The sequence below is a fragment of the Somniosus microcephalus genome, chromosome 3 (genome assembly GCF_052327205.1).
Source record: "Somniosus microcephalus isolate GS21.2 chromosome 3, FLI_Smic_1.0, whole genome shotgun sequence".
In the NCBI taxonomy this organism is placed as follows: domain Eukaryota; kingdom Metazoa; phylum Chordata; class Chondrichthyes; order Squaliformes; family Somniosidae; genus Somniosus; species Somniosus microcephalus.
In genome coordinates, this window is record NC_140989.1 from 245,223,792 (window position 1) to 245,295,880 (window position 72,089).

The 72,089-nt window shown below is 46.7% G+C and overlaps 1 protein-coding gene across 1 annotated transcript; it reads left to right on the top strand.

Annotated features, from left to right (window-relative positions):
- The first annotated feature begins 11,573 nt into the window (after window positions 1–11,573).
- On the top strand, window positions 11,574–36,274 carry plpp6 (phospholipid phosphatase 6). The gene is made up of 2 exons (XM_085982303.1): window positions 11,574–12,310; window positions 30,161–36,274. The coding sequence occupies exons 1-2, from the start codon at window positions 11,827–11,829 to the stop codon at window positions 30,532–30,534; spliced, it is 858 nt and encodes a 285-aa protein (XP_085838429.1). The 5' UTR covers window positions 11,574–11,826; the 3' UTR covers window positions 30,535–36,274.
- Window positions 36,275–72,089: the final 35,815 nt, after the last annotated feature.

Consider the following 72,089-nt stretch of genomic DNA (forward strand, 5'->3'; position numbering starts at 1 on the left):
GATGAGTATTCACGCTTTCCCTTTCCTAATATGCTTACCTCTACGGTAATTAAATGACTCGATCAGGTCTTTTCCCTTTGCGGGACGGCCAGTTTTATCCACACGGATCGGGGTCCCTCCTTTATGTCGAGTGAACTTAAAAGTTATTTCTCCCAACGGGGAATCGCCTCGAGTAAGACGACACCATATCACCCAATCGGCAATGGACAGGTTGAACGATACAATGCCATCATCTGGAATGCTGTCCGTCTGGCACTGAGGTCACGCAACCTACCAGAGCAGCAGTGGGAAACTGTGCTCCCCAACGTGTTACATTCTATCAGGTCTCTTCTCTCCACATCCACTAATGTCACACCACATGAGCAATTCTTCAAGTTCCGGCGTCGCTCTACACATGGGGCATCTCTACCATCATGGTTGGTGGCCCCAGGCCCTGTGCTACTCCGGAGGTTTGTCCAGTCGGCCAAGAATGACCCTCTCGTTGACGAGGTGGAGTTAACGGAGGTAAACCCCACGTATGCGTACGTGCGGTACCCCGATGGGCGAGAGTCCACTGTCTCGCTCAGAGATCTGGCTCCCTGCCCAATCGGTCACACGGGCCCGAATGATGTAGGATCCCACGACGATGATGTCAACACTCCGCACCCCTATGAAGATGACGCCCTACCTGGGACATCAAGGGATCTGCCGGCAGTGCTACCGGATCAACTCAGGGAGCCGAACTCTCCCTGTAGGATGGCCAACCGAAATCAGGACGCCGGACAATCTCTGGCTACGACCCAGGATGAGGCCAGCTCTGCGCCTGTGGGGACCCGCACCCGGAGTCATGATATTCCCAGGCCTCCACAGGACAATCAAGACGACGCGGACTCTACCGACTTACCGGTACGGGCCAAGCGACCCAGGGACCAGGACACGGTCCGGGGAGACGTGCCTTCCGGTCACAAGCAGAAAGCTAAATGACTACAGCTATTTTTGGTCCGCCTAGTCTGTTAAAGGAAGACTGGACTTCCAAACCTTTTAGGGAGGAAGAATGTCATAAATCGCAACTTCTACAAGCAGTAACTCAGGAAGTACTACTGAACAGATAGCTGAGGGCGCCGCCCAAGAAGTATAAATACCCGGGCGTGGGCCCAACTTGGCCAGAGACAATCTGGAAACAGGAAGCTAGTGACTACTAACTGGACCTCCATGTTTTGTTACAAGTTGATTAAAGCCTTGCTTTATGTACAACCAAGTGCGTAGTGAGTCTTTATTCCGTCACTGCCTTCCTGTTTTTGCCACCAAAGTGGATAATCTCGCATTTATCCACATTATACTGCATCTGCCATGCTTCTGCCCAATCACCCAACCTGTCCAAATCATACTGGAGTTTCTCAGCATCCTCCTCACAGCACACACGCCCACCCAGCTTTGTGTCGTCTGCAAACTTGGAGATATTACATCTAGTTCCCTCGTCCAGATCATTAATATATATTGTGAATGGCTGGGGTCCTAGGACCAATCCCTGCGGTACCCCACTAGTCACTGCCTGCCACTCGGAAAAAGACCCATTTATTCCAACTCTTTGCTTCCTGTCTGCCAACCAGTTCTCTATCCAAGTCAGCACCTTGCCCCCAATCCCATGTGCCTTAACTTTACACGCTAATCTCTTATGCGGGACCTTATTGAAAGCCTTCTGAAAGTCCAAATACACCACATCTGCTGGTTCTCCCTTATCTATTCTACTAGTTACATCCTCAAAAAATTCCAGTAGATTAGTCAAGCACGATTTAACTTTTGTAAATCCATGTTGACTTTGTCCGATCCTGTCACTGTTTTCCAAGTGCTCTGCTATTACATCTTTTATAATGGACTCTAGCATTTTCCCCACTACCGATGTCAGGCTTACCGGTCTATAATTCCCCGTTTTCTCTCTACCACCTTTTTTGAATAGTGGGGTAACATTAGCTACCCTCCAATCCATGGGAACTGTTCCAGAGTCTATCGAATTTTGGAAGATGACCAGCAATGCATCTACTATTTCTAGGGCCACTTCCTTAAGTACCCTAGGATGTAGATTATCAGGCCCATGGGATTTATCGGCCTTCAATCCCGTCAATTTCCCTAACACCATTTCCCTACAAATACTGATTTCTTTCAGTTCCTCCCTCTCATTAGACCCTATGTGCCCCGACATCTCTGGGGGGTTATTGGTGTCCTCATTTGTGAAGACAGAACCAAAGTATGTATTTAATTGGTCGGCCATTTCTTTGTTCCCCATTATAAATTCCCCTGATTCTGACTGCAAGGGACCTACGCTTGACTTCACCAATCTTTTTCTCTTCACATATCTATAAAAGCTTTTACAGTCAGTTTTTATGTTCCCTGCAAGCTTACTCTCATACTCTATTTCCCCCCTTTTAATTAATCCCTTTGTCCTCCTTTGCTGAATCCTAAACTGCTCCCAATCCTCAGGTTTACTGCTTTTTCTGGCCAATTTATATGTCCTCTCCTTGGATCTTATGCTATCCCTAATTTCCCTTTTTAGCCACAGTTGAGTCACCTTTTTTGCTTTATTTTTATGCCAAGCAGGGATGAACAAATTCTGTAGTTCATCCATGCGATCTTTGAATGTTTGCTGTTGACTATCCACCATCAACCCTTTTGAGTAACATTCCCCAATCAATCCTACCCAACTCGCGCCTCATACCATTGTAGTTTCCTTTATTTAAATTTAGGGCCCTAGTCTCTGAGTCAACTACTTCACTCTCCATCTTAATGGAGAATTCTATCATATTATGATCGCTCCGACTCAAGGGACCTCGCACAAGATTGCTAATTAATCGTTTCTTATTACATAATACCCAGTCTAAGATGGCCTGATCTCTAGTTGGTTCCTCGACATATTGGTCCAGGAAACCATTCCGTATACACTCCAGGAATTCCTCCTCCACAGTATTGTTACTAATTTGGTTAGCCCAATCTATATGTAGATTAAAGTCACCCATAACTGCTGTGCCCTTATTGCACACATCTCTAATTTCCTGTTTAATGCCATCCCCAACCTCCGCATTACTGTTTGGGTGTCTGTATACCACTCCCACTAACGTTTTCTGCCCCTTGGTATTTCTCAGTTCTACCCATACAGATTCCACATCATCAGAGCTAATATCCTTCCTTTCAATTGTGTTAATCCCCTCCTTAACCAGCAATGTTACCCCACCTCCTTTTCCTTTTTGCCTATCTTTCCTGAATATTAAATACGCCTGGATGTTGAGTTCCCAGCCTTGGTCACCCTGGAGCCATGTTTCCGTAATCCCAATCATATCATATCCGTTTACCTCTATTTGTGCAGCTAATTCATTCACCTTATTACGAATGCTCCTCGCATTAAGACACAAGGCCTTCAGGCTTGTTTTTTTTAAACACACTTACACCTTTTAGAATTATTATTTACTGTGGCCATGTTTGATTTAAACCCTTGATTTCTCTGACTGCCACCTTTGTTTTTCTCCTTCCTGTCTTTTGCTTCCATCCTTGTTTCCCTTTCCTCTGTCTCCCTGCTCAGGTTCCCAACCCCCTGCCATTTTAGTTTAAACCCTCCCCCAGAGCACTAGCAAACACTCCCCCTAGGACATCGGTCCCAGTCCTGCCCAGGTGCAAACCGTCCAGTTTGTACTGGTCCCACCTCCCCCAGAACCGGTTCCAATGTCCCAGGAATTTGAATCCCTCCCCCTTGCACCATTCCTCTAGCTATGTATTCATCTGAAATATCCTTCTATTTCTACTCTGACTAGCACATGGCACTGGTAACAATCCTGAGATTACTACCTTTGAGGTCCTATTTTTTAATTTACCTCCTAACCCTAACTTCCTATATTCAGCTTTTGGGACCTCATCCCATTTTTTACCTATATCGTTGGTACCTATATGCAGCACGACAACTAGCTGGTCACCCTCCCCTTCCAAAATGTTCTGCAGCCGCTTTGAGACATCCTTGACCCTTGCACCAGGGAGGCAACATACCATCCTGGAGTCACGTTTGTGGCCGCAGAAACGCCTATCTATTCCCCTTACAATAGAATCCCCTATTACTATAGCTCTACCCCTCTTTTTCCTCCAGTCCTGTGCAGCAGAACCACCCATGGTGCCAGGAAGTTGGCTGCTGCTGCTTTCCACCGGTAAGCCATCCTCACCAACAATATCCAAAGCGGTATATCTGTCTGAGAGGGGGATAGTACAGAGGACCCCTGCACTACCTGCCTGCGCCTACTACTCTGCCTGGTGGTCACCCATTCCCTTCCTGCCTGTGCAGCCTTTACCTGCAGTGTGACCAACTCATTAAACGTGCTATCCACGACGTCCTCAGCATCGCGAATGCTCCAGTATGTATCCATTCGCAGCTCCAGCGCCGCAATGCGGTCTGCTAGTAGCTGCAGCTGGATACACTTCCCGCACACGGTCGTCAGGGACACAGGAAGTGTCCCTGATTTCCCACATAGTGCAGGAGGAGCATACTACAGCGCCGAGCTGTCCTGTCATGACTTACACTTTAATTAATTCAAATTAAATTAAATCAAATCAATCCCACCAATTACACTACAATTAAATGATATACTGAAGGGCCCTTGTTTACCAGCAGTCCCCGCTACACCACAGATACCCTATAAACTATAAACCACAAAATTTAAGTTTGGAAAAAAGGAGAGAAATACTCACCAACCAATCACTTACCTGCTTTCTGGTGACGTCACACTTCGATTACTTTTTACTTCTCTCTCCCTCTCTCGGAGCTCTGAGATTGGTAAGCCTACCTGCTCCGCCGCCTTGCTTTAAATCACCGCCTCGCCGCTCCTCACAGGTCCGCCGCCGCTGTGGGGCCTACCTGCTCTGCCGCCTCGCTTTAAATCACCGCCGCCGCCTCACCGCTCCTCAAAAGGCCGCCACCGCTGTTGCTGCAGTTCATTCAATGCTAATACATGCAGGTATTGCTGCAGTTCATTCAATGCTAATAAATGCAGGTGTTGCTGCAGTTCATTCAATGCTAATACATGCAGGTATGTTGCTGCAGTTCATGCAATGCTAATACATACAGGTATTGCTGCAGTCCATTCAATGCTAATAAATGCAGGTCTGTTGCTGCAGTTCATTCAATGTTAATAGATGCAGGCATTGCTGCAGTTCATTCAATGCTAATACATGCAGATGATGCTGCAGTTTGTTCAATGCTAATAAATGCAGGTGTTGCTGCAGTTGATTCAATGCTAATACATGCAGGTGTTGATGCAGTTGATTCAATGCTAATAAATGCAGGTATGTTGCTGCAGTTCATGCAATGCTAATACATACAGGTATTGCTGCAGTTCATTCAATGCTAATAAATGCAGGTCTGTTGCTGCAGTTCATTCAATGCTAATACATACAGGTATTGCTGCAGTTCATTCAATGCTAATAAATGCAGGTATGTTGCTGCAGTTGATTCAATGCTAATACATACAGGTATTGCTGCAGTTCATTCAATGCTAATAAATGCAGGTCTGTTGCTGCAGTTCATTCAATGCTAATAAATGCATGTCTGTTGCTGTGGCGGTACCACTGGTTGTCCCTTACATTGAGACACATAATTCCCTTTAACTTACTTATGTATGTATATTTACCTGTTCGGCCGCTGCCCCTTTAAGAGGCGACCTAACGTGCTGACGTCACGCATCACGTGATGCACGCGTGCCGGCCGCCGGCCCGACTCCGTCTTCCAAGACGGCCGCCGGCACAGCCCGGCCGGCCGACCGCATCGGCCAGCCGACGGGAGCGACGCGATCTTCCGCCCCCGTGGCAAGCACCGGCACAGCCCGGCCTCGCAACCTCAGCCTCAACAGCCAGCCTCCGTACCGGGAGACGCGCTGACGCAACGACGCGGTCACGTGACGCCCCAAGCGCGGGCAAACGCGACGACGCGATCACGTGACACCCAAGGCGTGGGAACACACAGCAGAGCGTGATGACGTCATCACGCTCTCCACAGGACTGCGAACTCAGTCCTCGTGAGTTCCCGCTGGGACAAGACCTACACCACGGTGCTCCTACAGTCAGCCATCTTACCTGCCATCTTACCTGCTGTAATTAGTCTGTTCCTGTAAATAAACTTATTTATAGTTCGTCGAAGTCAAACTCTCTTATTTAGTGGCGATCTACACGAACCGCTACATTGCTAATAAATGCAGGATTTGCAGCATTCATTCCATGCTAATACATGCAGGTGTTGCTGCTGTTCGTTCAATGCTAATACATGCAGATCTGTTGCTGCAGTTCATTCAATCAATGCTAATACATGCAGGCATTGCTGCAGTTGGTCGAATGCTGTTGGGGGCGGGTGCGATGTCGAGTCGCTTTGAGTGACAGTTGGCGCGCCGTTCCGGAGTGGAGGAGGAGGCGGTTCTCCCGCTCACCCGGCCCCCAGTGGAGGTGGAGGCGGCGCTCACCCGGCCCCCAGTGGAGGTGGAGCTCACCCGGCCCCCAGTGGAGGTGGAGGCGGAGGTGGAGCTCACCCGGCCCCCAGTGGAGGTGGAGGCGGAGGCGGAGCTCACCCGGCCCCCAGTGGAGGTGGAGGCGGAGCTCACCCGGCCCCCAGTGGAGGTGGAGGCGGAGGCGGCGCTCACCCGGCCCCCAGTGGAGGTGGAGGCGGCGCTCACCCGGCCCCCAGTGGAGGTGGAGGCGGCGCTCACCCGGCCCCCAGTGGAGGTGGAGGCGGCGCTCACCCGGCCCCCAGTGGAGGTGGAGGCGGCGCTCACCCGGCCCCCAGTGGAGGAGGAGGCGGCGCTCACCCGGCCCCCAGTGGAGGAGGAGGTGGCGCTCCCGCTCACCCGGCCCCCAGTGGAGGTGGAGGCGGCGCTCACCCGGCCCCCAGTGGAGGAGGAGGCAGCGCTCCCGCTCACCCGGCCCCCAGTGGAGGAGGAGGCGGCGCTCACCCGGCCCCCAGTGGAGGTGGAGGCGGCGCTCACCCGGCCCCCAGTGGAGGAGGAGGTGGCGCTCCCGCTCACCCGGCCCCCAGTGGAGGTGGAGGCGGCGCTCACCCGGCCCCCAGTGGAGGAGGAGGCGGCGCTCACCCGGCCCCCAGTGGAGGAGGAGGCGGCGCTCACCCGGCCCCCAGTGGAGGAGGAGGCGGCGCTCCCGCTCACCCGGCCCCCAGTGGAGGTGGAGGCGGAGGCGGCGCTCCCGCTCACCCGGCCCCCAGTGGAGGTGGAGGCGGAGGCGGCGCTCACCCGGCCCCCAGTGGAGGCGGAGGCGGCGCTCACCCGGCCCCCAGTGGAGGCGGAGGCGGCGCTCACCCGGCCCCCAGTGGAGGCGGAGGCGGCGCTCACCCGGCCCCCAGTGGAGGCAGAGGCGGCGCTCACCCGGCCCCCAGTGGAGGCGGAGGCGGCGCTCACCCGGCCCCCAGTGGAGGCGGAGGCGGCGCTCACCCGGCCCCCAGTGGAGGCGGAGGCGGCGCTCACCCGGCCCCCAGTGGAGGCGGAGGCGGCGCTCACCCGGCCCCCAGTGGAGGCGGAGGCGGCGCTCACCCGGCCCCCAGTGGAGGCGGCGCTCCCGCTTACCCGGCCCCCAGTGGAGGCGGAGCTCACCCGGCCCCCAGTGGAGGAGGAGGCGGCGCTCCCGCTCACCCGGCCCCCAGTGGAGGAGGCGGCGGCGCTCCCGCTCACCCGGCCCCCAGTGGAGGAGGCGGCGGCGCTCACCCGGCCCCCAGTGGAGGTGGAGGCAGCGCTCACCCGGCCCCCAGTGGAGGTGGAGGCGGCGCTCACCCGGCCCCCAGTGGAGGAGGAGGCGGCGCTCCCGCTCACCCGGCCCCCAGTGGAGGTGGAGGCGGCGCTCACCCGGCCCCCAGTGGAGGAGGAGGCGGCGCTCCCGCTCACCCGGCCCCCAGTGGAGGAGGAGGCGGCGCTCACCCGGCCCCCAGTGGAGGTGGAGGCGGAGGCGGCGCTCACCCGGCCCCCAGTGGAGGCGGAGCTCACCCGGCCCCCAGTGGAGGTGGAGGCGGAGGCGGCGCTCACCCGGCCCCCAGTGGAGGAGGAGGCGGCGCTCCCGCTCACCCGGCCCCCAGTGGAGGAGGAGGCGGCGCTCCCGCTCACCCGGCCCCCAGTGGAGGAGGAGGCGGCGCTCCCGCTCACCCGGCCCCCAGTGGAGGTGGAGGCGGCGCTCACCCGGCCCCCAGTGGAGGAGGAGGCGGCGCTCCCGCTCACCCGGCCCCCAGTGGAGGAGGAGGCGGCGCTCCCGCTCACCCGGCCCCCAGTGGAGGAGGAGGCGGCGCTCCCGCTCACCCGGCCCCCAGTGGAGGAGGAGGCGGCGCTCCCGCTCACCCGGCCCCCAGTGGAGGAGGAGGCGGCGCTCCCGCTCACCCGGCCCCCAGTGGAGGAGGAGGCGGCGCTCCCGCTCACCCGGCCCCCAGTGGAGGAGGAGGCGGCGCTCCCGCTCACCCGGCCCCCAGTGGAGGTGGAGGCGGCGCTCACCCGGCCCCCAGTGGAGGAGGAGGCGGCGCTCCCGCTCACCCGGCCCCCAGTGGAGGAGGAGGCGGCGCTCCCGCTCACCCGGCCCCCAGTGGAGGAGGAGGCGGCGCTCCCGCTCACCCGGCCCCCAGTGGAGGAGGAGGCGGCGCTCCCGCTCACCCGGCCCCCAGTGGAGGAGGAGGCGGCGCTCCCGCTCACCCGGCCCCCAGTGGAGGAGGAGGCGGCGCTCCCGCTCACCCGGCCCCCAGTGGAGGAGGAGGCGGCGCTCCCGCTCACCCGGCCCCCAGTGGAGGAGGAGGCGGCGCTCCCGCTCACCCGGCCCCCAGTGGAGGAGGAGGCGGCGCTCCCGCTCACCCGGCCCCCAGTGGAGGAGGAGGCGGCGCTCCCGCTCACCCGGCCCCCAGTGGAGGAGGAGGCGGCGCTCCCGCTCACCCGGCCCCCAGTGGAGGAGGAGGCGGCGCTCCCGCTCACCCGGCCCCCAGTGGAGGAGGAGGCGGCGCTCCCGCTCACCCGGCCCCCAGTGGAGGAGGAGGCGGCGCTCCCGCTCACCCGGCCCCCAGTGGAGGAGGAGGCGGCGCTCCCGCTCACCCGGCCCCCAGTGGAGGAGGAGGCGGCGCTCCCGCTCACCCGGCCCCCAGTGGAGGAGGAGGCGGCGCTCCCGCTCACCCGGCCCCCAGTGGAGGAGGAGGCGGCGCTCCCGCTCACCCGGCCCCCAGTGGAGGAGGAGGCGGCGCTCCCGCTCACCCGGCCCCCAGTGGAGGAGGAGGCGGCGCTCCCGCTCACCCGGCCCCCAGTGGAGGAGGAGGCGGCGCTCCCGCTCACCCGGCCCCCAGTGGAGGAGGAGGCGGCGCTCCCGCTCACCCGGCCCCCAGTGGAGGAGGAGGCGGCGCTCCCGCTCACCCGGCCCCCAGTGGAGGAGGAGGCGGCGCTCCCGCTCACCCGGCCCCCAGTGGAGGAGGAGGCGGCGCTCCCGCTCACCCGGCCCCCAGTGGAGGAGGAGGCGGCGCTCCCGCTCACCCGGCCCCCAGTGGAGGAGGAGGCGGCGCTCCCGCTCACCCGGCCCCCAGTGGAGGTGGAGGCGGCGCTCACCCGGCCCCCAGTGGAGGAGGAGGCGGCGCTCCCGCTCACCCGGCCCCCAGTGGAGGAGGAGGCGGCGCTCCCGCTCACCCGGCCCCCAGTGGAGGAGGAGGCGGCGCTCCCGCTCACCCGGCCCCCAGTGGAGGAGGAGGCGGCGCTCCCGCTCACCCGGCCCCCAGTGGAGGAGGAGGCGGCGCTCCCGCTCACCCGGCCCCCAGTGGAGGAGGAGGCGGCGCTCCCGCTCACCCGGCCCCCAGTGGAGGAGGAGGCGGCGCTCCCGCTCACCCGGCCCCCAGTGGAGGAGGAGGCGGCGCTCCCGCTCACCCGGCCCCCAGTGGAGGAGGAGGCGGCGCTCCCGCTCACCCGGCCCCCAGTGGAGGTGGAGGCGGCGCTCACCCGGCCCCCAGTGGAGGAGGAGGCGGCGCTCCCGCTCACCCGGCCCCCAGTGGAGGAGGAGGCGGCGCTCCCGCTCACCCGGCCCCCAGTGGAGGAGGAGGCGGCGCTCCCGCTCACCCGGCCCCCAGTGGAGGAGGAGGCGGCGCTCCCGCTCACCCGGCCCCCAGTGGAGGAGGAGGCGGCGCTCCCGCTCACCCGGCCCCCAGTGGAGGAGGAGGCGGCGCTCCCGCTCACCCGGCCCCCAGTGGAGGAGGAGGCGGCGCTCCCGCTCACCCGGCCCCCAGTGGAGGAGGAGGCGGCGCTCCCGCTCACCCGGCCCCCAGTGGAGGAGGAGGCGGCGCTCCCGCTCACCCGGCCCCCAGTGGAGGAGGAGGCGGCGCTCCCGCTCACCCGGCCCCCAGTGGAGGAGGAGGCGGCGCTCCCGCTCACCCGGCCCCCAGTGGAGGAGGAGGCGGCGCTCCCGCTCACCCGGCCCCCAGTGGAGGAGGAGGCGGCGCTCCCGCTCACCCGGCCCCCAGTGGAGGAGGAGGCGGCGCTCCCGCTCACCCGGCCCCCAGTGGAGGAGGAGGCGGCGCTCCCGCTCACCCGGCCCCCAGTGGAGGAGGAGGCGGCGCTCCCGCTCACCCGGCCCCCAGTGGAGGAGGAGGCGGCGCTCCCGCTCACCCGGCCCCCAGTGGAGGAGGCGGCGCTCCCGCTCACCCGGCCCCCAGTGGAGGAGGAGGCGGCGCTCCCGCTCACCCGGCCCCCAGTGGAGGAGGAGGCGGCGCTCCCGCTCACCCGGCCCCCAGTGGAGGAGGAGGCGGCGCTCCCGCTCACCCGGCCCCCAGTGGAGGAGGAGGCGGCGCTCCCGCTCACCCGGCCCCCAGTGGAGGAGGAGGCGGCGCTCCCGCTCACCCGGCCCCCAGTGGAGGAGGAGGCGGCGCTCCCGCTCACCCGGCCCCCAGTGGAGGAGGAGGCGGCGCTCCCGCTCACCCGGCCCCCAGTGGAGGAGGAGGCGGCGCTCCCGCTCACCCGGCCCCCAGTGGAGGAGGAGGCGGCGCTCCCGCTCACCCGGCCCCCAGTGGAGGAGGAGGCGGCGCTCCCGCTCACCCGGCCCCCAGTGGAGGAGGAGGCGGCGCTCCCGCTCACCCGGCCCCCAGTGGAGGAGGAGGCGGCGCTCCCGCTCACCCGGCCCCCAGTGGAGGAGGAGGCGGCGCTCCCGCTCACCCGGCCCCCAGTGGAGGAGGAGGCGGCGCCCCCGCTCACCCGGCCCCCAGTGGAGGAGGAGGCGGCGCTCCCGCTCACCCGGCCCCCAGTGGAGGAGGAGGCGGCGCTCCCGCTCACCCGGCCCCCAGTGGAGGAGGAGGCGGCGCTCCCGCTCACCCGGCCCCCAGTGGAGGAGGAGGCGGCGCTCCCGCTCACCCGGCCCCCAGTGGAGGAGGAGGCGGCGCTCCCGCTCACCCGGCCCCCAGTGGAGGAGGAGGCGGCGCTCCCGCTCACCCGGCCCCCAGTGGAGGAGGAGGCGGCGCTCCCGCTCACCCGGCCCCCAGTGGAGGTGGAGGCGGCGCTCACCCGGCCCCCAGTGGAGGAGGAGGCGGCGCTCCCGCTCACCCGGCCCCCACTGGAGGTGGAGGCGGCGCTCACCCGGCCCCCAGTGGAGGAGGAGGCGGCGCTCCCGCTCACCCGGCCCCCACTGGAGGTGGAGGCGGCGCTCACGCGGCCCCCAGTGGAGGAGGAGGCGGCGCTCCCGCTCACCCGGCCCCCAGTGGAGGAGGAGGCGGCGCTCCCGCTCACCCGGCCCCCAGTGGAGGAGGAGGCGGCGCTCCCGCTCACCCGGCCCCCAGTGGAGGAGGAGGCGGCGCTCCCGCTCACCCGGCCCCCTGCTACTGGGCGAACAATGCCGGCTCACTCCCCCAAAGCCCGGAACCGGGAGCGAGAGCCGAAAGGCGGCGGCGGGAGGCTGGAGTTCCTGGTGCTGAGCCGGCCGCCCGCCCTGCTGCAGCGAGCGGGCTCCGAGCCGCCTTCCCCCCGGCACCGGGCGGCGCAGCTCGAAGGCCACGGCCTGCGCCGGGACTCGGGCTCCTCCTCGTCCTCGGCCGCCGCCGGTTGCCCGCAGAGCCTGCTGCCCGAGGAGGACTGCATGAAGCTGAACCCGTCGCTGCTCGGCATCGCGCTGCGCTCGCTGCTGGCCATCGACCTGTGGCTGTCCAAGCGGCTGGGGGTGTGCGCCACCGAGGACTCGTCCTGGGGCAGCGCCCGACCCATTATGAAGCTGATCGAGGTGTCGGGCCACGGCATCCCCTGGATCGGAGGCACCGTCTACTGTCTCTGCAAGAGCGGCAGCACCGCCGGCCAGGAAGTGCTGCTCAACCTGCTGCTGGGTGAGTCCAGGAAAGAAGTGGAAGGTTTCATCTCCATCACAGCCCCGCCCCTGCCACCTTGCATCGGGCAGCAGGGTCGGTAACTAGAGGACACACATTTAAGACCATTGCCAAATGAACCAGAGGGGAGATGAGCAGATTTTTTTTCTGTTTACACAGCGAGTTATTATGATACATAGATACATAGAAGATAGGAGCAGGAGTAGGCCATTCGGCCCTTCGTGCCTGCTCCGCCATTCGATGAGATCATGGCTGATCCTTTAATTCAGTATCCCGTCCCCGCCTTCTCTCCGTAACCCTTAACCCCTTTTGCCCGTAGAAATATATCTAATTCCCTCTTAAATATATTTAATGAGCTGGCGTACACTGCCCTCTGTGGCAATGAGTTCCACAGGTTCACCACTCTCTGAGTGAAGAAATTCCCCCTCATCTCTGTCCTAAATGGTTTAGCCCTTATCCTTAAATTATGTCCTCTAGTTCTGTTCTCACCCGCCAAGGGAAACATTCCTTCTGCATCCAGTCTGTCTAGACCTGTCAGAATTTTATACACTTCTATGAGGTCCCCTCTCAATCTTCTAAACTCCAGTGTGTACATCCCTAAACTACATAGTCTCTCCTCATAGGTCATTCCCGCCATTCCTGGTATCAGCCTGGTGAATCGCCGCTGCACCCCCTCCATGGCAAGAACATCCTTCCTCAGATGAGGCGACCAAAACTGTACACAGTACTCGAGGTGTGGTCTCACCAGTGCCCTGTACAGCTGCAGCAAGGTATCCCTGTTCCTGTATTCTAACCCTTTTGCTATGAAGGCCAGCATACCGTTTGCCTTCTTGACCGCCTGTTGCACCTGCATGCTCGCCTTCAGTGACTGGTGTACAAGAACACCCAGGTCTCTCTGTACTTCCCCCTCTCCCAATCTATTGCCATTTAAATAATAATTTAAAGATTGGTGAAGTCAAGCGTAGGTCCCTTGCAATCAGAATCAGGGGAATTTATAATGGGGAACAAAGAAATGGCCGACCAATTAAATACATACTTTGGTTCTGTCTTCACAAAGGAGGACACAAATAACCTCCCAGAGATGCCGGGGAACATAGGGTCTAATGAGGGGGAGGAACTGAAAGAAATCAGTATTTGTAGGGAAATGGTGTTAGGGAAATTGATGGGATTGAAGGCCGATAAATCCCCAGGGCCTGATAATCTACATCCTAGGGTGGTGGAAGCAGATTCCATAATAACTTTCAAAAGGAAATTGGATAAATACTTGAAAAAGATAAAATTGCAGGGCTATGGGGAAAGAACAAGGGGAGGGGGACTGAGACTAATTGGATAGCTCTTTCAAAGCGCGATGGGCCAAATGGGCCGCTTCTGTGCTGCATGATTCTATGACCTAAAATAAAAATATAGTCACCTCATGGCAGACTCAACACTTTGCTTTAACCACCTAACTTGTTGAACTTTAACCTCTTCACTATCAAACCTTACCCTGATTCAGTTCCTTCAAATGTCTTGTTTCATTGATGTCTACAGGAGGACAAAGGGATTAATTAAGAGGGGGAAATAGAGTATGAGAGTAAGCTTGCAGGGAACATAAAAACTGACTGTAAAAGATTTTATAGATATGTGATGAGAAAAAGATTGGTGAAGTCAAGCGTAGGTCCCTTGCAATCAGAATCAGGGGAATTTATAATGGGGAACAAAGAAATGGCCGACCAATTAAATACATACTTTGGTTCTGTCTTCACAAAGGAGGACACAAATAACCTCCCAGAGATGCCGGGGAACATAGGGTCTAATGAGGGGGAGGAACTGAAAGAAATCAGTATTTGTAGGGAAATGGTGTTAGGGAAATTGATGGGATTGAAGGCCGATAAATCCCCAGGGCCTGATAATCTACATCCTAGGGTACTTAAGGAAGTGGCCCTAGAAATAGTAGATGCATTGCTGGTCATCTTCCAAAATTCGATAGACTCTGAAACAGTTCCCATGGATTGGAGGGTAGCTAATGTTACCCCACTATTCAAAAAAGGTGGTAGAGAGAAAACGGGGAATTATAGACTGGTAAGCCTGACATTGGTAGTGGGGAAAATGCTAGAGTCCATTATAAAAGATGTAATAGCAGAGCACTTGGAAAACAGTGACAGGATTGGACAAAGTCAGCATGGATTTACAAAAGGTAAATTGTGCTTGACTAATCTACTGGATTTTTTTGAGGATGTAACTGGTAGAATAGATAAGGGAGAACCAGTGGATGTGGTGTATTTGGACTTTCAGAAGGCTTTCGATAAGGTCCCACATAAGAGATTAGCGTGTAAAGTTAAGGGACATGGGATTGGGGGCAAGGTACGGACTTGGATGGAGAACTGGTTGGCAGGTAGGAAGCAAAGAGTTGGAATAAACGGGTCTTTTCCCGAGTGGCAGGCAGTGATTAGTGGGGTACCGCGGGGATCGGTCCTAGGACCCCAGTTATTCACAATATATATAAATGATCTAGACAAGGGAACTAGATGTAATATCTCCAAGTTTGCAGACGACACAAAGCTGGGTGGGCGTGTGTGCTGTGAGGAGGATGCTGAGAAACTCCAGTATGATTTGGACAGGTTGGGTGATTGGGCAGAAGCATGGCAGATGCAGTATAATGTGGATAAATGCGAGGTTATCCATTTTGGTGGCAAAAACAGGAAGGCAGATTATTATCTGAACGGCAATAGATTGGGAGAAGGGGAAGTGCAACGAGACCTGGGTGTCCTTGTGCACCAGTCGCTGAAGGTAAGCATGCAGGTGCAGCAGGCGGTTAAGAAGGCAAATGGTATGTTGGCCTTCGTAGCGAGAGGGTTCGAGTACAGGAACAAGGATGTCTTGCTGCAGTTGTACAGGGCCTTGGTGAGACCACATCTTGAGTATTGTGTGCAGTTTTGGTCGTCTAATCTGAGGAAGGATGTTCTTGACATGGAGGGAGTGCAGCGAAGATTCACCAGACTGATACCTGGGATGGCAGGAATGACGTATGAGGAGAGATTGGGTCGATTGGGCTTATACTCGCTGGAGTTTAGAAGAATGAGAGGGGATCTCATTGAAACTTATAAAATTCGAACAGGACTAGACAGACTAGATGCAGGAAGGATGTTCCCGATGGTCGGGGAGTCCAGAACCAGGGGTCACAGTCTAAGGATAAGGGGTAAGCCATTTAGGACAGAGATGAGGAGGAATTTCTTCACCCAGAGCGTGGTGAACCTATGGAATTCTCTACCACAGAAGGCAGTTGAGGCCAATTCATTAAATATATTCAAGAAGGAGTTAGATATATTTCTTAAGGCTAAAAGGATCAACGGATATGGAGAGAAGGCAGGGACGGTACTGAATTTGGATGATCAGCCATGATCTCATTGAATGGCGGAGCAGGCTCGAGAGGCCGAATGGCCTACTCCTGCTCCTATCTTCTATGTTTCTACAGGTGATTTTAGTTCCAATATACAGAGCACAATTTCACTGTGTAGTGTCTCTTAATAGATTCCGGTTCCTTATAGTAAAATAATTTTTAATTTTACATCATCAGTGTGCATTTTAAAATCATTCTCTTCCAAGTTCTGTACTTGCTTAGCTCATGCATTTGGAACTTCATGATGCTAGTGATCCCTGCTTTGTAGCATTTCACTTGGTGCAGGTGATTTTGGGCCAGTGTAGATTCAGTTACCACAAACGTTTGCATTTTAAAAGTATACAAGTTCTAATTCCATTCTGGTTTTCAATAAAGTGAAATGAGACGGTGTGATAACCTTATGGCAACACTATTCTTCTCTTCAAAGTAGAACAAATTTAGTAAATCTAATGACATGTATGTTGATTTTTGTCCAACCCCATTGGATGTCATGGTACTCCTGGACTTAAAAACTAGATTCTGTGACTTATTTAAATCTCAGGGCTGGCTGCTACTAAACTCCCCTACTGCAGTTGGAAAGCCACTGTGTCTCTTTGAACAGATCATTCAAATACAGGGCAAAGCCTACAGCCTGGGTAAAGGAAATGCAGACATTATTCTCATTCTGTTAAAGTTGCGTGTCCTGGCAGCTGATCATGCAGTAAAGCCGATTACCATGACTGCCCCAACCCAAGGTGGAAGTTACTTCAAGATGACATTCCTAGTGAGAAAAAATGAAGCACAAAATGACATGTTGCTAGTGCAGTCATTGAAAAGTCCCAATTCAAGGAGTAAATTCATTTGTTTTTAGATTATAATGAACCCAAGGGGAAAAAGCATGGCTGAAAACAACTGTCCACTTTTTCTGGAAGCTAGACATTACTGTGAAGAAGAATCAGGATAGATTTTGGAGAATACTACAAAGGTCCGTTTAAAAGTTCAGTCACTTTTATAAAGGGTTTATTTTGAGTCATTTTATTAGGGTTGGTGCTGATGTTGAACCATTAAACTTGCAGGTAATTCTCAAATGCCTTAAAGGCTATTATTTCTAGTGGTCAAAATATTGGCAATTACATTTTTTGAACTTTTTCAATTTTGATTAAAGGCAAACAAGGGATGAACATTACGTTTTCCAGGTGATACTTCAGCCAGATGATAGTTCAGTACTAGGAATAGAACCATAGAAGGAAGCCATTTGACTCATCGTGCCTTCTTTGAAAGAGCTATCCAATTACAGGAAACTTTCTGGTATCCGGCACTGACGGGACCGAGCTGGTGCCGTTAGATCAAAACTGCCGTATAAACCAGCTGCAATGTTAAAACATACAGCTCCGTGTGAATCAACAAACCCTGTTGCTTAGCAACAGCTTCAAAACAGTTGGCTGCAGCTGCAAGTGTCTCTAGCTGAAGCTGTTGCTTAGCTACAGACCTTGCAGAGCCTGACTGGGAGAAAAAAAAGCAACGAGAAGTAAAAAAAACTTATAGAAAACGGCTCCTGAATTTTGCCGGTAGATAGAGCTTTCCGGACTTTTAACCTCTGGTTAAACGAAAGTTTCCTGTAGTCCCACTCCCCTGCCCTTTCCCTGTAGCCCTGCAAATTTTTCCCATTCAGGTATTTATTCAGTTCCTGTGCGTTACTATTGAATCTGCTTCCACCACCCTTTCAGGTAGTGCATTCCAGATCATAACAACTCACTGTGTTTATAAAAAAAAAAATTTAAAAAAAATTCTCCTCCTCTTGCCTCTGGTTCTTTTGCCAATTACTTTAAATCTGGGTCCTCTGCTTACTGATCTGTCTGCCAATGGAAACAGTTTCTCCTTGTTTACTCTAGCAAAACCCTTCATGATTTTGAACACCTCTATTAAATCTTCCTTTAACCTTCTCTGCTCTAAGGAGAGAAAGCCCAGCTTCTCTAGTCTCTCCACGTAATTGAAGTCCTGCATTCCTGGTACCATTCCAGTAAATCTCCTCTGAACCCTCTCTAAGGCTTTGACATCCTCCTTGAAGTGTGATGTCCAGAATTGGACACAATACTCCAGCTGGGACCTTTGCACTGCTTCAGACAGAAGGTTCAAATGTAATGAGCCCTATGTAGATAGGAAAATAAACTACATATAACACCAATATTTTCTAACGAGAAGTTTAAAGTAAATTATATTTAAAATACTGATGGATGCTAATTCCAATATGCAGGCTTCTTTGCTGTGCTTAATTGATGGCCACTTCTGTAGAAACACAAATGTTTTCTAGTTCCTTGGAAATGTGAAGGGTTGGGCACTGGAGATTTTGCTAAGATTCTCATTAAATTTAGATTTCCTAACTTTTAAGTTCCACACTACAAAGTGCTAGAAACCACTAGATGGTACTTGAACATTTTCATAAAGGACTTTCTAAATCAGTTGTTTAAAAACCTAAACACTTGCAAGATATCACTTTTAAAGAGTCCAATTAACTAATGAGTTGCAATACACCTCCGTGATTGTGAAGTGAAACTGCAGAAAGAACTGGCACGATAACCTTTTAATTAGCTGTTGGCACACTGACGGAGCTAACGGCTTGAAACGGCACTTTCATTTACAAAAGCATGCTAGATCTGTTCTACTTGATGATCTGAACTGATTAAAGTGCTCTTGCTTTGCAAAAGTATGTGCTTGATTGCTATTTATACACATACTCTGTTTTTAAATGGAATATGCACATCAGTGATTGGAGGCTTAATTCCACCTGCAACTCTCGGCCCACGAGGAGCCAATTGCAAGCCTTACTGCAATAGTGTGAATTCTATTTACTGTGTATCACAGTTTTTGTATAGTATATTAGCTCTATTAAACTGTTGCTAGAGAGTATATTTGAACTTGTTCCCTTGCAAAATGTATCTCCTGAAGGTGCTGACTGTTCCTGGGGTACAGTTCCAGGGGCACTAGCAGCTCTCCGGTATCCTCGGCATTTTTCATGTGTAAGTTTAAGCCATGAATATCGTCAGGCTAGTTTGATTGTGACTGGTTTCACAAAGCCTAATCATGTCTGCACATTCACACTTTCCAGCAGAGGTCACTAAATAAGAACATAAGAAATAGGAGCTGGAGTAGGCCATTTGGCCCTTTGAGCCTGCTCTGCCATTCAATACGATCATGGCTGATCTTTTACCTCAACTCCACTTTCCCACCCTATCCCTTGATTCCCTTAATATCTAAAACATCTATCGATCTTTGTCTTGAATATACTCAACGACTGAGCATCCATAGCTCCCTGGGGTAGAGAATTCTAAAGATTCACAACCCATTGAGTGAAGAAATTTCTCCTCATCAGTCCTAAATGGGTGACACCTAGTTCTAGCCTTCCCAACCAGGAGAAACATGTAGCATCTACCCTGTCAAGCTCCTTAAGAATTTTATAATATTCAATGAGATCACCTCTCGTTCTTCTAAACTCTCAGGAATATAGGCCTAGTCTACTCAATCTCTCCTCATAGGACAATCCCCCCATACCAGGAATCAGTCAGGTGAACTTTCATTGCACTCCCTTCCCTCTAAGGCAAGTATATCCTTCCTTCGGTAAGGGGACCAAAACTGTACACAATACTCCAGGTGTGGTCTCACCAAGGCCATATATAATTGCAGTAAAACTTCGTAATCCTTGTACTCCAGTCCCATTGTAATAAAAGCTAACATACCATTTACTTTCCTAATTGCTTGCTGTACCTGCATGTTAATTTTCTGTGATTTGTATACAAGGACACCCAGGTCCCTCAGAATACCAACATTTCCCAGTCTCCTTTTAAAAATACTCTGCTTTTCTATTTTTCCTACCAAAGTGGACAACTCACATTTATCCACATTATATTCCATCTGTCACCTTATTGCCCACTCACTTAACCTGTCTATAATCCCTTTGCAGCCTCTTTGCATCCTCCTTACAGCTCACTTTCCCACCTAGCTTTGTATCATTAGGAAACTTGGAAAAATTACACTTGGTCCCTTCATCTAAGTCATTGATATAAATTGTAAATAGCTGAGGCCCAAGCACTGATCCTTGCAGCACCCCACTAGTTACAACCTGCCAACCCAAAAATGACCCGTTTATTCCTACTCTCTGTTTTCTGTCTGTTAACCAATCCTCAATCCATGCTAATATATTGCCCGCAATCCCGTGAGCCCTAATTTTGTGTTATAACCTCTTGTGTGGCACCTTATCGAATACTTTTTGGTGTACAAGTGTGGGACTACTGGCTGGCTGATTTTTATCTCTCTCTCTCTCCACCCCCTCTCCCCTAACTCAAGATGCTGAGGCCAATTGTAGCACCCCAATTGCTGACCTGGATGATGTCAACTAACTCAGCACAGCTCAGGAATTGAACATGGGGTATTCTGCTGTGTATGGCTTAGGACTACATGGGGCCAGTCTTTACTCGCCAGGTTATCGAGAGAGCATTTGAACGTTTCTATATTAACTGAGTTACATTGGGCCATTTATAGTGCTTAATGCTGTGTTTATCCTTCACTTTGTGTTGGTTTCAGATGATGCCAAAAGGGCAATACGAATGGCATTCATCCACACAACCTTGAAATTGGCATTGATGCTGAGACTGCTGGACGACATGATCTTGGACTTGTTTTGCTGTTTGTTGGCTGCAATACAGATTCAGGCAGCATCACATTGAGTGTAAATCACCCAACACATGAGGCAGGGAAAATGGGTTGTAGGTCTGAAACTGGGAAGAAATAGTATTAGCCTTATTTGCCAAACTGGCATGCTTAATGATGCAGATAATTTGGCAGGAGAAGTTATACGCGCAATGTACTGACTGGCAGTCTCTTGGTATTCAAATGAGGGTCGAATAGCAGAAGAATAAGAAATGGTTCTATGGTTTTGAGCTCCAGTTTAAACAATTAATTGTGCAGAACTCGGATGTGGAATCTTCCTCCTCTCACACTTCCCTCCCCAAAAGTGTCTCAAAGTAGTATATTTTGGTAGGAAGAATAAGGAAGCCACATACTCCTTGGAAAATAAGTGTCTAAATGGGATAGAGGAGCAGAGGGATCTGTGGTACAGATACACAAATCACTAAAAGTAGCGACATAAGTTAAGAAGGCCATTTAAAAGCAAATGATGCACATGGGTTCATTTTCTAGAGGGGAAGAATTGAAAAGCAGAGAAGTTATGTTAAACTTGTATAGAAATGGTGGGGAACCAAGGGTCTAATGAGGGTGAGGAACTTAACGTAATTAATGTAAGTAGAGAAAAAGTACTAGAGAAATTAATTGGACTAAAAGCCAACACATCCCCATGACCTGACGGCCTACATCCTAGGGTTCTAAAAGAGGTGGCTGAAGAGATACTGGATGCATTGGTTTTGATCTTCCAAAATTTCCTAGATTCTAAAATGGTCCCAGCGGATTGGAAGGTCGCAAATGTAACACCGCTATTCAAGAAAGGAGGGAGCGAAAAAAATCACGGAACTACAGGCCAGTTAGCCTGACATCAGTCATCGGGAAAATGCTGGAATCCATTGTTAAGGAAGTGGTATCAAGTCACTTAGAAAATCATAATATGATTAGGCAGAGTCAACATGGTTTTATGAAAGGGATATCGTGTTTGACAAATTTATTAGAGTTTCTTGAGGATGTAACTAGCAGGGTAGATAAAGGGGAACCAGTGGATGTAGTGTATTTGGATTTCCAAAAGACATTCGATAAGGTGCCACATAAAAGGTTATTACACAAGATTAGGGCTCATTGGGTTGGTGATAATATAGTAGCATGGATAGAGGATTGGTTAATGGACAGAAAACAGAGAGTAGGGATAAACGGATCTTTTTCAGGTTGGCAGGGTGTAACTAATGGGGTGTCGCAAGAATCAGTGTTGGGGCCTCAGTTATTTACAATTTATATTAATGACCTAGATGAAGGGACCGAATGTAATATATCCAAGTTTGCTGATGATACAAAGCTAGGTGGGTCAGTAAGCTGTGAGGAGAACACAGTCTGCAAAGGGATATAGATAGACTAAATGAGTGGGCAGTAAGGTGGCAGATGGAGTATAATGTAGGGAAATGTGAGGTTATTCACTTTGGTAGGAAGAATAGAAAAACAGAATATTTTTTAAATGGTGAGAAACTTTCAAATGTTGGCGTACAGAGAGATTTGGGTATCCTCGTGCAAGAAACACAGTTAGCTAGCATGCAGGTATAGCAAGCAATAAGGAAGGCAAATGGCCTGTTGGCCTTTATTGCAAGGGGGTTGGAGTATAAGCGTAAGGAAGTCTTGCTACAATTGTACAGGGCCTTGGTGAGACCACACCTGGAGTACTGTGCACAGTTTTGGTCTTATCTAAGGAAGGATATACTTGCCTTGGAGGTGGTGCAATGAAGGTTCACTATATTGATTCATGGGATGAGAGGGCTGTCCTATGATGAGAGATTGTGTAAAATGGGCCTATACTCTCTGGAGTTTAGAAGAATGAGAGGTGATCTCATTGAAACATACAAGATTCTGAAGGGGATTGATAGGGTAGATGCTGAGAGGTTGTTTCCCCTGGCTGGTGTCTAGAACTAGGGGGCATAGTCTCAGGATAAGGGGTAGTTCATTTAAAACCGAGATGAGGAATTTCTTCACTCAGAGAGTTGTCAATCTTTGGAATTCTCTGCCCCAGAGGGCTGTGAATGCTGAGTCTGAGTATATTCAAGGCTGAGATAGATAGATTTTTGGACTCTAGGGGAATCAAAGGATATGGAGATCGGGCGGGAAAGTGGAGTTGAAGTCAGATCAGCCATGATCTTGTTGAATGACGGAGCAGGCTTGAGGGGCCATAAGGCCTACTCCTGCTCTTATTTCTTATGTTCTTAGAACCTTGGTTAGACCGCACTTGGAATACTATGAACAGTTCTGTTCTCCATATAATAAAAAGGATGTAGAAGCACTGCAGAATGTGCAAAAAAGATTTATTAGAATGATGACCAGAACCAGTGAGAGGTTATACCTATCGGGAAAGAATGAACATGCTGGGGCTTTTTCCTCTAGTAAAGAGAAGACTGAGGGGTGACCTGAGAAAGATCTTTAAGATTAGTAGCAGCATGGATTGCTAGCTGGCTTCGAGACAGAAAGCAGAGAGTGGGAGTAAAGGGTAGTTATTCACAGTGGCAGAAGGTGGGTAATGGTGTTCCACAGGGATCAGTGCGGGGACCACTGCTGTTCATAATTTACATTAACGATTTAGACTTTGGAATCAAAAACACAATTTCTAAATTTGCAGATGATACCAAATTGAAGGGGGGGGGAATAGTCAATACTGAGGAGGACTGTAACAAATTACAGGAGGACAATAATAAATTTGCAGAATGGGCTAATAATTGGCAAATGAAGTTCAACACAGACAAATATGAGGTATTACATTTTGGTAGGAAGAATAGGGAGGTCACTTATCACTTGGAGGGTGAGAGTCTAGGTGGAGTGGAGGAACAAAGGGATCTCGGAGTACAAATACACATCACTAAAAGTTGCGCCACAGGTTAGCAAGGCCATTAAAAATGCAAACCAAGCACTAGGGTTTAATTCTAGAGGGATAGAATTGAAAAGTAGGGAAGTTATGCTAAACCTGTATCGAACCTTGGTTAGACCACACTTGGAGTACTGCAAGCAGTTTTGGTTGCCATATTATAAACAGGATACAGAGGCACTGGAGAGGGTGCAGAGAAGATTTACAAGGATAATACCAGAAATGCGAGGGTATACATATCAGGAAAGGATAAACAGGCTGGGTCTCTTTTCTCTTGAAAAAAGGTTGAGGGGTGACCTAATAGAGGTCTATAAAATTATGAAAGGTTTTGATAGTGGATACAGAGAGAATGTTTCCACTTGTGGGGAAGAGCATAACTAGAGACCATCAATATAAGATGGTCACCAAGAAATCCAATAGGGAATTCAGAAGAAACTTCTTTACCCAAAGAGTGGTGAGAATGTGGAATTTGCTACCACAGGGAGTGGTTGAAGCAAATAGTATAGATGCATTTAAGGGGAGGCTAGACAAACATATGAGGGAGAAGGGAATAGAGGGTTATGCTGATAGATTTAGATGAGGAAAGACGGGAGGAGGCTCGAGTGGAGCATAAACACCGGTATGGACTGGTTGGGCCAAATGGCCTGTTTCTGTGCCGTATATCCTATGTAATTATGAAAGGGTGGGGGACACCAGAACTAGGGACCATAAATATAAGGTAGTCATTAATAAATCCAATAGGGAATTAAGGAGAATCCTTAGCCAAGGACTGGTTACTCGCTACCCCAAGGAGTAATTGATGCGAATAGCGTAGCTGCATTTTAAGGGGAAGCTAGATAAACTCATGAGGGAGAAAGGAATAGAAGGATATGTTAATGGAGTTAGATGAAGAAGGGTGGGAGGAGACTTGTGTGAAGCATAAACACTGGCAAGGACCTGTTGGGCTGAATGGCCTGTTTCTGTGCTGTATATTCTTTGTAATTTATACCCTGTCTGCACATTGTCCATTTGTACAGCTCTGCCAACATCATACATGCAACGCATGGGATTGAAATTCATCCTTTCCATTGTCATGCTTTTGGATTTTGATCTCACAATTTTCCTTATGGAAAGGATTTTAGGATTGAGTTGTACCTTTAAGTGTTGTGTTTTAAAACAAAGTGAATTTGTTTAAACTTAAAACAAGATGCCACAGGCTGCAGGCATAGAGAATGTGTAGTGGTTATGTTACTGGACAATCCAGAGGCTTGGACTAATAATGTGAGTTCAGATCCCACTACAGCAGTTTGAGAATTTGAATTCAGTGTTTTTAAATAAGCTGGTATCAGTTTTAAAAACAAAGTGAGCATGAAGCTATTGGATTGTCGTAAATACGATAACTGGTTCACTAATATTCTTTGGGGAGGGAAACCTGCCGTCCTTACCTGACCTGGCCTATGTCTGACTCCAATCCCACACCGATGTGGTTGACACTTGGGTGCCCTCTGAAGTGTCCTAGTGCGCCACTCGGTTCAGGACAACTAGGATGGATAATAAATGCCAGCCTTGCCAGTGATGCCCACTTCCCAAGAATGAATTTTTTTTTTTTTAAAGAGCCAGATGAACTAGTTGTGCAATGTCATTCGCTTACCTGCTTGATCCTGCCAGTAGCATGTGCTCGTCTCCAAGATTAAGCCATCTCCAAGATTAAGCCATCCATGTCTAAGTACACATGGCTTGTACAGTGAAACTGCAAGTGGCTCATTAAATCAGTTATGATTCCGTTGGTCACTCCAAATGGATAAGTCTGGTAATTCTAGAGCTAATACATGCTGCCGAACACTGACCTTCGAGGATGTGCATTTATGAGACCATAACCCAGTCTATTCCTAGCTGATTCGGTGATGGTCAATTATCTCATCCCAGGCCCATTAGCCAGATGATCCCTATTCAATTTGAGAACAGCAGATGTTTTCTCTTAAACCCATGTCCCACATGGGAAGGAAAGGTAGCCAACTTTATTGTCCGGTCTACTGACAAATCACTAACGGGATGAAGGCTAGCATCACAGCCCCCCCCCACCCCCCAGGCTGGGAACACACAGGAAAAAGGGACAAGAGAATACATGGTCAGTCAGATTCTCAACAAGGAACAGCAAGGTGTAGGTTTGAGGCCTGGGGCTGGAAGCTAAAAATGTGGGTTTGTTTTTGTAATTATTAGTCTGAACGAAAGTTAATGCCAATAACCAGTAACTCAGCCCAGGAAAGCATGTGGTTTATTATTTTCCACTACGTTTTGGAGGAGGGAAGCGAGAGCGATTTACGTAAATGGAATATATTTTAACTGCTACTCCGTGAAATAAAGCAGCTTAATGATTTGTTATCTGGTCTTGTCTTAGTAAATGTTCCTCAGTCTGTTTCCTAAAAGATTGGAGAAGCGCATATGAGGGCATGTGCGAAAGGAACAATTCAGATCACAAAGGGTCCTAATGTTAAACCCCAGGGTTATGCTATTGTATAAACTGGATATAGTACAGGCACACTCTGGAATGTAATATGCTACAATCGCTTGTACGATTGACCAGCACTGCTCTATCTGAGTAAATATTTACGGTGAACAACACCCAGTTCTTTGCTACTGCAATTTTTTTGGGACTCGTGACAAGGATTGTTCGAGGCTGAAGTAGAATTCCTCTTTGGTCTCAGTGATCCTGACCAACGGTTCCACCACAGACCCAATTCACGTACGAACCGGGGTCAAACGAGGCTGTGTCATTGCACCAACGCTCTTCTCGAGCTTGCTGCAATGCTCCATCTCACCCTCAGTAAGCTCCCCACTGGAGTGGAGCTAATTTACAGAACAAACGGGGAAACTGTTCAACCTCCATCGCCTCCAGTCCAGATCCAAGGTCGTCCCATCCTCTGTCGTCGAATTATAGTATGCAGACGACGCTTGCGTCTGCGCTCACTCGGAGGTCGAACTCCAAACTGTTGGAGGAAATTTTAAAATGGCACCGTAGTGCCTGCTGAAATACTTGACATTCATTGACATTTTGCAGACACTGGCATAACAGACAGCTGACTTGATCTGCTTACACCAAACATGTGATGTCACTTGTACAGAACAGTAATATAATTAAGTTGTTTGCTAACGGTATAATAATATAATCAACTTGTTTTTGACAGAATGTGATTAAGGGTTGCTAAGGTATCGGATTGGCCAAAGTTAAAGGATGCTAAAGTACCAGATTGGCCAAGGAATTAATGTAATATGGTATCTTTCTTGTTTTTAAATTGTATAAAAGGAGCGCGGCTGCTATTGTAAAGCTGAGAAGCTGGCGATTGCACCAAGGGGGTGTATAGCACTTCTCCCAGAGCGCTCTGTAAATAAAAGTGTACTCGCACATTCCAGCAAGGTCCGCAGTAGTCTGAGTTTATTGCTCTATAAGTCGAAGTTGGGTATACGTCGACCCTGTATATCACTGGGTCCGTTCAGGCTCCAATTCGGCGGTAATAAAACCATCGTCAACACCTTCACCGAAGCATACGAGAGCATAGGCCTTACACTAAACATCCGTAAGACAAAGGTCCTCTACCAACCTGCCCCCGCCACACAGTACTGCCCCCTGATTATCAAAATCCACGACAAGGCCTTGGACAACATGGACCACTTTCCATACCTCGGGAGCCTACTGTCAACAAGGGCAGACGTCGACGACGAAGTCCAACACCACCTTCAGTGTGCCAGTGCAGCCTGAGGAAGAGTGTGTTTGAAGACCAGGACTTCAAACCCGGCACTAAGCTCATGGTCTACAGAGCAGCAGTGATACCCACCCTGCTGTATGCCTCAGAGACATGGACCATGTACAGCAAGTACCTCAAAGCACTGGAGAGGTACCACCAACGCTGCCTCCGCAAGATCCTGCAAATCCATTGGCAGGATAGGCGCACCAATGTCGGTGTTCTTGCTCAGGCCAACATCCCCAGCATCGAAGCTTTGACCACGCTCAATCAGCTCCGATGGATGGGTCACATTGTCCGCATGCCCGATGCGAGACTCCCAAAACAAGCGCTCTACTCGGAGCTCCGGCATGGCAAGAGAGCCCCAGGTGGGACACCCTCAAAGCTTCCTTGAAAAAGTGTAACATCCCCATTGATACCTGGGAATCCCTGGCCCAAGACCGCACAAAGTGGAGGAGAAGCATCCAGGAAGGCGCTGAACACCTCGAGTCTCTTCGCCGGGAGCAAGCAGAAGCCAAGCGCAAGGAGCGCACGTCAATCCAAGCACCCCACTCACCCGCCCCTTCAACCACCGTCTGTCTCACCTGTGACAGAGACTGTAGGTCCCGCATTGGACTCATCAGTCACCTGAGAACTCACTTTTAATGTGGAAGCAAGTCATCCTCTGTTCCGAGGGATTGCCTAAGAAGAAAAAGAATAATTTTTCTTTTAGCAGTTTCTTTCCCACCCACATTGTGAAAAATCGTTGGCAGCACCAATTCAGGCCCCAGTTTGTTAATATAACCATGGATTTTGTCGCAATGGATCTCAATGAGCATTTCATCCTTTCACAGTCTTTTTTGACCTTGTGGATACCTAGATGGTAAAGGACTGCAATTCTTTCTATATGGGAAATGCTTCTCTTGGTAACACTTTGTACTCAGTTAGATTTTGCTTGTAAAGCATTTTTTTAAAATGTGCATTGAAACAAAAATAAAATTCCCTGGGGCAGTGGGGTTAATTGGAAAGGCACATTAACCACTAGGTGGTTTTGAGTTCAAGCTCCAGAGCTGTCTTGTGTTCAAATTTGCACATTGTGTCTTTGCTGATATTTGTTAGTCCTTGGTCAGACAAAACCGAGGCGTTCACAGTCAGTGGAGAAAGTTATTTTGTTTTCTCTCTTGCACCTGAATAGTTGTCAGAAGAACATGTGAACAGATCAATTAAAGATTAAATGTTGTTGGTGAGGGAAGTTTGCATATTGACAGGTCCTTGTAAATTTCTGGCTCTGGATGTGAAGAAACTAACATGAAATGACTGCCTTTCTCTTTTTTTAAATACCCTTTGTCACTTTGAAGTGTGATGAATTCAGAGCATGTGTAATTAATATATTACCATTATATGTTTACAAGTAGGATTGGTAATGTGGGAGTGCTGAGAAATAGAAAAATAGTTCAACTCCACATTGAGGTGTATATCTAAACCATGTCCCAGTTCCTCATATATTCTGTTTATTGCTAATGAATTATAAATGTTGGTAGCAGCTGTGATGACTTGCAGGGCAACTCGGACAGCGACTTCCTGATTTCCACGTTTGCGCATGTGTGGATGCCGGAAGCTGCTGTCCAATTTACTCCATAATAACGGTGAGCACTGATGGCCTCACTGTTATCCCTACCACAAAATCTGGGTCTACAAGAATAACCGCGAGGCCTTTGGCACTCCCCATTATTAAGGAGTAAATCGGACAGCAGCTTCCAGAAGTTGCTGTCCATGTTGCCCTGCTCCTCCACAAACTTTGCGACGCCGGTACCTTGCCGAGAGACATGCCATTCAAATACATGAAGGGCGTGAATTTTGCAATACTTACCCACTAGATACCCACTAAACATTCCAGAAGAAGTTAGGGCTCGCCATTCAAGTGTAAGTGAATTTTTAACAGCATGATAAGTCTTAATTGCTACCAAACAACACCTCTGGCACTGAAAATTTACTTTTACAAGTGTGGAGTCTCATTCCTTCAGATTTTAATTATTGTTAGATTTTAAAAAAAACAATTTAAAGTTTTTTATTTTCTCTTTCTTTCTCTCTCTCTCTCTCTCTCTCTCTCTCTCAAACCCATCTATCTTTCCCCTCTATTTCACTTAACTGTGCATGATTTTACATTGAATTAAATATTCTAACTTGCACTTCCTGGTTTAGACTCTGCGTGTCTCGGTAAGGATTCTTCAATCTGATTGGTTGAGGAGTCACATTGTTGCTTGTCCTGTTCACATAGGTCCCAGATCCCCTGTAGAGGGCGCCATGCTGTTTCAGTTCTCTAATTACCGCAAATCGCAGTGCAGCAGTCACAGAAATTACGAGGGCAAGTGTAATGAACAGCAAGCGCCACTGATCGCAAAATCTGGGCCATACAATTTCCTTCAACTAACAATGAGCAAGGGCATAGGCATAGACAATCAGCCAGTGTGTATATAAAATAAGACACACATTCCTTTCTTGTCAGTCCTGGCAGGGCAGTTGTATGTTTGAGCACCTCTTTAGGTAATATCTGAAACCGTATGTTTTGTAGTCCTAGTGTGTGAAATGAGTTTAATACGTTATTTCCATGCCTCTACAACACCTGTGCTTACAGATTGTTGCACGTATAAATGATTTGGCCCAAGCAGCTCTCCTTATTTTCAGAATCCTGGTATTTGTGTGCATTCATGTGATACAGACTTATACGGTCATTTTAATTTTGGCCCCCGCTCTGATCGGCGTCTTCACACTGATGTAATACTGGAATTCCTTAACTACCCATGTATGTCACCATGACTTCTTTGCAGAAGACAATACCACAATGAATGGGTTCTAAAATAAATGTTTTCAATCAATATTTCTGCTCCTATACCTTTGTTTACAAATGCATGGGAATAGAGAGTTCAGTACTCATCGAATAGGGGTTTGTTCTGTAATTGAGGAATGCTTCAACATGTGCATCCCTTAAGGAAGTTGTGCCCTACTTTGCAGGAGACTGACACCATCTGTACAATGAAGTTGTGGTTTAAATATAAAGGTCTTTCTCACAAATGGAATTAAAACTCCTATTCAAAATTGCACATAAAATGACCTCTGTTTCCTGTCTGTAGTCCGTGAGTTCAGTAATTCATGCCCGTCAAACAGTTAGATGTGGTGGGCAGCCATGTTATTGTACATTGGTTTGCAAAGTATAATAATCGGTTTGTTTTCTTGTTTAGCTTTGATCTTAGATCTGGTCCTGGTGGGCATTGTCAAGTCGCTGGTCCGCAGGCGTCGTCCCACACAAAACAAGATGGACATGTTTGCTACGTTTTCCGTGGACAGATACTCGTTCCCGTCGGGCCATGCAACCAGAGCAGCAATGGGAGGCCGATTCTTCCTCAATCACTTGGTTTTAGCTGTTCCGCTGCGTATTCTGGTTGTGCTATGGGTGTGCATCGTGGGACTCTCGCGAGTGATGCTGGGAAGGCACAATGTGACTGATGTTGTTTGTGGATTTATCATGGGGTATCTACAGTATAGCCTGGTGGAGTATATGTGGTTGTCATCCAGTAACCTGCAGATATTTCTGAGATTGTGGGGACTTAAATAATTATATTGAAGTGCAGAATTTTTTTTTAAGTATGTGTTCCAGCTTATAGGCATACTGTATACCCAAAATGATATGTAGCTTGGTAGGGCTGAAGTGCACAATTATTTGATTTTATATATGTTGTGACCTTTCACTTTGAGACAGCATCCTATTTTAGCCAACCTAGGTTAATGTTCAAAACTGCCAAAACAACCTCTACTAAAACATTCTTTCTGTTTATTTCCCGTTCTTGTACATTTGTCTGTTTAGGTGAGAGGAGACAGGTTGAGATGAGTGTTTTCCATTCTTTGTCCAGTGACTGTGACGTACCACCACGTTATGTATAGTGTAGGTCAGATACACTTTTCAGGCTTTTTGTTTCGTGAGCCTCAAAACTAAAGAGCACCCTTACTACTAGCCCAGTGTGACATGACATTATAGCCTCCCAGGTTATAAATGGTAAATCAGTGATGTATTTCAGGACAGTTTTTCTAATGTGGACTCTACTTCACAAGGACATGGGTAATCTGTTCTGAATTCATTTCAGTCCTATTGGAGGAAGGAGACCCTCTGGCCCACCTATTTGAGCTAGATTTTAGCCAGGTCCCAGAGGCAAAAGCAGTCTGCATCCTGTTCTCTCTGATTCTGCCAGGCGCATTGTATGCTAACCAGGAACTTGTGTAAAATGCAATCTGTAGGTTTTTTTTTGTCATTCATGAATAACAAAAAAAGGAAAGTTCAATAAAAATGCAAACCCTCAACTGCCTCTGTAGTTGTAATATATTTTAAAATAGATCCTGGTCATTCCTTTACAAACTTTGTAAGTCTGAGAAATTTTAATTTTTCCCTTTTTTAAGTAAGGTTCAGATAGAGCTGAAAAATAATGTCTCTTTATTTTGTGCAGATGCACGTTTGTGTCAGTCAGGGATGTGAACTAACTTTAAGATTTTTTTCACGGGACACTGTTGCCATATCTTGATCATATTTTTACTGAAGGTAACACTTGTTCCCCTGTAGTTTTGTAAAAACATGAATGCCAACCCACCAAAGAGAAACACGTCTGTACTTCTGATGTGCATGCAGTTTTTTCTGCTACTTGCTTCTTTCTTTCCAGCTGTTTGCTTCTTTGTTTCTTTTTGGACCACGGCTGTTTCTCCAGCTCTTCTTGCCTGCGTTCTCTCGTGCTCTTTATCTTTCACTTATGTCCCTCATACATGCTTGTTTAATCTATCTGTGTGTGTCTCTATCTCTTTCTTTCCTTTCCTCTCTTATTTCCTCACCTTCAGTCTCTGCTGTAACCGCCCCCCCCCCCCCAAACCACTCTCTCCAGGGGCAGTGTTTGCCTTGCAGGAGCCCCGTGCAAAGAATTGGTTTGAGGCCCCCTCATATTAGACAAACTGATCATTGGATCCACTATGGGGCCCCCGTGCAATTGTGCAGTGCGGCCCTAACGACATCTCCCTTGCGCCCATGCTCATCCGTCCCTCTCTCGCACGTGTTCCCTCTATCTTGGGATCTTTTTCTCTCGGTGACCATCAGGGAATGCTATTGGCGGGTGAGGCTGCTGCAGTGTCCTCTGCAATGTTTAAGCAGACTATTAAGGGAATGGATTGTGCTCACATCAGGGAGGCTGGGATAGTCCCACTTCTTGGTGGGACGCTATCTGTGAAAACTGAAACCCCAGCAAATACTGCTTTGAATCCTCGTCTGTTGAAGACTAATTGATAGATTGATTGCTATGATTAGTCAATAACTCAATTATCATTGTATCATGCTACTACCGGGATGGTAGAAGATGAACTAGATGGGCCTTGTTGGCTTTTTTAATGTTTTTCCAGAGGCAGGTGAGGTGGGAGAGGGAAGCACATTGGTTCAGTCACTCTTTAATCTTTCCCCTCACTTTTCTCCCATGTACCACTAAAATGACTTAACAGCCCGCAGAATGACTTAACGTCACAGTGTACCCAGCTATCTATAGTGGAAAATACAGCAATATAAAGTGTAAAAATGAATTGCATTTCCATTTGTTCCTGTTTCTTCTTCCTACGGCTTCCTTCCCTGCCCCGCGCCCCCACAACCAACAAAACAAAGCCATTCCTTTCTGTGCACGAGTCCAACCAGTGGTTTGTGTGTGTATTTGATTTTTTAATATTTTGTTGTAAGTTTCTTCTCTTTCCCCATCCAAATGAGGCATCAAGCTTCCATCCAGTGCCTTTTCCCCTGGCAGCTACTGACATGACGTTATGAATGGGAATGCTGAACACAACCTACTGTTCCTATCGGGAGTAGGGAGTGCTATAAAAATGTCTGTTCCAAAGCTGCCTCTGACCAGCAGTTTCAAAGCATGTGGTGCAATTCACTGATAAGTACAGGTATCTCCCTATATAATATTTAGCTTTGTATAACTATTCCACAAAATGCACTTCTCCTTCCAGAAACTTTTTTTTACTATCGACTGAGAGCAATTCCTATACTTTGACTTTCTGTGACATTCCAGAACCCATATCCTCCACGTATGTATATAGTAAAGATCCAGCCACGTCATGTCAGTGTGTATATGTGTGTGTAAAATAGATGTGTTTTTAGGTTTCACAGTATTGATCAAGTATTTGTACAGCTGGTGTGTCCTTGTTGTCCGTTCTGTGCTGTGTTGCAACATATAGTACTGGCTTGTGTATTGTATGGGAGATGTACAATGCTTCTGCAAGTTTTGGTCACCTTATCTGAGGAAGGATGTTCTTGCCATGGAGGGAGTGCAGCGAAGATTCACCAGACTGATACCTGGGATAGCAGGAATGACGTATGAGGAGAGATTGGGTCGATTGGGCTTATATTCGCTGGAGTTTAGAAGAATGAGAGGGGATCTCATTGAAACTTAAAATTCTAACAGGACTAGACAGACTAGATGCAGGAAGGATGTTCCCAATGGCGGGGGAGTCCAGAACCAGGGGTCACAGTCTAAGGATAAGGGGTAAGCTATTTAGGACAGAGACGAGGAGGAATTTCTTCACCCAGAGAGTGGTGAACCTGTGGAATTCTCTACCACAGAAGGCAGTTGAGGCCAATTCATTAAATATATTCAAGAAGGAGTTAGATATATTTCTTAAGGCTAAAGGGATCAAGGGATATGGGGAGAAGGCAGGGACAGGGTACAGAACTTGGATGATCAGCCATGATCTCATTGAATGGCGGAGCAGGCTCGAGGGGCCGATTGGCCTACTCCTCCTATTTTCTACGTGCATAGCTTGTACAGAAGTCCCATATCACATTGATGTTCCCCAAAATCACCAACACAGCTTGCTATGATCTTGGATATTAGTTTCTATTGTGGGTTTACAACTTCCCAGTTTACACCATGCATGTACTATGTAGATTTACCAGATATTAAGGAACTTGTTGCCTTTTAATCAGCATGCAATGTGTGTTATAAAATGAAACAAATTGTGGAGTTAATTTTTTTTTTAATATACCAATTTAGACCAGTTTTGCTATGTAGGCCAACTACATCCATGTTTAATTAAAAATATAGATTGTACCAGCTGTATGCAGATGCAAAAGTGATCTACATCAAGTGTTGTAGACACTGTCTTGGAGTGTCCTACTGGAGTAAAGACTCCTTTCACACTCTGTTGAAATGCACCCATGGTTCTGTCATATTCAAGACAAGATTTAGCATCTTTTAAAATGCATTTATTTAAATAAACAAAATTATAAGAATATGTTGGCATCCTTTTGTAATTATGATCTTCAGTATGGCAGCTAAGGTGTCCAAATATTTGCTTGAATAATATGATCTGTGAAAAAAGAGCTGGGCAACTGAAAGAAGCTGTGCCATATAACTTGACTAAATCCTTCACTTCCCACAACATAGAGCTGCGTTATTATGAGCCTTGTATTTGCGGTGTGTAATAATACTTAAATGTGTTTGTGCACAAATATAATCAAATAACCGTGAACTGTATTTGTGGCAATTGTGTATAATTTGGGAATTATGATGAAAATCTGTTTTTGGGGGGGGGGGGACACTGATTAGCATAATAAATGTTTGTAATCGAGAGAATAATGTTCTGTGAAAAGTTACATCTGTGTTGTAATGCAAGTTATTTCAGGCTTTCTTAACAAACTTCCTTTGCATAATGATTGCAATTCTCAGGATTGAAATGCTGTTAAAGAGTGATCCCTCCTAACCCAATTAGCAGCAGAATTGTTAATCAACAATTCTATTGCTAGCTATAAATAAAACCTGACTATAATTGTGTTTGCTATTTTTGCAAAAACAAAATGCACAGAGAAGTAGCAATTCTTCTCGCTTACTGTGCCTGCCACATTTAATCAGTGCCTGAGGCAGTAGGACTCGGCCACCGCACTTTCTCATCTCCATCAGAGTCTGGCCACAACTCTGAATAGCCATGGTTGAATGTTTAGATTAGATGTCGGCTCTGGAATATTTTGGGCTCTCTGGGCTGACCAGTTGGTCATCTTGCACAATGCTGGAACAAATACAAATATTAAGATACTATAGCTACCCAGAGATCAAGACAATATCTGTATAGAGTGCTGTAATAACTCTATAGGGCAGAAATACTTCATTTACATTTTTTAAATAAAGTTAAACACCTCATCTTATCTTCCCTATTTGTGTTTTCAAGTGTTTCTTTTAACTTTTGATTCTATACTGAACCTCCTGCTGGTTTTAAAATACTTTCCTGTCTTCTTTGCCTCCTACGTCCCACGATAAATTTGGAGGTGGGAGCCAAATCAAATGGGTCCTTGATTGCCCAAAATCAGCTTCATGAGGTGGTTTTTCAGCACAGGGTTGCTTTGGACCACGTCCAATATGGGGTTTGTAATTTGAGTGCTACGCACGCTTTTTAATTTTATATTACAACATTGACTACACTTCAAAAGTACTTAATTGGCTGTAAAGCGCTTTGGGATCTCCGATGGTCATGAAAGGCGCTATATAAATGCGAGACTTTCTTTTTACGCTGAGGGAAATCTGTGCTTTGCGAAATGACTCATTCCGGATGAGATTCAGGCAAATTTTTGGGGAGGTGGGAAAGGAGGGGAGTTTCCTGGTTAGCTTCAATTGAAACAGTTTTCTGTAGTACTCCTTGATTAGAAAGGATCTCGAGTGATATACATTTGAAGATCATATCTGAACAGAGAGTGCTTTAAAATGTAATTTAATAAATGCAAAGTGTCACGAGATGATGCATTGCACTGAAGAAATTTGTTAATATGCAATAGCAAAGGAGTGTATTTATCCATCTACAGATCTTTTGTAGGATTGTTCTGGATTTGGAAATTACATTATTTTTTGCCATGCAACAAAGTGGTCTGTCACAAATGTCTGTTCATCAGCACTTTAATTAATATGCACCGTCTCAGCGATTTAGGAGATGTATCTAGTTTGAAAAGCAGCCATAAATGACTGTTTCTTTGTGATAAATTTATAAGGATATTGGAAAGAGTATTATAATAAGACTAAATTGGAGCTTTTTATGTTTGCTTTTTACAGATATTTAAATATAACTTGTTCCAGTTCTTCCTAGTTAAAGATGATTAATGTGTCTGATATTGATGTGTCTATATTCTATCTTCAAAAATAATGGAGTGGTATGTTAAAGTAACTTGCTGTGTGTAAAAATAAAAATAAGATTCTGTGAACAGACCTGGTTACAACTGTGCAATTGTTTAAATATTTTGTTTGTTACTCCTAAATGATTTTCTACAATAAAAATCATGTGTGTGAACTTTACTTATGTTGTTCCTTCTATACATTCCATGTTCAGTATGTAAACTGAGCTTTGGTGTTTGGGCAAAGATTTCATGATCCCAGTGCATTGTATCAATGTGCTTCGATGACCTGTATGTTCATCATGTTTCCAGCTGTAACTCTGAGGACCCAAGCTGTTTTGTTCCACATGTATACCTTGTTCACAAAGGTGTCTAATTTAGCAACCCTCCATCTACAACATTAAAAGCCTTGGTTACTGTAATGTAAAGTCTCCAATTAGTCTAAGCATAGCTAGCTTTGTATCTGTGAAACAAAGACGGAGCCTGTATCAGGTTTCATGTAATAAAATCATTTCAATTTCTTTTTATGCACATTAAAAGATTACCACTTCCTATTGGCTCATTTGATAAATGCACTGATTTAGGGTAGTGTGGAGTCATACAGGTCAGGAAGGTCTCTAGTTTGTGCAGGGTTATCCAGTCTCCGCTAGGGCAAGAGTGAAAATGGTGATAATTGTCTTCAGTGGCCTTGGGCTAGTTAGCTCATTGGCTGACCCAGTCAATACTGTGTTACTATAATTTATTCCCTCCCTCCAAAAGGTGAATAGCATGTCAACACTTAATTCCAGGCTCACGTGAAGAATGACATTTGATGAGGTAGCAGAGGATTATTGGCACATATGAAGCCATACTCGAGCATGACTTGCCACCTTTGCTTACATGACATGGTTATACATGGAAAAGCAATTTATTGTAGGTAATAATGCTTTGGGATTTTGAGAGATGTGATATGGGGCTATATAAATGCATTTTTTTCAGGGGAGGAGGGATGAGGCAAAACAATTAAGTAAAAGGACTAAAGCAATGATGGGATATTTTTTTGTTCAGGATTATCTTTTGTGGTGGGGAAACAAATTCGGCTTTCACTGAAATAAGGAAATTGGCTTTGGGTAGCACAGTGGTGGCCTTGGTTCACTACTGCTATTGCAGGTATCCTGTCAGCATCGAGGAGAGAGAAACGGGAAACGGTCAACGTTTCGGGTCGCGGATCCTTCATCAGAACTGAGTCCTCGACCCGAAACATTAACTCTGTTTCTCTCTCCTCGATGCTACCTGACCTGCTGAGTGTTTCCAGCATTTTCTGTTATTTCAGATTTCCAGCATCTGCAGTATTTTGCTATTGCAGGTATCCTGTTGGTTTCCAAATAAGCATTTCCCTGTGCTGGCCTTGATATTCTGGTTGACTGTTACCTTAAGAGCTGCCCTTTGTGATACTTTGGCATCCACTCTTAGTTTTGAGAGCTCTAGTGCCAACCTTCACAGTTCCTCCATCTGCATCCCCAGCTTAAGCCTGGTCTGCAATCTCCCTCTTTGGTCTGTTGGCAACTGCCTAAGCCCTGGAGTCTCACGCACCCTGTCCATGTGCATTAATATCAAACCTCCCACCCACACATCACCGAACATCATTTTCCGCAAAAAAAAACAATGAATTTGCAAATAAACTGTGACTTCTACCATGGCCTGCCTCTCAGAAATGTAAGTATGCATCTTCTGTTTGATATAGTTGAGAGATCTTGTGCTCAGTCCTCCGATGTAGTCTGTTTTTAAAGTTTATGAAAGTCATGAATAATAAGCCAGTTTGACTGTAATAATTATCTTTTCTGTGCAGAATTGACAACTACAAATGCTGGTTTAAAAATAAAAGGAAAATACGTGTAATAAAACTGAAGAATGCAGATAAAGCTAAATTTAGAGCCAAATGGCAAATTCCCGTTATTGCGTGTGAAAGTAATTTGTTAACTTTATTTTGGCACCCAATGCAGTGTTTGGCCAGAAGGGGGAGAGTTTTAGCTGCAGTCATGTGGAGTTTAAATTAGTTGAAATAATAAGCCTCAAACTGCTCTAAAATTCCACTTGCTCTAAATTTCTTATTCACTGAAGTGAAAAGCCATGTTGTCATTGCTGTATTATGTAGGAATGTAACACCTGTTTGAATGCCAGAAATGATCAGAGGTATAAAAATCATATTTCTGAGCTAGCCAGTTTGTAATAATGTAATGTGTTGCTTACAATAATTTGTTTTGCTTAAGTTTATTTTAACGTGATTTTGTTTGTAAAAAAAAACACACACAAGATAGATTGTCGGGTTTTGAGATTTTTTATCTATGTAGTCCAGAAGAGACTTGAGGATTAATTTATAGTATGATGTTCCTATGAAAATAAATTTGGGTTGATAAGGGGTTAGCTGTCCAACACACAAGTTATCCAGGCTATTGATTGGGTCCATTAGCTGGGGTACTAGATAAGGTGGTTAACAATTCTATATACTCATAGTACTGTACTCATCAGTTTGAGGTAACATGGGGTGGGGGAGGGGTTGTTACTGAATGCCAGAGAGGATTATGCCAATAATAAACTTGCACCATGAGCTCTGTACTCTTGCCACTGATTCCATTCCCCTCCTCGGGCAGTGTCTCGGGCTAAACCAAGCTGTTTGCATCCTGGACGTCTTATTTGGCCCCGAGCTAAGATTCTGCCCCCATATCCTCTCCGTCACAAAGACCGGCTACTTCCACTTCTGTAGCATCGCCTGACTCTACCCCTACCTCAGCCCATCTCCTGCTGAAGCCCTCAATTAATCCAATGCTCTCCTAACTGGCCGCCCATTCTCCCCCCTCCATAAACTTCAACTCATCCAAAAATCTGCTGCCTGTATCCCGCACCACTCACCCATCACCCTGTCCTCGCTGACTTACAAGGACTGCATTCCTTCATACAAAATAGGAATTTGAAGAGCCAGAAGGTGAATTGATCGATACAGAAATGACTCTCGAAAGCGGTGATAGATGGACAAAGTACATTAAAGGAGAGCATGGCACTAAGTCCTGATGGACCCCAAAATAAAATATTAAAGGAGGTGGTAAATGGAATTGGGTGCATTTTGACAAATTTCTCAACATCAATAAATATGGGAGTTGTATTGGGATTGGAGAGAGTCCAATGTGATGGCAATTTATAAAAAGGAACAGAAGGATAATGGAGGAAAGTATAGGCCTGTGAGGTTGACATTGATAGTTTGGAAAATTAATAGAAAGTATTCTGAAAAGTGTTGGTAATCAGAATGATAAAAAGTAAACTTGTGGTAGATCTTGCTTGGCAAGTTTACTAGCATTCTTTAAGGATATAACAGAGGACCTCAGTAGATATAATGTACCAAGACTTTAGCATATGGAAATTGCTTTATAAAATAGGAAAGCTTTTGAAGTGGGTAAGTAACTGGTGTGTAAAGTGTTAGTATGTAAAGGACAGTTGTTAAGGGTGCAGCATCTACATGAAAAGAAGTGACTAGCGGGATCAATTCGAGGGCCATTGTTATTTTCAATGCATACGTTAGAGGAAGGAGGTAGTAACAAAGATTTCCACGGATGATATCTAGTTGGGAGGGGATGTAAACATCAGGGACAAAACCAGTTGCAGAAGGATCTGGGAAGGTTGAGGGAATTAGGCCAAAAAGTGTGAGATCTCTTTTAATGTATAGAAATGCAAAGCCCATGTTGCTGCGTAAGGGAAACAAACAGTAGGAGTACAAAATAAATGGATAAAAGTGTACCAGAAATGAGACAGGAGGGGACCTGAGGATTTTAATGGAAAACATTTTTGTCATCACCATATGCAACTATGGTGAAAAAGGGCAAATACGATCTTAGCATATATAACTCAAAGAATTAAGCACAAACCTCAGGAAGAGGTAGTCTGTGCATCCTACTCCAGGAGTTGGGGGGGGCGGACATTCTGGTCTTGCAGAGAGTACTAAATTGTGGCAACTAAGCTGATAAATAGGATTGGGCACCTGAGCTATGAGAAAAAACTAAGGATATTTGTATGGCGGTGGGGTGGCGGTTGGTTGGAGAGAGAATGCTTAGTGGTGACCTTACTGAGGTATTAAGACCTTTAAGAGACTAGATAAACGGGATCTCAGAATGATGATCAATATCTCCAGGACAAGAAGACATTGATGCAAATTTAGACAAGAAAAGAAGAATGCAGTTACGATATAACTTCACACAGTAGATAGTAAACCTATAGGGCCAGAATTTGCTGTAAAAATAATGGTGTGTGAACAACGCACGCCATTATTGATATGCAAAGCGGGCAGCAACTTGTGGCGAGGAAGAGATACCCTGTGAATTGTGAATCACCACAAATTGCTGGATGATTTGCACCGCTCCACCATTAGCTTAGTGAAAATGACATTTCACCTTTAACCTCCCTGCGAGTTTCATAAAGTTGCTGCAGTTGCACATTAATTGCCCATTAATTTTGCCATAGAAAGTTAAGTCTAGTAATCAATAGCGCAAGTACCCTTTTAACAACGTGATAATTGTTAATGACTTGCCCATAAAGTGAACAATTAAGTATGGAGTCTCATTCCTTCAGGTTGTGAATTGTTGTTGGAGAATTAAAAAATGTAAATTTTTTAAAAATTCTTTTCCTTTCTGTCTCTTTTTCTCTCTCAATCCAATCTTTTTTCCCCCTCTCTTTATTTCCCTTTTTGTACCTGATTAGATTCTACTTCACCCCCTTTAATTCATTCTCCTTCTCAATCCTTGTGCTGTTTATGTCTCAATCCTTAAATCTCATTGGTTAAGGAGATAAATAGTTGGTCCCATTGTTCACTGAGGTCCCAGATGCTCCATTGCCCTCACTGTGTCATTATCAGCTCGTACTTCCAGCAAGTTACAGGGCAAAAACATTTTGAGCTGAAGGGTGCAGGGAAAAGTCTAACTAACAGGGCATGCCATGAGATGCCTTGCTCCAGCAAGATTTGGCCCAATAGAATAACCTACCTGTGGAGTATGTTTTAAATTTTAAGAATGCTATAAATAATTTTTTGTCAGATAAGGCTACTGAAGAGTATCAGAGGTTAAAAACCTGTAACCTTTGGATGGAGATGGTAGTTTCTGGTCCTCTATGGCAAGAAAGAAAGACTTGCATTTATATAGCGCCATTCACGACCACCGGACGTCTCAAAGCGCTTTACAGCCAATGAAGTACTTTTGGAGTGTAGTCACTGTTGTAATGTGGGAAACAAGGCAGCCAATTTGCGCTCAGCAAGCTCCCACAAACAGCAATGTGATATTGACCAGATAATCTGTTTTTGTTATGTTGGTTGAGGGAAATTGCAATATGAGGAAGGGGGGAAAGGGATGGTTTAAGCAAGCCTAGTGATGGGTCATGATTAACCATGGTCTTCTGGAGCTTGCATGATTGCTCTTCACAGAGCTTTTCCTGAAATTGGCCCAAGGAGTTTTTACTTTCTCTCCACCACGCCCCCAACCAACCCAAGGGTAAGCAATACTAACTGTTGGAGAGGGTAATGCATTAGCTTGTACTGTCTAATGGACAGAGTGAGCATTGATGGGCTTCATAGTGTATTTTCAGCTTCATTTTCTTTTTGTATATTTGTATTAGATGCAGCAAGTATTGTAAGGTTGTTATCCATATCCTGAAGCATTCTGGGAATGAGCAACTTTGACCATTTTAATATTTCCAGCTACAGTACAAGTCTACAAGCTATTTATAAGTGAAAAGAAAGCAAAAACCTCAATCATATGAGATTAAACAAAATCCTAATCTTACGTGTATGTAAGAATAGGGTATTTTACAATGGCCCAGTAATTCCGTTCCAAACGCGTGAGTACGGTCGGGGTACTCACGCGTCTGGCTGGAGGAAATGCCGGTTTTCAGCATGCACAGCGCATGCGGGGAAAACCGGCATTTCCTGTCCTCTGAACGAAGGGGTTCAGAGGCAGAACGCGCACGACTGCACAGGCAGCGCGTGCGCAGTAAAATTCCTTTTTTTTTTCAGAGTTGCGCGCGTGTAAAGGCCTCCGGTCTTTACGCGTGTAAAACAAGACATAAGTATTTAGTTTTTCAGGTAAGTGGGCTTTTAGTACAATGTAGAAATTTTTTTCCCACAGGTTTGTTATTTTTAAAGAATTTACAGGATGGTAAGTTTAGTTTTAGACCCTATTTTTTAAAAAATTATTTTTTTCAAAAAATTGATTAATTGTTTAAAACATTTTTTTAAACTTATTTATAGTTATTATAATCAGTGGGATGTTTTTTAAAATGTTATTTAAAGTTAAAGTAGTGTTCTGGCAGCCCATACTTTTCATGAGTTTGACAGCTCTTACTGTCAAACTCATGAATGAGTTTCCCCTCCCCTGATTGGCTGCAATGTGCTCACCTGATCCCAGCCGGCACATCGCACTAACTACGCCGCTGGATCAGGTAAGCACATCGCGCCGACAGCTGAACCGGGCCTGTGACAGGAAATGCAAGCAGGCCCGGGCTTCAGATGTCAGCGCGCAGGGTGAGTGCAGATCGGGGGCTTGCACGCGCGGCAAGCCCCCGATCCTAATTTCAGGGCCAGTATGTATTGAGTCAATCATGAACTGTGATGCCATAATCAGCGGTCGGTCTTATGTGCTTATAAATATTTTAGTATCAAGAGTCCTCTGCTTTGGCAGCTTTATGATGAGGTTGAATAAGTTAATGGACCAAAACTGATCATGAACAACACTAGAATATGGCTGTGCATCTATGCATATTATACGTCACATCATTGCCACCAGCCAATCAGAACATCACATTAGTGGTGTGAGGAGACATATAATTTGGCACAAAGATGAACATCAGCTGTTCATTTTGCACTGTCCTTCGAAGAAAATGAACCCAGCGATTTAACCAGCTGGTAGCTCAGCAGTTCTCGTATCCCAGCTTTCTTATTAATGCAGCATTGAATTTAAATACCATTATTATTGCAGTGCTACAGCATTAATATTCCTGCCTATGTGTATGTGTGTGTCGGGCACAAAAATTAGTAAGAGTATGTGACATATTTATGAGTGCTGCTACTTGTTTAAATAAGAGGGTTTGATCTTGCACTGATGTGTGTGAATAATATAGGTTCACTTACTTGTTCTCCTTGTTCATCAAGCCCGGGCTCTATCTGTCCACACTGTAAGCCACAGAGCTGTGAACATTGGGCAACTCCAATGATGAGACTTTCAACGCCGAATCATCCATATACCTGAGGCACTGACTTGCACCCAAAGCACTAACGAGATTGAAAATGACAAGCTGCATATGTTACATAGATCACTGGAGACATTCTGCCCGTGCTTTAATCCAAGTGTGTTCTTCCATCACTGTTAATGCAGCTGCTCTAACTCACTGATACTCTTCAGTCCTCATTTGAGCAATTGAGATATGTCTCCTGGAAGCTACAGGAAGAACCGCTTTCAGCCTATCAGAAATCACCTCGATGAAGTGGGCTCGCAACAGGAAGTATAGGCATTGGCTGTAGTTTAAAAGCGACAGGTGTAAAGCCTTTTCAAAAAAAGGTAAATTTTTAAAATTAAAGCAAGCCCATTCTGATGAAGACCTGACCCAGTGACCATTTTACCTTTCTGCAGAGATGCTGTCTGACCTGCTGAGTGTTTCCAGCAATTTTTCTTTCAGATTTCAAGCATCTGCAGCATTTAGCTTTTTGAAAATCCTGGTGTACCACTTCTTACATTTTAGCGGTTGATTAGAACCAACTCTCTTGTCAATTGTATTTAATCGCTAAAAATTGCACTGCACTCTGACTCCTATAAGTGGAGCCCTGCCTTCCCCAACTACAGTGATGCAAACAGCCAGTGAAAATGTGCTCCTGGCTATATTTCTGTGAAAATAGAAGCAATATTACATCCAAGATACAATATAAACGTGGCATTGATATATTTTCTCTCTTGACTAGAGAAGCTGGGATTGTTCTTCTTAGAGCAGAGAAGGTTAAGGGGAGATTTATTAGAGGTGTTCAAAATGATGAAGGGTTTTGACAGAGTAAATAAGGAGAAACTGTTTCAACTGATGGGAGGGCCGGTAGCCAGAGGAAATAGATTTAGGATAATTGACAAAAGAACCAGGGTGGGGAGATGAGAAAAAAAACTTTACACAGCGAGTTGTTATGATCTGAAATGCTCTGTCTGAAAGGGTGGTGGAAGCAGATTCAATAGTAACTTTCAAAAGAAAAATGGATATATTCTTGAAAAGGAAGAATTTGCAGGGCTATGGGGAAAGAGCAGGGGAGTGGATCTAATTGGATAGCTCTTTCAAAGAGCAGGTACAGGCACGATGGGCCGAATGGCCTCCTTCTGTGCTGTAAGTGTCTATGGCCCTAATCTGTCTTCTCTTGCCTTTTTCTATCTACACAGTTCTCTGAAATGCAAGCGCTACCATCTTTTTCCTGTGCCTTCTCTCCCAGCTCAGTAAGAGAGAGCAAAAGAACCCTATGGAGGTGGACTATTTCAGCATTCACAGTGGTCGTGAAAATGCTTCATTAAGATTATGAGCCCACCTCCAGAGTATTTTCTTGCTATATTACAAGAGGAGTACTGAGAATTATCAACCGTGTCCAAACAGGAGTGAGATTGTAAACCTAGGAGGATAGCAGATCATAATTTCACATACAAGACTCCTGCCGAATATGGGCAGGTCGGTAAGATGCTACTACTGGAGGTGTAAATGAAGCATCTGGAAAGGGAGCTGTGCTACTATCTCTACTGTCCAGCACCTGATTGGAATAGAACACCAGATTGTCGATGCACACAGTCACATAATCAGAGGGGAATTCTACACTAAACAGCGACCATGAGCATATTTGAGCAATGAGGGAACCTACAAGTGGGCTTATTTGTCTTGCGAGGATAATGCATGACTCTCCCTCTTTTGCTCCCAGCCCAAAGTCATCAGATGGTCGGCCACCTCCCTGGCACATTTATGAAAGGATGACTGCCTGATGGTCCCCTATTAAACTCCTCATCTGAATCTTGTGCTGCAAAATTGTATACTGGTGTAAACAACACTAGTGAACTTTAGTCCAGGCTATGGTTGTTCGTGCTCTGTGTCTATGGAGTGATGATAATGGCCCTGCATTTAACTCCAGGCGGGTGAGTAGCAGTGTAAAACTCACCCAATGTTCCAGAAATGAGACCTGGGCTATCTTAACTCGCGCTCCTCATTTCAGCAGGCACAAGGTAGGTGGCAGGATTGGGTACCAGGTGTGTATTGCGAGGGGGCTGGAGGTGGAGGTAGGGAGTCCAGAGCAGGGGCGGCCTAAGCGTTCCTCATGGGCCCAGAGGAGCACTCTAGTACTTAAAAAAAAATTACATCTTTAATGCAGGGGTTGATCTCATCACCTTGTCATCAAAATCAACCTTGCGATCTGATTCTTGGTCCTGTGAGTGAATGAACATGAGATTACAAGATTGAAGTTGACAAGGCTTTGGGCAGTTTGTAAACAAAGATGCTAATAAGAATTATCGATTCTTGCTAGAAACATTTAAAATACCCCAAGTTATTACAGTTGTCACATGTGCTGTACTTCAAGTTAAGATCCTTGTTTACGTGGCAAAGAAGCTGTAATATTAGCGTAGCGAGGAATGACGTAGTTAATTCTTATCTACAGAGAAAAGATTCTAAAGCTAAGTTAGGGATAAAGAAAATGTACTGTTCATATTACATTTTTAGTACTCGTTTATGGCTATTGACGATTTGAAAGTAAATTGCATTTATAAGGATAAACATCATACACGAGGGCTGAATTCACATCAATCAGCCCTGACAATGACCGAATTCAAATGAGGCTGCACCACAGTAATCTCTTCAGCCCAAGTCACTGCCAGCCTCGCTTAGATCTGAACGTGCAATTTGTGGAAAAAAAATGCCTATTCAGATATTGATCTGTAGTCCCCGATCATCTGTGGAGATCAATCGTGGTAAAAAAAAAAGGCAGAATGTAGTGGGAGAATGACAAATATGAATGCCAAAACTATTGGTGAGTGCAGTAGCTGAACTTAAATATAAACATTCAAAGACTCTGACTTGAGCTGCGTTTGCAGATGCACTCAAAGCTTGCGCTGGAATAGTTTGCATAAATCTACGCGTACTGGCACTTTTACAGCTGAGTTGTGTCAATATGATGCTTACTACAAACCTAAGCACCCTGGCGCTAGCCCCACAGGTAAAACGAGCACGGTGAGTCTCACTGAGTTTTGAGGAGTCTTGCTTTTATTGCACCCTTTTCCCAATCTTTGACATTTTCAATATTTTTACTTTCATTTTAATTGGTAAATTATGCCATTTTTTACTAAGAGCAGGATGCATGTTTTATATTATTTCATTTTCTTTAAAAACGAGGTGTGAAATTCAGCATTGTTGCTGCTAAAATCTCTCCCAAAAGGCTGAATAAATGGAAATTGATACGGGTAAACAATTTGGATGACTGTGAATCAAAGTGACTGGAGAAGATTATGTTGAAATGTTTTAGATCAGCGTCTGGAGAGCAGTGAGTGGAGAGTTAGCAGACAGCCTGAGCAGCTCTGTGTACAGATATGGATTAAATGCAGATATCAGATGACAAACGTAGAGGATGGCAGCCATTCGACCCTCTTAGTTCATTTATCCAGGAAAAGCTTACCTTAACCCCATTGCATCATATCGCTGGATCTTGAATACATCTAAAGCTTTTACAACCACTACACTGCCCTGAAGAAAATGGTGCTCAGTCTTTTTGGGAAAATATTTTTATTATGTCTGTGTTAAATTGACATTTCTCCAGCCTTGGCCTTGTTCCACTGTTCAGCCATGGCTCTGTGGTAGCACTCTCGCCTCTGAGTCCCACTCCAGAGACTTGAGCACACACTCTGGACTGACACTCCAGTGCAGTACTGAGGGAGTGCATGCCTCATGATGGCTGCAGCATCATAACTATTAAGCCATAATAACGGTGAGCGCTGATAGCCTCGCCATTATTTCTACCGCAAAACCCGAGCGAATGACTCCCCAAATATAGGAGGAGCTGCTGTGCTTTTTTGGCAACAATTTCCTCTGTAGGAAAGACTAGCCGGAAAATCTTGGCTTGACGCCCATAATTATCAGGAAACGTATAATGAAATTTATTGGTTTTCATGTAGGATTTCATTGGATGGCCAATTTAGTTCACTTTGAACTGACCCACATGAATTGATGTAATAATAATTAAGCCATCATATGTAGACAGCATGATTAAAATGCAGTACTGGTTGAAAACCTTTCAATAATTTGCTTGCCGGAGGCATCAAGAACTAAATAGAACACAACTATGTATCGCTAACATAAAAACAGAAAATGCTGGAAATACTCAGCAGGTCAGGCAGCATCTGTAGTGAGAGAAACAGAGGTAACGTTTCAGGTCGATGACCTGATGTAACAGGTTTTTAAGCAAGTGTAGGGGCAGGGAGAGAGGGGAGGGGAGGAAAGAACAAAAGGGAAGGTCTGTGATAGGATGGAAGGCAGGAGAGATTAAGAGACAAAAGGAATAATGGTGCAAGGCAAAAGGAGATGGCAATGGGACAAGTTAAGAAACAAAAGATGACTCTAGATGAAGTGTAAATGACAATGGCAGAATGATCGACAGCTGCCATGTGAGAGAGAGAAAAAAAAATTGGGGCCGAGGTTATGGTCTGAAATTGTTGGACTCGATGTTGAGTCCAGAAGGCTGTAAAGTGCTTAATCGAAAGATGAGGTGCTGTTCCTGGAGCTTACGTTGAGCTTCATTGAAATGGTGTAAGAGGCTGAGGACAGAGAGGTCAGAGTGGGAGTGGAGTGGAGAATTAAAGTGACAGGTGACCGGAAGCTCGGTGTCACCCTTACGGACTGAATGGAGGTGTTCCGCAAAGCGGTCACCCAATCTGTGTTTGGTCTCCCCAATGTAGAGGAGACCGCATCGTGAGCAGCGAATACAGTATACTAAATTGCAAGAAGTACAAGTAAATCGCTGTTTCACCTGGAAGGAGTGTTTGGGGCCCTGGACAGTGGGAAGGGAGGAGGCAAAAGGGCAGGTGTTGCATCTCCAGCGCTTGCACGGGAAGGTGCCGTGAGAAGGGGAGGGGGTGTTGGGGTGATAGAGGAGTGGACCAAGGTGTTGTGGAGGGAGCGGTCCCTTTGGAATGCTGAAAGGGGAGGTGAGGGGAAGATGTGCTTGGTGGTGGGATCATGCTGGAAGTGGTGGAAATGGCGGAGGATGATCCGTTAAATGTGGAGGCTGATGGGGTGAAAGGTGAGGACAAGGGGAACCCTATCATGGTTCTGGGAGGGAGGGGCAGGGGGTGAGATCAGAAGTGCGGGAAATAGAACGGACACGGTCAAGGGCCGTATCAACCACGGTAGAGGGGAATCCTCGGTTGAGGAAAAAGGAAGACATATCGGAAGCACTAGTGTGGAAGGTGGCATCGTCAGAGCAGATGCGGTGGAGACGGAGAAACTGTGAAAATGGAATAGAGTCCTTATAGGAAGCGGGCTGGGAGGAAATGTAGTCCAGGTAGCTGTGGGAGTCAGTGGGCTTATAGTGAATGTTAATAGCTTATTCCCCAGAGATGAAGACAGAGAAGTCAAGGTAGGGAAAGGAAGAGTTGGAGGTGGACCATGTGAAGGTGAGGGAAGGGTGGAAATTGGAAGCAAAGTGAATTAAATTTTTTAGTTCAGGGCGAGAGCAGGAAACGGCACCAATACAGTCATCAATGTACCAGAAAATGAGGTGAGGGAGGGGACCTGAGTAGGACTGGAACAAAGAATGTTCCACATATCCCTCCGCCACTTTAATAGTTTCCTGGCCCCAACCATCTCCTTTTCATTATGGACGTCCAATCCCTCTACACCTGCATCCCCCACCAGAATGGCCTGAGGGTGCTCTGCTTCTTCCTTGAACAGAGGCCCAATCAGTCCCCTTCCACCACCACCCTCCTCCGCCTGGCTGAACTTGTGCTCACATTGAACAGCTTCTCCTCTGACTCCACTCACTTCCTCCAAATTAAAGGTGTTGCTATGGGAACCCGCATGGGCCCTAGCTATGCCTGCCTGTTCATGGGATATGTGGAACATTCTTTGTTCCAGTCCTACTCAGGTCCCCTCCCTTACCTCTTTTTCCGGTACATCGATGACTGTATCGGTGCCGTTTCCTGCTCTCGCCCTGAACTAGAAAATTTCAGTCACTTTGCTTCCAATTTCCACCCCTCCCTCACCTTCACATGGTCCATCACTGACTCTTCCCTTCCCTTCCCTTCCTCAACTTCTCTGTCTTCATCTCTTGGGATAGGCTATTGACAAACATTCACTATAAGCCCACTGACTCCCACACCAGTTCTGATGAAGGGTCATCGACCCGAAACGTTAACTCTGTTTTTCTCTCTCTACAGATGCTGCCTGACCTGCTGAGTACTTCCAGCATTTTCTGTTTTTATTTCAGATTTCCAGCATCTGCAGTATTTTGCTTTTGTATGTATTGCTAACAGCTATTTTAGTCACTGCTTCTATGTGTGCAAAAATAATATAAGCGCAAATATAAATACAGACAAGACAATTTATTTGTTTTACATTTACCCCAGATGCCCATTAACTGCAATTGGCTTGCTATAATATTTTGCAGTTAGCTCCAGAGTCAGCTTTATCTGTTAACATGGCTACACTTAATGCAGTATTTGACGGTCACAGGTTCAGCTGATGCAACTCATTAAAACATAACTCAGTTCACCATTCTGTTTCAAGGATTTCAATACATGCATCAAGAAGAAGCAGGCCTAATTTTTTTATGCTTCCCATCAACAATTTATGAATTGGGGAAATAAAATGAAATATGATTCCGTCACCAATCGGGTGGCTGTTAAGGTGGGCCAGTGATGTGCCAAATAACTGCCCGAATCCGAAGTTAAAGCTTAAGACTGAAGCCTTTTATTAAATAAGAATCATGGCAGAGTTAACAGAGTCCATCATCGACCGAGCCCTTGGTAGAACATACCAGAAGAGGGGCGGGGCCAGGGAGGAGCATTAGTGGTTCCCCCTAGTGGAACATTCCAGACATTACAAGTGCAAGTACAAATATCAGAACACAGTTATTTCATCACATTCGCCCCCTGCTATAGATTCAGTCTGTCAGGTGGTCTGATAATCCTCTGGGAACGACATAACTCTTGCTGAGGCTCCTCCCGGAGTACTAACTCCGGTTCATTCGAATTCCCAGAATCATCAGTATTTTCCACACTGAGGGTTTGTGTCTCTGAAGGTCCAATACCACGATTGAAAACTCTACTCTCAGAGTCGAACTCTTTTCGAGCTCCAGCAGGTGCAAGATCTTTAATAGAGACCGTATCCTCTCGCCCATCCAAATATTGAATATACGCATACTGGGGATTAGCATGGAGGAGTTGTACTTCCTCCACCAGTGGATCAGTCTTGTGGCCTCTCACATGTCTGCGCAACAACACAGGGCCCGTGGTCATCAACCATGTGGGTAACGATACTCCATTAGTAGCTTTTCTTGGAAAACTAAACATCCTTTCATGAGGGGTGGCATTCGTCGCTGTACACAAAAGAGACCTTATGGAATGCAGCACGTCTGGCAGGACATCCTGCCAGCGAGAGGTCGGCAGGCCTTGTGACTTCAGAGACAGTACGATAGCCTTCCACACTGTCGCATTTTCTTTCTCGACCTGCCCATTACCACGAGGGTTATAGCTGGTAGTTCTACTCGTTGCAATCCCCTTCGATAGCAAAAACTGTCGTAATTCTTCGCTCATAAAGGAAGAACCCCTATCACTATGTATATAGTTAGGCATGCCGAACAAGGAAAACAGTTGGCAGAGGCATTTAATTACAACAGCACTAGTCACATCCGGACAGGGGATAACAAAAGGGAACCGAGAGTACTCGTCTATAATATTAAGAAAATAGACATTACGGTCGCTCGATGGGAGGGGACCTTTAAAATCGAGACTCAAACGCTCAAATGGTCGAGTTGCTTTAATAAGATGAGCTGGCTCGGACGGCTTATAGAAGCGGGGTTTGCATTCAGCACAAACATGACAGGTTCTGGTCATTGTCCGGACCTCCTCAATAGAGTAGGGTAGATTGTGGGACTTAATGAAGTGGTTCATTCTGGTAACCCCAGGGTGGCAGAGTGCGTCGTGGCGACTTTGAAGCTTATCTGTACCTAGACTAGCACATACTCCTCGTGACAAAGCATCCGATGGCTCATTAAATACTCCAGGCCTGTACTGAATATCATAGTCATATGTTGACAGTTCTATTCGCCATCTTAAAATCTTATCATTTTTGATCTTGCCTCTCTGCTTAGTGTTGAACATAAAGGCCACGGATCGCTGGTCAGTAATGAGCGTAAAATGTTGGCCAGCGAGATAATGTCTCCAATACCTGACTGCTTCAATAATTGCCTGTGCCTCCTTTTCCACTGAAGAATGTCGAACTTCTGGTCCTTGCAATGTACGAGAGAAGAAGGCTACTGGTCTACCAGCTTGGTTAAGAGTTGCTGCCAACGCAAAATCAGATGCATCACTTTCCACTTGAAATGGGATCTTCTCATCCACGGCACATACCACTGCCTTCTCAATGTCCCGTTTGATATTAAGGAAAGCCTCCTGAGCTTCCGCCGATAGCGGAAAAGACGTCGACTTAATAAGAGGTTGGACTTTATCTGAGTAGCTAGCCACCCACTGGGCATAGTACGAGAAGAATCCCAGACACCTTCTTAAGGCTTTTACAGTGTGAGGTAAAGGTAATTCCTTAAGTGGGCGTAATCTTTCAGGGTCTGGCCCAATTAGCCCATTCTCCACAACGCAACCAAGAATACACAAACGTGTAGTATTGAAAGTACACTTGTTTTCGTTGTAGGTCAGGTTTAACCTCTTTGCAGTCTCTAGGAACTTCGCGAGATTTTGATCATGCTCCCGTTGGTCACGCCCACAGATGGTAACATTGTCCAGGTACGGGAATGTTGCTTCCAACGCGTATTCATCCACCATACGATCCATCTCCCGTTGGAAGACGGATACCCCATTCGTCACTCCAAAGGGCACCCGAAGGAATTGGAACAGGCGCCCATTAGCTTCGAAGGCCGTATAAGGTCGGTCTTCTATTTTGATGGGGAGTTGATGGTAGGCAGACTTTAAATCAATGGTGGAGAACACGCGGTACTGAGCTATCTGGTTCACCATCTCAGAAATACGAGGCAAAGGATAGGCGTCTAATTGGGTATACAAGTTTATAGTCTGGCTATAATCGACCACAAGTCTTTTCTTCTCATTAGTTTTAACCACCACCACCTGGGCACACCACGGGCTACCACTGTGTTCGATGATTCCCTCCCGTTGAAGCCTTTCCACTTCCTCTTTTATAAATGTTTTATCTTCTGAACTATACCGTCGACTCTTAGTCGCTATAGGTCTACAATTAGGAGCAAGGTTCGCAAACAAAGAAGGCGGGCTTACGTTTAAAGTAGAAAGGCCGCAGACTGTGAGCGGAGGCTGGGATCCACCATACTTAAGGGTAACGCTCTCATGCTGACACTGGAAGTCCAAGCCTAATATTAAGTTCACACACAACTGAGGTAATATGAGGAGTTTAAAATCCTTATACTCCGTATCCTTAACGGTCAATGTGACTTTACAATATCCAGTTACCTCTGAAGTAAGGGATTTGGACGCCATCACAATTTCACTTCGAGTAGGATACACCTTCAATGAACAGGAGTTAACAAGGTTGGGGTGTATAAAACTTTCAGTACTGCCACAGTCTATCAAACACCCAGTAGGACGACCATTAATCTTAATGTCCATCATAGATTTTGACAAGGAACACGGTATGGTCTGGTCAACCGTAGCCGAGGCTAGAGTAAAACGATAGGCGGCAGCAGAGAAGACATCGGGTACAGGATTACCCTTACACACTTTACTAAAATGTCCCCGTTTCTTACATTTAAAACAGGTAGCCTCTCTGGCTGGGCAACTTTGCCTGGGGTGTTTAGATTGGCCACAAAAATAACACTTAGACCCATGGGGCACAGCTGCAACAATAGGATTAAGTGGGGGCTCCATTGGTGTTATGGATGCCTCCATACTCGGAACACACGAGGCTGAGAGAGATGCATGGGCTGATGCATACACTTCTGAATTCTGGGCTACATCTAACGATCGAGCAGCAGCGACAACTGTTTTTAAAACTAACGAGTCGTTCTCGAGGAGTCTCTGTCTAATATAATTAGATCGGAGGCCAGATATGAAAGAATCGCGGATGGCTTCTTCCTGATACACTATGGCAGAGACAGCCTTGTAGTTGCAACCCTTAGCCAAAGCCTTAAGGTCCTGCAGGAAATCGTCCAGAGATTCCTCGGGTAATTGCCTGTGAGTAGACAGGAGATACCTGACGTATACTTCGTTAACCGACTTAAGGTTAAGCTTTAAGAGCTGCGAGGGCCTCTTCATATGTAGTAATATCTTCAATTATAGAGTAAGTTTGATGACTTACCAAGTTGGTTAGAAGACCCAACTTGTTAACCGTCGGATCGGTCGATGATGCGATGAAGTGTTCAAAACATCGGAGCCAATGCGTAAATTTCTTCGACGCATCTGCCGAATGGGGATCGATATCCAGACGCTCTGGTTTCAAAAATCGATCCATCTTCCAAAAGTTGTTATTTAATAAAATTGATGTGCCAAATAACTGCCCGAATCCGAAGTTAAAGCTTAAGACTGAAGCCTTTTATTAAATAAGAATCATGGCAGAGTTAACAGAGTCCATCATCGACCGAGCCCTGGGTAGAACATACCAGAAGAGGGGCGGGGCCAGGGAGGAGCATTAGTGGTTCCCCCTAGTGGAACATTCTAGACATTACAAGTGCAAGTACAAATATCAGAACACAGTTATTTCATCACAGCCAGTAATATCTTAAAGCTGGCCTGGTTCTGCCTTTTTCTGTGAGGTGATGAGCTGGCTCTGCATTCAGTGACTTACGCCATACTCTTGTCGTAATCAGCAGCTATAAGAACTGAGACATAACGTTGCAACAATTTATTCACACTAAATGACTCAATAATTAGTTTGTGGGGTTAAAAGTCCAGCCTCTAAAGATTGTAATCTTTCGGCATTGAAGTTGATCAGAGTTCAGTTACAACTTAAGGTTATGAACCTAGGTAACTTTAAGGTGTGGCTATACCACCTGTATTTACAGACTAAGGCTATTTTAGTGCAACACCAGAGAAACATGTCAAATTACTAATCAATCTCCCATGACGCACACTGAGTCCTCTCCTCACCTGATCTGTATGTTATCTCATTCTGTCACCATGACCTCTGTCTCTGTAACTTCTCCCAACCTTGCTCTTTTCTGTTAGTGATCTCTGCCTTCAGCAATGTCTCTATCACCCCTCTTTCTTACTTTCTTTCTCTTGCTGTTTGTGTGCACGTGCTTGTGACCTGATCCCTCTCCCTGTCCCCTTCGATCCCATACATCCGGTCTCTTGCTGTCTGTCTCGCTCGCTGTCACTCCCTTCCTTCTCTCTCTCTCTCCTATATCTCCTCTCTTCTCTCTCTCATGCTATGTCTCTTCCCCTTCCTCCCTATCCCCATCACCTCTATCTATCTGTCTTTCTCCATGTCTCTCTCTTCTTCCCTGTCCTGCTTTCTCTCTTGCTCTCTGTTCCTCCCAGTCCCTCCGATTTCTTTCACTCTCTCTCACCTTCTTGCCTGCCTCTGATTCTTTTATCCTCCTCTCGTTGTCCCCCTGAGTTTTAATGCACCTCCCTTACACGTCCTGGGGAGGCTGGCTAACAATTGTGTTGAAGATGGTGAAGTATGAGGGCATGTACCAGCTGAGGACGCTCTGTTGCCCCTATGATTGTTCCCTTCATTGTCTGTGAAGTACATCGTGAAATCCTCATGCCATTCCTTTGACTGATAGTGATAGGAGCTCCACTCCTCAGGAGCCCATTCTAACCTTGCTTCCTCTTTGCCTTCAATAGATGTTTCACTGCATGAGGAAGAGAGAGAGGCCGCTCGCCATCCAGTGACACCAGAATTAGCAGCATGCACCCTGACTCACTATTCACCCCAGGGGAGTTAGACAGCGATGAACAGAGGAGCGCAGTGGGTGGCACAGTAGCCATTGGCATATGATGAGGAAGAGCTGGAGGAGGATCAGGGTCTCCTCGGCGATAATGGGTCTGGGGAGATTATGGGTCCTGCATTTAAAAGACACCAGTTCCATGGCCTCGCCCCCGCCCTATCTCTGTAACCTTTTCCAGCCCTACAATCCTCCAAGAACTCTGCGCTCCTCCAATTCTGGCCTCTCGCACGACCTTGATTTCTATCGCTCCACCATTGGCAGCCGTGCCTTCAGCTGCCGAGGCCCTAAGCTGTAGAATTCCCTCCCTAATCCTCTCTGCCTCTCCACCTCTCACTCCTTCTTTAAGATGCTCCTTAAAACCTACCTCTTTGACCAAGCACCTGTTCTAATAGCTCCTTATGTGACTCGGTATCAGATTTTGTTTGATAACGCACCTGTGAAGCACCTTGGGACATTTTACTACGTTAAAGGCACTATATAGGGTATCAAGCATTGGCATAGATATTGGCGGCTGTGTTGGACACTGTGGTGGCTGCTCAGGTGGGGGAGTCCATCAGCAGCATGCTCGGCACATTGGAGGACCCTTTAACAGGGCAAAATGCAGTGAGAAATATGGGGGAAGAAATTCGGTATCGCCCCATTGGGGGCGCAATTATCGGCCGGGCACAAAGTTTAACACCTGGCGCTAATTATCGCCTCCGACTGCAAACTTGGCTTCTATCGCCCCTGGAGTTGATTGGAGCGCTAAATCACGCGCTACACACCTCTCTTAAGGCGCTAACGCTGAGGAGCGAGGCACTACCTCAGAGCGCTGGTGAAGCTCAGGTGATGTCAGTCAGCAATGGAACACAGACACACTGGCGCCGGCCAGTTCTTAAAGGGGAGGGTCGATCTTGCTCTCCATCCACACCCTGCTCATTGCAGCCTTGAATCTCAGCCTGGAGAGACCTGTACATTAATTCTGCTGGAAAGAACAATGGAGAGGCCCAGGAAAAGAGCTCAGAGTGCAGCCCCCATAGTCTCTTCTAAATCGATGCAAGGAAGGTTAAATCAAAATGAACCTGCAAATTGCTGCTCAGTGCCCAAAACTCCTTCACACAGAGTTGAATCTCTCCAGAAGTCTCTCTCTCGCAGGATGCATGGTGCAAAAATGTCGCAGACAGAAAAAGGCAGGAAGCGGTCGCCTTTAAATAGTGGTCCCCAATCCCTTCCTGACTGCAAAACACTCCCCTCAGCCTGTCATTGCTAGCGGCAGGCGGTAAGGCAGGGGGCACCACTCCATATCCAGTCCGGGGCACTACCGGGGCATTGCACGCTTGACTGACGTCACGATCTGCGGGTGCAGAAGATCTTGGTGGTAGTGTTTAGCGCCACTGCAAAATGTCGTCAATTTCGTGAGCGCGCAAACATCGCCGCACCCGGGTGCTAATTGCTTTGTGCCCCATTAGTGCCCTCTGGCGCTACCAGGAGGCGCAAAGCAACTGAATTTTTCCCCATAGGCTTTTGTGTATTTGATGAACTTGGGTCCGGAGGCACCATGACTGCGGTCACAGGGTGGAGTTCCAAGAAATGTTGAGAGCCAAAGTATGACCAAACCAAAGATAAATGGCTGCCTCGGTTACTGCTGCTTAGCATTCTGTTCATGGCTGAAGTAGACGGAGAGCTCAGGCTGGTAACGTTGCTTTTGTATGCCTGTATAGATCTTGCCCCAACATCATCGAGGAAGGTCCACGGTTGGAAACCTGCAATCACAAATATGGCTCTTGAACACGTGCACACAGAGGTGGACAGCTGTGTTTCAATACTTGCTGCTGGAGCTCTGAATTTGGCCCTCCAGTGTACATTGTGAAGTCCGGTTCCACACTATAAATGTTCCATTAATGAAAACCAGCGCCTGTCTGTGCTCGGTATTGTAACTAGTGAATACTACACCATCTTTGCTGACTATTAATCTTCAGGCATTTAAGCGCAGTTTAATAATGAAAGAGAGGTCAATTTCTTGAATGTGAATTCTCTGCCTTTGTATTGCGGACAATGTCAAAAGAATGTGCATACCATAGAGATAATATAGATGGACTAGAGATTAAAAGTTGCTTCAGCTCAGCGGATGCCTGGGGATATGGGTACCACTGTTACTGGCAGAATCCCCGAGTCGAAATTTATCCACCTAATAAAACAATTCCGTCTGATACTATCAAAGTAATGTACAATTGTTGAGTTCTTTAAACATTGCCGATTGGTCACATGGATCAACCCGCTCAGCCATAAAAAGAAAGCAGCCATGTTTGATCCAATACCAGCCTCCCTGCTCCCTAGTCTGCAGACACTCTGTCCTGCCTGTTCTCACCCCAACTCTGCATGGAGCTTTCTACTGCGTGGTAAGGGTCCAAACTGCTGCCCCTCCCCCGCCAGGCCGAGGCCCAAGGCCCAGAACATTGTTCACCGTCTGGAGTGGGAACCCTGGCCGATTTTCCCCTCTCTCACCCAGCGACTGTGAGGCTAACTGTATTACCTTATTGCTATCCTGTCGAGACCAGCATAGACTGGAGATTGAACGTGGAAACTTTGGTGTCGCAGCACCACACTGATCCACTGGTCCATCTAATTTATTATTTTTAACAGTGGCCAACACAGTCATTTTTGATCTATTATGAACAGCGCGAATATGCTGCAAACCTAAGTACAGCGCTTTTTTTTTTAAAAAGCCTCACTTAAAGTCATTGATGATTTTGCCACACCAGTATAATGGGTGTTGACAGCGTTTGACTGCAGTGAGCCAAGAATTGCAGGTTAGCATGCTGGTCATTGTTGCCTATAAATAGATTGGAGCACTTAAGCACAGCTGCTGATATTAAATGTCAGTAAATTGATGCTACACAAAGCACTCATGCTTCATGTGTGCTTGTTGCTATGGAGATGTGCCTAAGTATTTACTTTTCATCTGGGGTGCAGTAAATCTTTTGACTGCCGCGCATCCTGTGCAGATTTACAAATCCACATTTTTCTTTCAGCACGGGTGTATTTCTCAGCACGCTGATGGCGAGAAGTGGAAATAATGTTTTCCCGAGTGTATTGTCTATTTTTTTAATGCATTGTGAAGTAGCAAAGGGCAGTAATGAACTTCTGTTTACAGCTAAACAATTGGATTGTGTGGCGGTATGGGCTCCAAAGGGTATGTAGAAATTAGATTTAATTTAGTAACATCGGAATAACATTCAGATTAGTGTTTGAAGTGGTAATAAATTAAGTCAGTTTAAACAGTTTAATGAAGACTTGAGACTTAAGTATAAGTTCTTTTTTTTAAAGGGAGGGAGAAATTACTGTGTTTCCCAGCAAAGAATGTGGGAGGCACTGGGATCGGTAGAGGGGAGCAGGACAGGGTTGACACCGAGGCCACGGCAGGGTGGGGACAGTGGCTTCAAGACCCAAATATAAACAACACTAGAGGGGATAGTACAACACTATAAGTGCTTTTAAAAGTTCCTGTCAGAGATGTGGGGTGGTAGGTGAGTGCAAAAAGAGTACTGGGGGTAATGTTAACTGCCCATGTAAACTTGTCATGGTGTAATTACACCATCCTACCACTGATGATGCTGCAGTGCCTCTACTGACAGGAGAGGGTAATTAAAGTGTGACAAGTTGACATGGGTAGTTATTATTGTTATAAATGTGGACCTAGGGATATATCATGGAAAACGTTGAAAGGAAGTATGTGTAGATGTAAGATTTATAGGGGGAAAAATTGGGTATCGCCCATTTTGGGGCGCTAATATCGGCCGGGCGCAAAGTTTAGTGCCCGTTGCTAATTATCGCCTCCAACTGCAAAATTCACCTCTATCACCCCTGGAGGTGAGTTGAGCGCTAAATCAAGCACTACACACCTCTCTTAAGGCGCTAACGTCGGAGAGCGAGGCGCTACCTCAGAACGCTACCGGAGCTCAGGCGATGTCAATTAACATGGAACCCAGACAGACTGGCGCCGGCCAGTTCTTAAAGGGGAGGGTCAATCTTGCTACCCAGCCACATCCTTCTCATTGCAGCGTTGACTCTGGTGCTAGAAAGACACCATTGTGCTGAGAGGACTGATGGATAGGCCCAGGGAGAGAGCTCGCCACTTTAGCGACCAGGCCTTGGTGGTTCTGGTTGGCGCTGTCGAGCGGCAACGGGCAGTGCTGTACCCAGAGAGTGGCAGGAGGCCATTGCCCCGGGAGTACCAAAGAGTGTGGAGGGAGTTGGCTCAGCACGTCTCCTCAAGGAGCCTGGTGCCGAGGAGTCACACTCAGTGTAGGAAGAAGTTCAACAACCTCACTTGGGTCATCAGGGTGAGTGGCTGCTTTTCAATACCTCTACATCCCTCCATCTCAACTTCACTCTGTGCCCAGAGGGTTTAAAACCCCAAATTCCCAACACTCATCCAAGACCTATGGCCATCTCATATAACACACATGCACATTCTACAGCTAGCACACATTAAGGGCTATTCAAGAATGGGAGGCACATCAGGCAAACACAAGGCTGCACACATTAAGGACTATTCAACTATGGGAGGCACGTCAGGCAAACACATGGCTGCACACATTAAGGACTATTCAACTATGGGAGGCATGTCAGGCAAACACATGGCTGCACACATTAAGGACTATTCAACTATGGGAGGCATGTCAGGCAAACACATGGCTGCACACATTAAGGGCTATTCAACTATGGGATGCATATCATGCAAACACATGGCTGCACACTCACTCAGACGCTGTCCTTTTTCTTGCAGGCCAAGCTCTCTCATAACAGGCAACGCATGGGAGGAGGACCGGCTGACCTACACGCCCTGACTGATTTGGAGGCGCGCGTGCACAGGATCATTGCCAGCCAGGTCATAGGTGCCGTGGCCACTGGAGAGGTCGACCCCCTTGGGGACAGCAATGGTCTGTTCATCAGCTTTCTCTCCTCTCTAAATCCACTTGCCCCTCACAACACCAGCCTTTTACACTTTCAATCCAACTTACTAACTGTCTCCAGTCCTTGCTCCCTTTCTGCCCCCCTGCCCTCACGTTAAAGCCACTCTTGTACCTTCTTGCTTTCAGACAGTGAACCACCAGCTGACCAGCCTGTCCCTCAATATTCCAGTGGCAGCAACGCCCCAGAGGAGGAGGAGGAGGAGGAAGCCGGAGCCTCACCGCCTGCGTCTCCCAAGGGTGACAATTCAGACACTGGGGCCACGCCTTCCCTGGAGGGGAGCAGAGGGGTAGGGTCTGATGAGGGCAAAGCTCCTGGACCCAGCGGGCTGCAGCAATGCCATGGGGTTAGGGAAGCTCGGGGGCCATCTCCCCGGAGGGTGAGTAAGCACACGAGTTCTGCTGCACAGAACTCGGATGAGGACCTCGACATCGTGGCCATGAATACCCAGGCCTTGAGCATGCACACTGAGCTCATGGGTGCAATGGCAAGGTTGCCCGAAAGCATGGATGGACTGGCTAGGAACATGGAGGAGTCCGCCGCTAGCACAGCTGTCATTTGTGCACAAACCCTTGAACCCATCCTTGTCTCGTTGCAGAGGATGGTGGAATGGCAGGGAGACTGTGGTGTAATGGATGAGGTGGCAGGATCCATTGCAGCACAGGCCGATGCAACGCAACGGCTTAGTGCTGCAATTCAGTCATTGGCTGGTGTCATCCAGTCTCAGACTGCTCTCATTCAGTCTCAGATTGATGTCACACAAGCACTGACTGCTGCCATCCTCGCTGGGTTGCACACAGTCCTCTGGGGATCTCATGGTACCGCAGCAGGCCAGCAATCTGTGCTCGAGCAGATTGCTCCGGATGCTGAGGTGCTGTCCTGTGGGAGTGGCAGTGTGTCAGTCGAGCAGGAAGGTGCTGTCCTCTCTCAGGATTACAGCATTCCCACCACTGCCACTTCCCCATTGCACTTGCCACGGCCTGCAACACAGCCAGCCCAGGCTGCTGCCGCCCATGCAGAGTTGGTGCAGTCTGCAGCCAGGCCCTCCTGGCACAGAGCTGGTCGAGGGCGTCCTGCAAGGCCATCTGCAGTCTCTAGATCCAGCATTCAGCAGCCTTCCGCCAGCTCTGATGCAGCCACTGGGGCCACATTATGGAGGAGCAGTAGGGTGGGAAGGGGGGAAGTGTGCAGGGGATGGAGGTCACCCTCGAGGGCCCAACAGTAGGATGTGTAAATAAATGGGGGGTGTTATGTTCATTAATAACTAGTCGTTTTTATTAAGAACAGCTAGCTTTTGCTGGACACTTTATTGAGCACATGTGGACTAGGTACAGTATCTGTAGAGGCCTCCATCTTGACTGCTGCCTTGTGGGTAGCCTAGTGCATCGTGGGTAGCCCACTCTTATATACATACAGCACCACCTAGTGTACCATTCCAGAATGACAGGTTACTGATCATGACATCCCCCTTTCTTTGAGGTTAAACAAAATCAGTATCAATCAATATCAATCAATAACAACATAAACATCTTCAATAGTCAATACATTTTCAATGTAGTTTTCTTTGTACTCAAAGATTAAGTCTATCAGGCTTTTTTACTTCACGTGTGGATCTTCTCAGCACAGGTAAGTCTGATGTGTTTTCATGAGAGCCTGTATGTGTATTTGTGTTAGATTGTTCTGGTGGTGAGTGACAAGATTCAGTTGCGGCAGTCATCGATTTGTTCTTCGATAGTCTCTTGTGTTTTTAGGAGGGAACGGCGGTTCCTCCTGAGAATCTGTCCTTCCTCAGTTCTAACAGTGTATGACCTTGGTCCTACTTCCTCAAGAACTGTAGCTTTCCTGTTCCATGCATCTGGATCCTCAATCCTGACATCATCCCTTGTCAATGGTTTCAGAGTTTTGGATGACTTGTCATAGTATGATTTCTGTTTCAGCTTTAACAGTTGAAGTCTCTGTCTCAGTTCCTTACTCTGCTTTTCTTTTGCACAGCAGGGTAGCGTGGTACGCAACTTGCGACCCATTAGGAGTTCAGCAGGTGAAGAACCAGAGTCTAAAGGTGAGGCTCAGTAGCTCAGCAGGGCGAGATAAGGATCAGACTTGCTTTCTGTCACTTTCTTCAGTAGCTGCTTGAGAACTTGAACACCCTTCTCTGCCTTACCATTCAACTGAGCATACAAAGGACTGGATGTGATGTGTTGAAAGTCATAATGTGCTGCAAACTGTTGCCACTCCTTACAATTGAAGCACAGACCATTGTTGCTAACGGCAATCCTGGGAATTCCATGTCTGGCAAAGATGGATTTCATATGCATTATGACACTGCTTGCTGTGGTGCTTGAGAGCAGTGCTATCTCAGGATAGTTAGAATAGTAGTCAATCACTATTAGATAGTCTTTACCATTTAAATGAAAAAGGTCCATACCAACCTTTTGCCATGGTGCTGTTGGTATGTCAGCTACTATCATTGGTTCCTTTGCTTGTTTGTTTTGGTGTTTCTGACATGTCTCACATTTGCCTATCATGTTCTCAATGTCCTTATTTATGCCAGGCCAATAAACAGTGTCTCTTGCTCTCCTTTTGCATTTTTCAATTCCGAGGTGTCCCTCATGAATCCTTTTGAGCATGTCTTGACATAGAGCCTATGGAATGACTATTCTGTTCTGTTTTAGTAATAGTCCACTTGCGACACTCAATTCTGACCTTATGTGAAAATATTTTGGACAGGAACCTTTTGGCCAACCATGATGAATGTTCTCTATTACTGTTTGTAATACTGTATCTTTTACTGTTTCTTCTGCTATTTGCTTTGATTTTGTGTCTGACACGGGCAGCGCAGCAGTGACCATACTCACATGAACATCCACGTCTTCTTCAGTAGAGCTCACATGACTCATTGTGGGTGCTCGGGATAGTGCATCTGCTAACACTATGTATTTGCCTGGTGCGTAGATCAGTTCAGCAGATCTTACCAATCCTGGTACCATGTTATGTTCATTAATAACTAGTCGTTTTTATTAAGAGCTAGCTTTTGCTAGACACTTTATTGAGCACATGTGGACTAGGTACAGTATCTGTAGAGGCCTCCATCTTGACTGCTGCCTTGTGGGTAGCCTAGTGCATCGTGGGTAGCCCACTCTTATATACATACAGCACCACCTAGTTTACCATTCCAGAATGACAGGTTACTGATCATTACAGGGGGAATGTTTGTGGGAAAGTTTGAGGTTCTTGTTATAATATTTGTTTACTGTTTTGCCGTTTATCTCCATGTTGTGAGAATGAGTTTTGTTAGTTCATGATTTGTTGTGTTGGTTTCTAATTGTTTGTCCTGAATAAATGACAGAGTTTGTAATATAAATACTTTTTTTAATTCTAACTTTACATCTTTGGTCATTTGACTCTTTGCAGCTTTGCCCGGCAATAGTGGGTGCGGGATGCTTTCCCTGATGTGCTTCTTCATCCCTTATCCCTTGGATGGCCTGAAAGGTAAATGGATCATGCAGTGTGGTATTGAGCCATACACACCACGAGGTCCCAGGTTCAGTTCCCAGCATGTATTGTGTTAGGCTCCAATTAAATTTTATTCTTCCGGTTTTTCCCCTTCTCAGTTGGACAGCAATTGGGGAGACACAATTGGCCCTGAACTGGGTGGGGAATAATTAGCCTGGTTTCACATTCCTGATTGCTGACTAGTGGCAATCACTGGAAAGAGTGTGCATGACCGCTGGAGGAGAACAGCATTGGGGTGACTGTCAGGTTGAATAGCCCACCAAAAGCGACTTATCCAGACCTGCATATAAAGACCTGCCATGAGGTTGCCGTTACCTAGCAGTCGTCAGTAACTTCAAGAAGAAATTGGAAAAATAAAGATGTTGTACTCATTAGTACTGCTTACTAATTTACCTCATCCTCTCATCTCTACTCCTTTCAACCTTGGTGCCCTCCTGCACCATGGACTTTGATGCAGCGATTTCAAAGCAGGCCTTTAAGACATAATTATTCCCCTCCTTTATATAAATCCCTGGTGATTCAATCACTAGTAGAATAGCAAATTTAAATGTACTAATTTCTGTCTAATCCAGCTCTGTGTTGCTGCATTTTGAAAATGCATTCGCTTTTTTAATATCGATGAGGTAAACCCAATTCCCCGTGTGGTACAATGTTCTTTAAATTTTGTATTTCATTTTGCAGGTTTGGCTAAACTGCCTTCTGTCAGCAAGCACCATGATGGCAGAGATACTGAAGAAAAAATGGCCAAAAGCTATGTATCTTACATATCAGTACTGAAGATAATCAATTTGACATCCCGCATTAATCCACTATCTCGATTAGGTTTCACTAACGATTGTTGAAAGCTCCATTTCCGCTCGCAATATTTTTTTTTTTTGTTAATGTCAGTAAATCTTAATGAGTACCTCAAGGGACGAGAAAAAAACCTAGCAGTTGCACATAAGAGCTGTCAGATTGTCGAGCAGTAGCACAAGACCTGTTGAACTCCTTAGGGGTGGTGCATTAAAATACTGAGCTCCTCGGCATGGGAGACCCATTAATCCCGTGAATATTGAACAGTGATTCATAGGAGCCACTCAATGTCTGAGTGGTGACCCACACGATTCACCAAATCCTCAAGTAGTCACCCACAGGACCCATTAGTTTCATGAGCAGTGGCACACAGGATCCATTAAATGACTAAGCAGTTCCTGTGGAACCCATTAAATCCCCAAGTGTAGCCTGTGGGACCCAGTTAGACCCCTTTCCATCCTTTAGTGGCATGTAGGACCCATTAAATCCCCAAGCGTAGCCTGTGCGACCCAGTTAGATGCCCTCACATCCTACAGCGGGTTGCACAGTGCACCATTCAATATATGTTGGTATGGAAATGGAGGTGATTATCCTGCAGCCAGAGATAAACACTGAGGCAGAGTAAAGGAATAGGTGACCATCCTCTTGGGGAAGTGGGTGGGGGAAAAGATTTTGATATAGGCAGTGCAGGAAACCCAATAGGATCTGAAGTTGCCAGATAGGTATCGTCTTCTTCTTAGGCTGTCCCTCGGAACCGAGGATGACTTGCTTCCACATTAAAAATATGAGTTCTCAGGTGACTGATGAGTCCAATGCGAGACCTACAGTCTCTGTCACAGGTGGGGCAGACGGTGGTTGAAGGGGCGGGGTGCTTGGATTGACGTGCGCTCCTTCCGCTGTTTGCGCTTGGCTTCCGCTTGCTCCCGGCGAAGAGACTCGAGGTGTTCAGCGCCTTCCCGGATGCTTCTCCTCCACTTTGTGCGGTCTTGGGCCAGGGATTTCCAGGAGTCGGTGGGGATGTTGCACTTTTTCCAAGGAGGCTTTGAGGGTGTCCTTGAAGCATTTCCTCTGCCCACCTGGGGCTCCCTTGCCGTGTCGGCGCTCCGACTAGAGCGCTTGTTTTGGGAGTCTCGTATCGGGTATGCAGACGATGTGACCCATCCATCGGAGCTTCGATGCTGGGGATGTTGGCCTGAGCGAGAACACTGACGTTGGTGCGCTTATCCTACCAATGGATTTGCAGGATCTTGCGGAGTCAGCGTTGGTGGTACCTCTCCAGTGCTTTGAGGTGCTTGCTGTAAATGGTCCATGTCTCTGAGGCATACAGGAGGGCAGGTATCACTACTGCTCTGTAGACCATGAGCTTGGTGCTGGGTTTGAGGTCCTGGTCTTCAAACACTCTCTTCCTCAGGCAACCGAAGGCTGCACTGGCACACTGAAGGCGGTGTTGGACTTCGTCATCAACGTCTGCCCTTGTTGACAGTAGGCTCCTGAGGTATGGAAAGTGTACAGGAAAGTATACAGGAGAGGACAATCACAGCAACATTTAGCATTTTGGAGAATATTATTATAGCTATTTGGTGGGAGGAGAGGGAGAAATAATGAGAGAAGGAAAGTGGAAGTTATAGGAAATGCTATCCTTAAACGTTTAGACAACCGTTTCTACAGCCACAATTGAAAGTCTCTAATTGTCTGGTCAGCCAGGCGCCAGGATAATGGACCAGATTTTGGAAGGTATTGTGGAGCAGCCTAACGTTCTGGCTCACACTGAAACCAATGACATAGGGAAGAAAGGGATGGATGTCTTGCAAAGGGAGCTTAAGGAGTTTGGTGTCAGATTTTTTTTTTTTTTTTTTTTTTTTTTAAAAAAAGGGCCTCCAGGATAATAATTTCAAGATTACCTCCAGTGAAGCGTGCTAGGCCAGTTAGGGAGAAGCACATTCAACACATCACCACATGATAGATGGTGTAGAAAGGAGGGTTTCAGATTTCTATGGCACTGGGTTGAGTTTTGTAGTAGAGGGAATGCTGATAGACATGATGGGCTTTACCTAAACTAAACCAGTACCAATGTCCTTGCACCAAGGATAAATAGAGCAGTAGTGAGGTTTTAAACTATTAAAAAGAGGGACAAATTTTGAGGCAATTGGAGATTGGTTAAAATTAAGTATAGTAAAGGCAATCATAATTAGGGAAAAATAGGAGAAGGATAGTGAACAAAAAAAGAAAAATAGAATGGAAAAGGATACTAAGGAATATAAATGTGTCATGGTTGTATTGGTTATGTGGAAATGAGCAAAGCATGAGAAATAACATCATGGAACGAGAAACCCTAATTAGAATGGAGGGACATTGGCCCAGTAATTCGGGTCTCAACACGTGAGTAAGCACCGTGTACTCACGCTTGGGACCGATGGAATTGCCGGTTTTCTGCATGTACAGCGCATGCGCGGGAAACTGGCATTGCCGATCCTCTGAACCAAGGGGTTCAGAGGTCGAACGCATGCGCGCAGGAGTCTGCGCGCACGCGCTGAAATTCCTTCTTTTTTTTTTTTAAAAACAGGGTTGCCCGTGCGGTAAGGCCTCCAGTTTTTACGCGAGAAAAAAGCAGATGTAAGTACTTAGTTTTAAAAGGTAAGTGGTCTATTAATTAGTTAGAATTTTTTTTCCACAGGTTTATTATTTTTAAAGACTTTACAGTAAGGTAAGTGTATTTTTAGACCCGATTTGTTAAATTATTCAAATTTGAATAATTGTTTAAATTAGTTTTTTTACAGCTATTAATAGTTCATTTAATTAGTGGGATTTTTAAAAAACTTTTATTTGAAGTTTAAGTACTGTTTTGGGCGCCCGGCGTTTTCATGAGTTTGACAGTTCTTACTATCAAACTCATGAATGAACTTTTGCAACCTCCGATTGGTTGCCCAGTGCTCACGTGATCCCAGCCGGCTCATCGAACTAACTACGCCGCTGGATCACACAAGCACAGCGCGCCAGGAGCTGAACCGGGCCACTGACAGGAAATCCACGCAGGGCCAGGCTTCAACTGTCGGCGCGCTATGAAAGTGTAGGTCAGGGGCTTGCACCCGCGGGAAGCCCCTGACACCAATTTCTGGGCCATAATGTTCTGGGACAGGAAGCCAATTTAGGTCAATGAAAATGGGGTGATGGGTGAGCAGGACTTAACATGGGACAGAATATGGACAGCTTAGCTTGGGAAAAATTTAAGTTTATGTAGGATAAAGACCAACAAAAATCGAGTCTAGAGGAAACAATCTCTTGGTAATGGACAGGATGTGGAGTTTGAAGCTCTGCTATAGATCGAGCACGACACTAAGGTTTCACATGGTCTGTTTCCATCGTGTGAGTGGCCAGGAAATGGGGATGGTATCAGTGATAAGCAAGTGAAGTTTATAGCAGGGTCCAAAAACAATGACTTTGGTCTTCATGTTCGGTTAGAGCAGATTTTGAGCTAGAAATTTGGGTACTTACCGCCACCCGGTAAGGTCCATTTCATGAAAAAAAAATGGTGGCCGCCTCACTTCCACCCGCCTCTGGTGCGGGACTCGGTGGCTACCATGTTGGTGAGGGCCACAGCGCTACTGTTAGCAGCACTGGCCCTAGACATGCAAATCTGCAGAGCGTGACATCAGTCATCGTGCAACGCCGACTTGACATTACTCTCTGCGAACTTGGACCTTTGCACTGAGTTTTAATGCTGGGTCCTAAGCTTGCTCAGAAAAGCGAGCATGCAGCAGACCCACAGAGACACTGTCAGTGCTACTAAAAAGGGACACACATCTTTCAGGTAAGTTTTCATTTAAGCTTTTGGACTGGATTTTTTATATTTTATTGAAGTAGTGGCTTGGTGCAATAGATATTAACAGTGGCTTGGTGCAATAGATATTAACAGTTTTTTTAAAAGTGTGCAGGGAGTGCTGCTGGACATTTGCAAGGCCTCGGATGGTAAAGGAAGGGCTCTGACAAGACAGAAAATGCTGGAAATACTCAGCAGGTCAGGCAGCACCCATTGAGAGAGAAACAGAGTTCCCGCCTCAGGCTGAGATGCTGCCTGACCTGCTGAGTATTTCCAGCATTTTCTGATTTTATTTCAGAGTTCCAGCATCCACTCGCAGAGGAAAGAGGAAGATGCAGAAAGAATGATGCAACCCAGACAGCCCCTTTCTAGCCAGGATATCTGGGATGGAATCATCTGCCTGCGGTACCAGTGACTACAACCCCACTTTCAACATTAATCCCACACCTTACCTTCCCTCTGTTACTGACCATCACAGCATCCTCTTGCCACGATGCTGAAATAAAAGCCACCATAAAACAAACTTTCCAATCCAATTTTATACATATATTCATCCAATATGACATCAAGAAATCAACTCATCACCCTTATGCATTCTCTTAGTTACTGTCTTGTGTGTGCCTTTGCCTATCCTACTGATGTCACGCCGTGGTACCCCAGCGGCTGCAGCATGGCTAGTGGAAGGCTGCTGACTTTGTGGGAGACACTGCAAAGGGCCTTGAAGGTTGACTTAGAGGAGCTGGTGGCTGGGAGTGTCAATTCGAGTGACTGTGTTTCTTCTTCGTCTTCACTCTCCTCTCCCTCTTCTTGGTCAACCACTGGCTGGGAAGGCTGCATTTCTTGGGTGTGTGAAATGAGGAAGGCACAAGGGTGGAGTTGTGAGGGGAGGGCTGGAAAGCAAGAGGTGCATGTGAGAAGGAGGATAATGTATGAGGATACCAGCATCTTGTAATCTTTAAGCCCCGCCACTGGCCAAGGGCTCCGCCATGCCTCTGCCAAGAATGGCCAGCACCGTCTCCTCCAGTGGGGTGAGGTGAGGCTAGGAATAGGAGATGTGCTTCGTGTTTGGTACAGATTGTTGGTAGGTGAGTGTATGCGGAGTGGGGGGGGGGGTGGAAAGGAGTCATTGAGAAGTGTGAGAGGCTGGTGGTAGGAGATGGCTTGTGAAGATGCATTCACTGACCTTGACCAGTGGTCTGAGGTCATGAAGCTTCTTTGGGCACTGGAGCCAGGTGGTGGGGGTGACACTGTTGGAAGTGACGACCTCGGTGAAGTGATCCTACATCCTTCTTTCTGGAGGGCCTCCTGGCCCTTGTGGGTAGAGGACCTCTTTTACAGTGTTGACCCCCTGCACAAAGCTGGAGTGCTGCGTGCAAGACCCTGGGTGCCCCATCCCTGGCTTGCGGAGCCATTTGTGTTAGTGCTGAAGCACTTTTCCCATGTTTTGAGGTGTGGAAAGCAATTCAGCTTTAAGAGCTGAAGACTGCCATTTGGGAATTATTTTTTAATTTTTTTTTTCCAGAAGGCAGTTGAGTTCTAAGGGCTAAAAACTACCTATTTTTAAATGATTTTTATTTTTTTCATTTTATAAGGCAGTTCCCTTTTAAGGGACCAAAACTGCTTTCTAAAATGACAGCAAAATACTGCAGATGCTGGAAATCCAAAATAACAGAAAATGCTGGAAAAACTCAGGTCAGGCAACATCCGTGGAGAGAAATGCCTGACCTGTTGAGTTTTTCCAGCATTTTCTGTTGTTATTTCTAAAATGACAGTCTAGCTTTAAGAGAAGGCCGCTCTTGCTCCAGGGACGCTATGGCCACGCTACATTGGGGCCTCCTGCTGTCAGTAGCGCCCGAAAACCAGCCTTACACAGTAAATTTAGCACTGTGCTAATGTTAAACAGCAGGCAGCACCAAAATGCCTGTGCAATTAATTCGGGTGGCCGTTAACTGCCATCAAAGGCAAAGGGACAGCTTAGCATGTGAATAGTAGCAGAGGTGTAATAACGGGTGGAAGGCCAGAGAGGGAGTTTGAGTGAATTATTGAGGGAGCTTCTAAGATGTTGGCTTGTGCTTTATCTAGTTAAGTAATTCATTAATTAATTGGTCCAGAGTCTAGTGTCAGTAACTTTAAGAAATGTAAAATTAGCAGTTTTTCTGTCCTCTACCTTATCTTATATTGCCGAATCAATCATAGTAAACACACACGTGACACATCCACATACCTACATGTAGACAGCCCATTGGGTGAAACAGTGGACACCTTGAGCTTGATGTCTGGGGTCTTCAGTTCCAGCTGCCCATTAGCTACTAGGGTACCCTAACCTTTATACCTCTTCTATAACACACCTACTTTTGGTAATAGGATATGATGTAACCATAGCACCATGTGCTATTCTCTTTGAAAAATGGTAGAAACCAGTTTTTGTCAAGTGCTACAGTATCTCCAAGGTTTCTCTGTTCAGTAGTTTTTCCATTCGGCCATAGCTGTCATTCCAGGACACCACTTCAATTGTCTAACTTCAACCCTTTTGCCAACGTCTCATTCTACTTATCTACAGCTATCTTTCCTTCTGTTAATGATGTTAGTCTTATAGTGTTAAAATCATATTATGATCTGATTTATTCATTCTGGATTTAGGCTACCTTGCGATTAACGATAGACAGATCTGCTCCTCCTCCTCCTCCTCCTCCTCCTCATGTGCTGACCTTGCTTCTTTTGTTCTAATCTTATCTGTTTCAGATGGTTACAGTTCTTTGCCTCACAGAACTCATTGTTGTAAATTCAAACTAAGATGTCCCATAATAAACTTAGCCATCCTCAAGGCATTCTGCTTTTTGCTCATGTCAAGTTATCTTAACTTAGCCACTTTGTATGTACATATTCCAATAGAGCTGAGGAAAAGTTTTTTCCTCCCTCCAACAGCTGTAAAAGGTTTTACTGATAGTTGCGCTTAGTCCAAGTTTTACATCAAGTACATTTTTCACAGCAAGTTTTATGTATTTTATATTGCACCTCATATCAAAAGTAATAAATTATGCAAACTTTGCCCTTGCTATGGGTCTACTTCACTTTTACAAGTCAGTATCACGAGTTTTCGGTCTTTCTCACTCTAACTGACTTAACTCAAAACTTTCTGCAGACTCTCCCTTTCCAGTGAGAGGAAGTAGTCAAAAACTTAACACCTGCCTCTGTGTCACTCAATATGAATTTTACCTCAGTGAAGCATTTGTCTGCCAGCTTTTCCTCAAGGGAATCTTGAAAAATATTTGAACAGAAACTGCTAGGAACTAAAGAAAAAAAATATTCTTCAGTATAGATGACTGATAGTGGTGCATCCTGGACAATTAGGCGCACTGCACATGTTCAGACTGTATAATCCAAATTCAGCTTACAGCGTCCCGGTTTGGAGCAAAAATATCAAATGCCAAGCCCAGGCTTTCGGCAGAGGCCTTCAAGTAAAAACTTTAATGAAGGCATTAAAGACAATTCAATAGATAAATTTAATCCCACGAGCTATATTTTGGAGGTATACCCTTCCCCACCCTTATTTCTACACTGAGCAGCATTCGGAACCCCATCTAGTGTGACCAACTGTGGCTGGACATATTCCCGGTGGTTTCATCACATGGCCTCCAACCACCCCACCCAGTAAAACAGCCTTCTCCCAGGTTGCTCACAGCAGTGTCCAATCGATTGATATTCAAATTCCCGGACACTCCAGGGCAGTCCTGGAGGGTTTCCAAGCCCAACTCCATCCCT

What these genes read in the sequence shown, in the direction of transcription:
- plpp6 (XM_085982303.1), top strand. Translation starts at nt 11,827, where the DNA reads ATGCCGGCTCACTCCCCCAAAGCCCGGAACCGGGAGCGAGAGCCGAAA. An exon ending in GCTGCTCAACCTGCTGCTGG is followed by an intron (nt 12,311 to 30,160) that starts GTGAGTCCAGGA and finishes TTTCTTGTTTAG; the next exon opens with CTTTGATCTTAGATCTGGTC.